Here is a 58704-nt window from a genome sequence, read left to right on the forward strand (position 1 = left end):
ACCTCGTAGTACCATATTACCCCCATTAGAGTGCTTTGCTCTCAGACTGCAGGCTTACTTGTAGTTCCTAGGGTTTGTAAGAGTAGAATGGGAGGCAGAGCCTTCAGCTTTCAGGCTCCTCTCCTGTGGAACCAGCTCCCAATTCAGATCAGGAGACAGATACCCTCTCTACTTTTAAGATTAGGCTTAAAACTTTCCTTTTCGCTAAGGCTTATAGTTAGGGCTGGATCAGGTGACCCTGGACCATCCCTTGGTTATGCTGCTTTAGACGTAGACTGTGGGGGGGTTTCCCATGATGCACTGTTTCTTTCTCTTTTTGCTCCGTATGCATCACTCTGCATTTAATCATAGTGATCGATCTCTGCCCCCCTCCACAGCATGTCTTTTTCCTGGTTCTTCCCTCAGCCCCAACCAGTCTCAGCAGAAGACTGCCCCTCCCTGAGCCTGGTTCTGCTGGAGGTTTCTTCCTGTTAAAAGGGAGTTTTTCCTTCCCACTGTAGCCAAGTGCTTGCTCATAGGGGGTCGTTTTGACCGTTGGGGTTTTTCATAATTATTGTATGGCCTTGCCTTACAATATAGAGCGCCTTGGGGCAACTGTTTGTTGTGATTTGGCGCTATATAAAAAAAAAAGTTGATTGATTGAAGTTGATTGATATTTTTGTTATTTACAATTTTATTTTACATGGTGTAGATTTTTAATGATTCATCAGTTTATGTGTTCTTTTTAAAGATATCAACATATAGTACCTTAGTTCTTGTTTCCATTTGATAGCATATAGATTATGCGTTTTATTTTCCTATAGTATGCTAGCAGAGATACTTTAGATAGATAACAATACACATTACATCATAGCTTCTGTTTCTATAATAAAATACCATGACCATGACCAAATCTTCTCCTGTATTAATATTTAAGTTTCAATACCTACTCCTGTATATTATATAGTACCATATTTATTGTATATGTTGTTTATTACCCTTAATATTCAATATAGTTATAAATATCATGTCTTATCTTTCTTATGACTTATTATTTATTATTATATATACTTTTTTTCTTGAGCTGCTTGGGTGGGTAGGGAGAGTTCCCATGGGAAAAAAAAGCTTTTCAACCTACCATCCCTGGTTCTCAAGACCAGGCACCTAAGTGGCTCTACTCTACTCTTTTCTACTCTTCTATTTTACTCTTCCTTTTTAGATATTTAGATATACCTTAGTATACTAGCATAGTTCCACCTTAGAACAGGAATATAATATATAAGATATACCTTAATGAATTTTTATGTGACATATGTTACCCCATAACGCGATAACTAAGCATGACACATGGTGCAGACTATTTCTTTTAATACCCGATTAACTCAACCACAATTTGTTTTGCTTTTTACCAAAATTGGAGCAACCATAACTTTTGACCCCTGTACAAACTGAAATTCACCTTTGTCACCATTTTTGCTGTTTATACTCCATAACTCCATAACATTTATTCACAGATAGTCCAAACTATACTTTTTTGAAACTTTATGATCAGACAAATAATTTAGTATACTTTTCAATATGGTTTGAGCATTTTTAAAATTTGACCCTATGCAATTTTTCATTGACCTCACCTGGCCGCCTATTGAAAATTCAAGCAGCTATCTACTTTTTCAAATGAGTAATATCTAAGGAGTATTTGTGCCAAATGTGGTGCTTGTCTCACCATTTGAAAGATTCCTCTATAAATATTACCTGCTGCACTAGTCATTTAATATTGCCTATTCTCTGCTGTTGATTTATATTCTCAATCTGTGAGGCTCCAGTTGAATATTGACACACAAAATCACTGTGTGAAGTATTTGAGGAAAATATTGAAAGATTTTTTACAAGCTGGAATTCACAAAGATAAACCAATCGCCAAAATTCAGGGGGGGAAATGGTGGTGCGTAAGCGTGATGGGAAAAACAGTTTTGGCCATAAAGTTGAATAAATTATGATTTAAGGTTGCTGTCACACACAATTATTCTGTACCTGAGACTACATTTTTAGGAATTGTCAATTGCATAACAGCATAAACTGGATCATTTACTCAGAAGTCTTGCCTGCATCTCTTTCCTGTGTAGCTGCCCGTGAGCCACGGAAAGGGGTTTTTGTATCAGCACTGTGGGTAAAACTTTCTATGTCACGTTTCCCACTTGACCCAAATACACTGGAACTCAGGCGTTTTGAGTGGTTTCCTTGTTCTTTTGAAGGACATGTCTTTTTTCATGTGGCACACTATTTAAAACTCCATCACTGGAGCCAAATGTCATCAATTGGTCCAAGCTGAGTCTGGAGGTTATTTGGAATCAACCGCTACAAGAAGATGGCAAAGCTGGCTGTGTGTCTCACCGTGCTGGTGGTTCTGATGGTGGCGCTGTCTGAAAGCAGTAAGTATTTTCAAAAGAGATTTATGATCTCACATTGAAAACACCAAAATGACTGTGCACAGTTCCAAACTATGAGCTATTTTTTCCACATTCTGCACCTCACAGTGGCTCCTTAAAACTCTTTAACCTGAGCTGTGTGTCTTGTCGTTCAAGGTACCGTAAAGTATTGCTGTTCAGAGTACCAGGAAATACCAGTTCACAGAAAAATCTGAAATTCTACAAAATCCAAGTGATCGGCTTTTGCAACATTAAGGCAGTCATGTAAGACAGAAGAACTGATGCAAAAAGCAGGAAAATTAAGAACGTGATGAATGATCTGTTTTATATTAATGTCTGACACTTTTCTTTTTTTCTTCCAAGATTTCAAGACTATGAAAACAGGAGTTTTCTGTGCCCATCCTGACAGGCAGTGGGTGAAGGATGCCATGGCTGCCACACCCTCAGTAAGATCACTTATCAGTTTAATCAGTGCATGCAAACAGAAGGGGCAATCAGTAAATCAAAATCTCTCAGATTATGTCTGGAATTTAATATTTTTTTCTCTTTCCTCTCTGTTTTTCCAGCAACTTGAAGAGCATCAGCACCCATGAGGGCATGTGGCGAATACATAAAACGTGCAGCCATGATGAATTTTATTATTACATTTTTTTTTTAATTTAAACACAATGCTGTCTGGATTCTTGAGTCTGTTTTGGAGTCTGAAGTTTTTAAGTTTTCAGAAGTAAAATGTTCACGAAAGAAAGAAAGAATGAATTCTCAATTCCTGCAGTGACCATATTATTCCCTGAACAGACGATAGGGGGCAGTGCAGCAACAAACACAGGAAGGATTCAGTCTGAATGAGCAGGTTGTTGTCAGTCATAGCGGAAGTGACTCTTCGTGCTTTTTATTTAACAAGGTCATGTCTGCCTTTAAATTAGTAGAAAAATGAATATGTCATGCTTGTTGCTAACAGGCTTTTACGGGCTAATTTTGGTTCCAGCCGCGAAACGTCACAACATTTATTCACTCGTATAAGACGTTTGTGTATATGAAGCTAACAGGACGTAGCGGTTAGCTGCTATACTAAGAATGAAGAGCAATGAAACCTGGGTAAGAATTCAAAATGCACCTGTTATCTTTTTAAATCCCCTTTTTAAACGATTCCAGAAATATTTATGGAATTTTTGTGTGATGTCTGTCTTGTGTGTGTGACATGTGGATGCAGCAATTACTCACATTTATGTATCAATCCAGCTGCACTGACTATTAAAAAAATTAATAAACACTGATCGGAGACATGTTCCTTCCCATCAAATGTGTGAATTTTGTTTCTAGTTTGACATTTTCGGAGAGTTGTTTTCTACGTTGAGACTAGTGTACCCTTTTCACAACGTAGTTATTTAATAATCAGTTTGATTATTGAAGATTCTTTAATTATGCTTTAATCTGTTAAACACTTAATGAAAAATAGACCAGTCTAAGAAACTAGTGAAATATTTCTATCACACTTGAAAAGTGGAGCTCTTTTAAATAATCCATCTGATCCAAAACACTTTAATGTCATATAGTTAATGGGGAAAAAAGACCAGTTTCAGAAAATAGTGAAAAATGTTCAAAAGTACAAGAGGCAAAGCTTCTAACATTTACCTTCTGTGGGTAAATGTAGTTGTTTTCAGAGAATAAGGTGATATCTTTCGAACACCCAGTGTGGAGACTTTTCATATTGTTCAGTGAGCTTTTTTCCTATTTTTTAAACACTCCTTTTTAACTGTGATGTTATTAAATGAACGATACTGCAGCCGTAACCCTAAATCTTGGGGCTATACTACAGCAGCCACTGTAAATGATGTTCTGTGGCTCTGTCCTCGTTACTAACTCCTTGTTAGTATGGGTGGCAAGTATCCCTGCCTGTCATTGTATGAGACCAGGGTTCGATGCTCTGACAGGGAGAACATGAGTTTTAGTTTTTTTTCACTCCCTTCATATCAACCACCATTTCCTGTTTTAGTTATTCTTTCAGTTGATGTATTTCTGTAAGATTTGGATTATTTGGGCTGTTAGGGTTAGGGTGTCATGTGGCCGCTGTAATAATAACCTACCAGCAATACTTGCAGTTACCGTAGCAATATCCATGGCATGTAAAATTTTGCAAAATAGGTCACAATAAAAAAATAGAAAGGATAGCATGTAAGTACAATCTATAGTAAACCAACCACAAAGCTGTTATTAACATTTTTTTTTTAGTCTTTTGTTGGCTGGAATAATTATGTGGGGTGTATGTTTAACCTCTGCGTGTGTAAGTTATTGTACGCTCTCGCTGCACCCCTCGGGTATGCGACCTCATAATCTCCAGCATGGGAGGCAGGCTTCTAACCAGGAGACTAAAACCCATGGGCCCTAGCATCCTTTTCTTGGCCTAGCATCTTTTTCGCTTTGCAAAGTATAAAGTTTTAACTTGCACTTAGATGTCGAGACGAACTGTGTTAGCTGACAATGGTTTTCTGAAGTGTTCCTCAGCCCATGCGGTAAGATCCTTTATGATGTGGGTTTTAATGTGTGCCGCCTGAGGGATCGAAGGTCACGGGTATTCAATGTTGGTTTTCGGCCTTGCCGCTTATGTGTAGAAAGTTCTCCAGATTCTCTGAATCTTCTGATTATATTATGGACTGTAGATGATGGAATCCCTAAATTCCTTGCAATTGAACGTTGAGAAACCTTGTTCTTAAACTGTTGGACAATTTTTTTCACGCAGTTGTTCACAAAGTGGCGATCCTTGCCTCATCTTTGCTTGTGAATGGCTAAACCTTTTGGGGATGCTCCTTTTATACCCGATCATGACACACACCTGTTTCCAACTAGGTGTTCTTGGAGCATTCATCAACTTTCCCAGTCTTTTGTTGCCCCGTCCCAACTTTTTGAAATGTGTTGCAGGCATCCATTTCAAAATGAGCAAATATTTACACAAAACAATAAAGTTTATCAGTTTGAACATTAAATACGAGGTCTGTGAGAAAAGTAATGGACCTTTTTATTTTTTTCAAAAACAATATGGATTTGATTCATATATTTTTATGTCAGCCAAGCTTGAACCTTCGTGCGCATGCGTGAGTTTTTCCACGCCTGTCGGTTGCGTCATTCGCCTGTGGGCAGGCTTTGAGTGAGCACTGGTCCACCCCTCTCGTCGTTGTTTCATTGCGAGGAAATGACGGAATGATTTGGGCTTTTTTTTCCATCAGAATTTTTTCAGAAACTGTTAGAGACAGGCAGCTGGAAACCATTCGAAAAATTTATCTGGCTTTCGGTGAAAATTTTACGGGCTTCACAGAGAATAAGGAGTGTTACTGCAGCTTTAAGATGGCCCACAATGGCGCTCGGCGCGCCGCGCTCCGAGCCACCAACGAGAGGCAGAAACCACCACATCATTTCTAAACGGATGGCTGTGTCGAGCCGGGACCGTCGTGTGCAATTTCTCTGGTTATCACAAGAGCTGGACATCAGCCATTTTCCAGCAGATTTCACTTTTAACAAGAGATTTTGTCATGGAAAGCCACGCGGAGGCTTCGCGCGTCACGACCGATTCGCTGATGAAGCGAGACAAAGGAACACCTCTGTTTCGGAGTGCCAGGGGACAAGTTGGGACATGCCCAGCTCTCCACAATTTCTCTTATACTCACTCGACTGGTAAGCACTGAAAGCCGAGATAGACATGTCTCAGCTTGTCCTCTAACAAAACAAACATCTCTAACATCCGAAACGGAGGTGTTCCTTTGTCTCGCTTCATCAGCGAGTCAGTCGTGACGTGCGAAGCCTCCGCGCGGCTTTCCATGAGAAAATCTCTTGTTAACAGTGAAATCTGCCGGAAAATGGCTGATGTCCAGCTCTTGTGATAACCAGAGAAATTGCACACGATGGTCCCGGCTCCACACAGCCATCCGTTTAGAAATGATGTGGTGGTTTCTGCCTCTCGATGGCGGCTCGGAGCGCGGTGCGCCGAGCGCCATTGTGGGCCGTCTTTAAAGCTGTAGTAACACTCCTTATTCTCTGTGAAGCCCGTAAAATTTTCACCGAAAGCCAGATAAATTTTTTGAATGGTTTCCAGCTGCCTGTCGGTAACAGTTTATGAAAAGATTCTGATGGAAAAAAAGCCAAAATCATTCCGCAATTTCCTCGCAATGAAACGACGACGAGAGGGGTGGACCAGTGCTCACTCAAAGCCTGCCCACAGGCAAATGACGCAACCGACAGGTGTGGAAAAACTCATGCATGCGCACGAAGGTTCAAGCTTGGCTGACGTAAAAACATATGAATCAAATCCATATAGTTTTTGAAAAAAATAAAAAGGTCTGTTACTTTTCTCACAGACCTCGTATCTTGTCTGTGGTGTATTCAATTGAATATAGGTTGAAGAGGATTTGCAAATCATTGTATTCTGTTTTTATTTTACATAACGTCCCAACTTCATTGGAATTGGGGTTGTGCATACCACATTGCAGTTTCTACTTTGATATACAGATACGGTGCATTTGGAAAGTATTCACAGTGCTTCACTTTTTCTACAGTGAAGCATGGTGGTGGTAGCATCATGCTTGATGTTTTTCAGTGGCAGGAACTGGGAGACTAGTCAGGATTGAGAGAGATAAATGCAACAGTGTACAGAGACATCCTGGTTAAAAACCTGCTCCAGAGCGCTCTTGACCTCAGACTGGGGTGACAGTTCATCTTTCAGCAGGACAGTGACCCTAAGCCCACAGCCAAGATATCAAAGGAGTGCCTTCAGGACAACTCTGTGAATGTCCTTGAGTGGCCCAGCCAGAGACCAGACCTGAGTCTGATTGAACATCTCTCGGGAGATCTGAAAATGGCTGTGAACTGACGCTCCCCATCCAACCTGATGGAGCTTGAGAGGTGCTGCAAAGAGAAAAAACTGCCCAAAAATAGGTGCTCCAAGCTTGTGGTATCATATTCATGAAGACTTAAGGCTGTAATTGCACCTTTCGCAGCAATTACAGCCCTGACAGTACTGAACAAAAGGTGTGTACTTATGTACATGTGATTTCTCAGTTTTTTTTAATTTATTTTAATAAATTTCAAAAAATAAAAAACTTTTCATGTTGTCATTATGGGGTGTCATGAGTAGAATTTTGAGGGGAAAAAAATTATTTACTCCATTTTGGAATAACACTGTAAAATAACAAAAAATGGAAAAATTGAAGCAGAAGCTCTGTGAATATTTTCCAGATGCACTGTGTGGGTAAAGGTATTCCTGGGATTTATGCATTACATCTGCCCCCCATGACCTATATGATCTACCTGAGAGAAAGTGTACATGATTCATTTATACTATGGCAGTTCACTTGATCATTTGTGTGTGTGTGTGTGTGTGTGTGTGTGTGTGTGTGTGTGTGTGTGTGTGTGTGTGTGTGTGTGTGTGTGTGTGTGTGTGTTTGTTTGTATGTGGTATACGAGGTATCTTATAAAACTAACCGGCAGTTTTATAAAAAAAAAAAAAAACTATATGGATTTGAATGACATGCGATTACACCAATCATGCTTGAACCCTCGTGCGCATGCGTGAGTTTTTTCACGCGTGTCGGTGACGTCATTTCCCTGTGGGCAGGCCTTGAGTGAGATGTGGTCCCGCCCTCTCGGCTGAATTTCTTTGTTTCACACGCTGCTCCAGACCGCGTGCGTTGCTTTACCAAAATTTTTTCTCGACCTGTGAGGAATATCCGAGTGGATACTATTCGAGAAATTAAGCTGGTTTTTGGTGAAACGTTTAACGGCTGATGAGAGATTATGGGGTGTTTCTGTTGGTGTAAGGACTTCCCACAGAGCAGGACGTCCTGCAGCGCTTCCAGGCGCCGTTGTCGGCCTGTTTCGACCTGAAAACATCCCAATTTAAGGCTTAATTCACCCAGGACGTCGTGAGAGAACAGAGAAGATTCAGAAGAGGCCGGCATGAGGACATTCCACTGTTTAAGGACATTTTTTAATGAAAGACGTGCGCGCAAATTCGCCGAGTTGTTTCCGTGATGACTCGGCAAATCTGTGTGCGCCGCGACAGGAAAAACACCTCCGTGTTGAAAACCATTTGTAAAATTCAGGCGGCTTTTGATGGCTTTCAACAAGTGAGTAACAGAAATTGTTTAACAGCTTGGGCATGTTCCAACTTGCCCGTTAAGGTTTCCAACGGAGGTGTTTTTCCTGTCGCAACCCCCCGCGGTCGGGTCCGGCCCGACATGCGACTCTGCCCGCACGTTCTTTCATTACAAAATGTCCGTTAACAATGGATGGAATGTCCGAATAATCTCCTCATGCCGACTTCTTCTGAAAGTTCTTTGTTCTCTGACGACTTCCTGGGTCAACAGAGCCTGAAATGTGGAAGTTTTCAACTTGAAACAGCGAAACGCTGCCGCCTCAAAGTGCAGATCGCTGTCAGGCGCCGTGGGCCGTCCTTACGGCGACACTACCAGACCAAAATCTCTCAGCAGCCGTTAAAATTTTTACCGAAAACCAGCTGAATTTATCGAATGGTGTCCACTCAGTTGTGCCTTACAGTTTTGAAAAAATTTTGATCAAACAAAGCAGCAGTCTCTGAGCCATTCCTAAACAATGAAAAAAATCGACGAGAGGGTGGGCGACTCCTCACTCAAAGACTGCCCACAGGCGAATGACGTAACCGACAGGCGTGAAAAAACTCTTGCATGCCCACGAGGGTTCAAGCATGTCTGATGTAATCACACGTGATTCAAATCCATATGGTTTTTGAAAAAAATAATAAGGTCGGATACTTTTCTAATAGACCTCGTGTGTGTATATATATATATATATATATATATATATATATATATATATATATATAGTATATATATTAGAGCCCAACCGATATCATCGGCCGATATAAGCCCTTTTCAAAGTACTCACTATCTGCCGAAATTTTGCCGATAGAACGCCGATAATTTCTCATAAACAGAACAGTTACTGAAATAATGTTTGTGTCTGCAATGTAAAATGTCCTTGCACCATTTGCCCTGTAGATGGAGCTCTGACTCCATTCAACTGAGAGCTGCTTACACCCCTGCTTAAATGTGTTCATCACCGGCGCCCGTAGTTCGCCGTTACACTGCACTGATTGGCTGATAAAAGCTTACAAGTAAGTTTATAAGGATGTTGTTTGTAATAACTTTGCGATTACATTCACCCCACATTTCTCCCGTTTCATTTCAACTCAGTTTGATTAACTCAGTTTATGTAGTAATGTGTCAAATGTGCTTCATTGTGTCAGTCACGCTTTTTATTAAGCCCACGTTGTGTAGACCTTATTTCTAGCATGTAAAACCTTTGTTTACTGCTAAGAGGTTGAAACATTCAGATTCACTATCGGCTGATTTATCGGTTATCGGCAAATAAGCCGATTTATCGGTTATCTGCATTTTTTTTTTCATCCAAATATCATTATGGGCATCGCCTCAAAAAATCCATATCGGTTAGGCTCTAGTGTGTGTGTGTGTGTGTGTGTGTGTGTGTGTATATGTATGTATATGTATATATATGTATGTGTGTGTGTGTGTGTGTGTGTGTGTGTATATGTATATATATGTGTGTGTGTGTGTGTGTGTGTGTGTGTCTACACACAAACATTTCAATCAATCAATCAATCAATCAATCAATTTTTTTTTTATATAGTGCCAAATCACAACAAACAGTTGCCCCAAGGCGCTTTATATTGTAAGGCAAGGCCATACAATAATTATGTAAAACCCCAACGGTCAAAACGACCCCCTGTGAGCAAGCACTTGGCTACAGTGGGAAGGAAAAACTCCCTTTTAACAGGAAGAAACCTCCAGCAGAACCAGGCTCAGGGAGGGGCAGTCTTCTGCTGGGACTGGTTGGGGCTGAGGGAGAGAACCAGGAAAAAGACATGCTGTGGAGGGGAGCAGAGATCGATCACTAATGATTAAATGCAGAGTGGTGCATACAGAGCAAAAAGAGAAAGAAACAGTGCATCATGGGAACCCCCCAGCAGTCTACGTCTATAGCAGCATAACTAAGGGATGGTTCAGGGTCACCTGATCCAGCCCTAACTATAAGCTTTAGCAAAAAGGAAAGTTTTAAGCCTAATCTTAAAAGTAGAGAGGGTGTCTGTCTCCCTGATCTGAATTGGGAGCTGGTTCCACAGGAGAGGAGCCTGAAAGCTGAAGGCTCTGCCTCCCATTCTACTCTTACAAACCCTAGGAACTACAAGTAGCCTGCAGTCTGAGAGCGAAGCGCTCTATGGGTGATATGGTACTACGAGGTCCCTAAGATAAGATGGGACCTGATTATTCAAAACCTTATAAGTAAGAAGAAGAATTTTAAATTCTATTCTAGAATTAACAGGAAGCCAATGAAGAGAGGCCAATATGGGTGAGATATGCTCTCTCCTTCTAGTCCCCGTCAGCACTCTAGCTGCAGCATTTTGAATTAACTGAAGGCTTTTAGGGAACTTTTAGGACAACCTGATAATAATGAATTACAATAGTCCAGCCTAGAGGAAATAAATGCATGAATTAGTTTTTCAGCATCACTCTGAGACAAGACCTTTCTGATTTTAGAGATATTGCGTAAATGCAAAAAAGCAAGTCCTACATATTTGTTTAATATGCGCTTTGAATGACATATCCTGATCAAAATGACTCCAAGATTTTCTCACAGTATTACTAGAGGTCAGGGTAATGCAATCCAGAGTAAGGATCTGGTTAGACACCATGTTTCTAGATTTGTGGGGCCAAGAACAATAACTTCAGTTTTATCTGAGTTTAAAAGCAGGAAATTAGAGGTCATCCATGTCTTTATGTCTGTAAGACAATCCTGCAGTTTAGCTAATTGGTGTGTGTCCTCTGGCTTCATGGATAGATAAAGCTGGGTATCATCTGCGTAACAATGAAAATTTAAGCAATACCGTCTAATAATACTGCCTAAGGGAAGCATATATAAAGTGAATAAAATTGGTCCTAGCACAGAACCTTGTGGAACTCCATAATTAACTTTAGTCTGTGAAGAAGATTCCCCATTTACATGAACAAATTGTAATCTATTAGACAAATATGATTCAAACCACCGCAGCGCAGTGCCTTTAATACCTATGGCATGCTCTAATCTCTGTAATAAAATTTTATGGTCAACAGTATCAAAAGCAGCACTGAGGTCTAACAGAACAAGCACAGAGATGAGTCCACTGTCCGAGGCCATAAGAAGATCATTTGTAACCTTCACTAATGCTGTTTCTGTACTATGATGAATTCTAAAACCTGACTGAAACTCTTCAAATAGACCATTCCTCTGCAGATGATCAGTTAGCTGTTTTACAACTACCCTTTCAAGAATTTTTGAGAGAAAAGGAAGGTGGAGATTGGCCTATAATTAGCTAAGATAGCTGGGTCAAGTGATGGCTTTTTAAGTAATGGTTTAATTACTGCCACCTTAAAAGCCTGTGGTACATAGCCAACTACAAAGATAGATTGATCATATTTAAGATCGAAGCATTAAATAATGGTAGGGCTTCCTTGAGCAGCCTGGTAGGAATGGGGTCTAATAAACATGTTGATGGTTTGGATGAAGTAACTAATGAAAATAACTCAGACAGAACAATCGGAGAGAAAGAGTCTAACCAAATACCGGCATCACTGAAAGCAGCCAAAGATAACGATACGTCTTTGGGATGGTTATGAGTAATTTTTTCTCTAATAGTTAAAATTTTGTTAGCAAGAAAGTCATGAACTCATTACTAGTTAAAGATAATGGAATACTCAGCTCAATAGAGCTCTGACTCTTTGTCAGCCTGGCTACAGTGCTGAAAAGAAACCTGGGGTTCTTATTTTCTTCAATTAGTGATGAGTAGAAAGATGTCCTAGCTTTACGGAGGGCTTTTTTATAGAGCAACAGACTCTTTTTCCAGGCTAAGTGAAGATCTTCTAAATTAGTGAGACGCCATTTCCTCTCCAACTTACGGGTTATCTGCTTTAAGCTACGAGTTTGAGAGTTATACCATGGAGTCAGACACTTCTGATTTAAAGCTCTCTTTTTCAGAGGAGCTACAGCATCCAAAGTTGTCTTCAATGAGGATGTAAAACTATTGACGAGATACTCTATCTCCCTTACAGAGTTTAGGTAGCTACTCTGCACTGTGTTGTTATATGGCATTAGAGAACATAAAGAAGGAATCATATCCTTAAACCTAGTTACAGCGCTTTCTGAAAGACTTCTAGTGTAATGAAACTTATTCCCTACTGCTGGGTAGTCCATCAGAGTAAATGTAAATGTTATTAAAAAATGATCAGACAGAAGGGAGTTTTCAGGGAATACTGTTAAGTCTTCTATTTCCATACCATAAGTCAGAACAAGATCTAAGATATGATTAAAGTGGTGGGTGGACTCATTTACTTTTTGAGCAAAGCCAATAGAGTCTAATAATAGATTAAATGCAGTGTTGAGGCTGTCATTCTCAGCATCTGTGTGGATGTTAAAATCGCCCACTATAATTATCTTATCTGAGCTAAGCACTAAGTCAGACAAAAGGTCTGAAAATTCACAGAGAAACTCACAGTAACGATCAGGTGGACGATAGATAATAACAAATAAAACTGGTTTTTGGGACTTCCAATTTGGATGGACAAGACTAAGAGACAAGCTTTCAAATGAATTAAGCTCTGTCTGGGTTTTTGATTAATTAATAAGCTGGAATGGAAGATTGCTGCTAATCCACCGCCCCGGCCCGTGCTACGAGCATTCTGACAGTTAGTGTGACTCGGGGGTGTTGACTCATTTAAACTAACATATTCATCCTGCTGTAACCAGGTTTCTGTTAGGCAGAATAAATCAATATGTTGATCAATTATTATATCATTACCAACAGGGACTTAGAAGAGAGAGACCTAATGTTTAATAGACCACATTTAACTGTTTTAGTCTGTGGTGCAGTAGAAGGTGCTATATTATTTTTTCTTTTTGAATTTTTATGCTTAAATAGATTTTTGCTGGTTATTGGTAGTCTGGGAGCAGGCACCGTCTCTACGGGGATGGGGTAATGAGGGGATGGCAGGGGGAGAGAAGCTGCAGAGAGGTGTGTAAGACTACAACTCTGCTTCCTGGTCCCAACCCTGGATAGTCACGGTTTGGAGGATTTAAGAAAATTAGCCAGATTTCTAGAAATGAGAGCTGCTCCATCCAAAGTGGGATGGATGCCGTCTCTCCTAACAAGACCAGGTTTTCCCCAGAAGCTTTGCCAATTATCTATGAAGCCTACCTCATTTTTTGGACACCACTCAGACAGCCAGCAATTCAGGGAGAACATGCAGCTAAACATGTCACTCCCGGTCTGATTGGGGAGGGGCCCAGAGAAAACTACAGAGTCCGACATTGTTTTTGCAAAGTTACACACCGATTTAATGTTAATTTTAGTGACCTCCGATTGGCGTAACCGGGTGTCATTACTGCCGACGTGAATTACAATCTTACCAAATTTACGCTTAGCCTTAACCAGCAGTTTCAAATTTCCTTCAATGTCGCCTGCTCTGGCCCCCGGAAGACAATTGACTATGGTTGCTGGTGTCGCTAACTTCACATTTCTCAAAACAGAGTCGCCAATAACCAGAGTTTGATCCTCGGCGGGTGTGTCGTCGAGTGGGGAAAAACGGTTAGAAATGTGAACGGGTTGGCGGTGTACACGGGGCTTCTGTTTAGGGCTACGCTTCCTCCTCACAGTCACCCAGTCAGCCTGCTTTCCCGGCTGCTCGGGATCTGCCAGAGGGGAACTAACGGCGGCTAAGCTACCTTGGTCCGCACCGACTACAGGGGCCTGGCTAGCTGTAGAATTTTCCACGGTGCGGAGCCGAGTCTCCAATTCGCCCAGCCTGGCCTCCAAAGCTACGAATAAGCTACACTTATTACAAGTACCATTACTGCTAAAGGAGGCCGAGGAATAACTAAACATTTCACACCCAGAGCAGAAAAGTGCGGGAGAGACAGGAGAAGCCGCCATGCTAAATCGGCTAAGAGCTAGTAGCTACGCTAAGCTAGCGGATTCCTAAAAACACGCAAAGTGAATAATGTGTAAATAATTTAGAGGTGATTCAGCAGAATGAGTGCTTTAGTTAAGGCACGTAAAGATTACACTGGGAAACAAATCGTAATCTAGATAACTAGATCAATCTAACTGCGCAGATTAAACAGCTAACAGATACAGAAAAACACCGCTGTGCTCCGGAACAGGAAGTGATACAATACCGCAGTGAGAGCCAACCACCAGTAGAGGCAAGCAAGTTTCATAACCAGGTTATTGTTTTCAGGCATTCCACATGGAGGAAATGTACTTGAAGGAGACTGTCACAGATGGTACAACACATACATTGGACTCAGGCACACAGAAGCAGGAGCAATGAAAGAAGCAAGGCAGGGAGAGAGTGAATGTGACATTCTCTATGAGGACCCGGACTTTCCCCCTGATGACTCATCTCTGTTCTCGGATTGCTCCACACCCATTGCCAGGTTGCAAGGAGCTATCACCTGGCGACGCCCACAGGTTAGTGCCAAGTGGATATGCCACAATTAATTTCTTTGTTCTACTGTCGTGGGTTACATGTTTCTATGTTGTTACAGAGACTATTACTGTAATGAGCTTGCTATAAACCATGCTGAGTGGCATTCTCCATTGCATGCTTTCTGTACTGGGCAGGGATCCATAAAAATGTCTTCTTATTTCACAGTTTCTCCACTCAGCCACAGGGTCTTGGATCTTGGTGGCTTTCCTCACTAATCTCCTTTTGTGAAACCCCTTCAATTAAAGCTAATAACTTACAGTGCAAGCACATGTTGATTGTTTCATTTCAGCTCAAGTGTGGTGGTATACAGAGACAAAATTACAAAAATGACGTCACTGTGTCCAATTGCTTCATGGCCCTGACCCACAAGCCGAGAACTACTATGTCTCCATTAAAATTAAAACATTAAAATGTTATGGCTTTTATTTTAGCCATTGATAATAGCATTTTGTGCTTATTTGTTTCTTCTACAAAATGAAATAGAGTGTAACTTTACTTTTTTGCTTTTATTTTTACATCAGCTTTAATTATGTGAGTGGATATTAAATAGAAATAGCAGAAGGTAAATATTGCAAATTATGATGTCTCAACCAAGTACAGCATCCAAGGGTCAAACTTGAGCATACTTATTTACCTCTAGCATTCTCAGTTACTGAGAGTTTTTAATAAATTGTGCTGGAGTTGTGTGGAATTGTTCTCACAGGATTCCTTGTCACTGTCTCATTTCATATGTCAACTGCAGGACGTTTGCTGCTCACCAGCTTTATTTCCTGACAACATCGACTCGGGTTATGCTAAGCAAGGCTTATTAGGAGACTGCTGGTTTCTCTGTGCGTGCACTGCCTTGCTCAAGAACAAACATTTACTGAACAAGGTAGAGCAACAAATGTGTAACAAACCAATTTTTGCTGCCTGCAGAGGACTGAATTGTGGTTTAACAGCATGTGAACCTATTAAGTAGCTGTAAATAAATATGGTAGCCTTGTGAAATGTGAAGTGTTTTCTTTGCAATGCTTTACTGTGTGGCCTGTGTTTGTGACCCTCTGTAGGTGTTGCCTCCACAGCAACCCCAGTGGGGTGACAGCAGGTACAAGGGATCCTTTCAGTTTCGCTTTTGGCAGCAGGGCCACTGGACAGATGTGACCATCGATGATTTTCTGCCCTGCATTCATTCCACTCTGTGCTTCTCGAGGTGTCACTCTCAGAATGCCTTTTGGGTAGCGCTGTTGGAGAAAGCATATGCCAAGTAAGTAACTTTTCATGAACTTACATTTACTTTCATTTCTTTGATGGTGTTTTTGAAATGCTGAAGCAGTGGTATGTACAGTATAGTGTAAGCAGCACTGTTAATCCATTTTCTTTCTGTGTGTGGCCTCTTTAGACTTCATGGCTCATATGAGCGACTGTGGGCAGGGCAGGTATCCGAGGCCCTGGTGGACTTAACTGGTGGCCTCGCTGAACGCTGGAGCCTGGCAGACTTTGGATCAGAGGAAGAACCTACAGGAGGACAAGACAGTGACTGTGTCAGGAGTAGAAGGTTGGACTTGAACCTTCTGTATCCAGTGAAAGATGAAAGTGTGCTCAGCTGTTCCACTCACAACAGCCCTGGAGGTAAGTCTAAAGAGGCCCCCCCCCCCCCTTTACAGAGATAAATTATTATGATTCTGCACCAGAACTCCCTGTGTCTTCTGGTCTGTTCTAGGTGCCAGTGAGCTGGCTCAGTACCATGCTCTGACTGTCTTGGAGTGGTTGGATGTGAGGACCCTAGCAGGTACCCAGATACGGCTTCTCAGGATCAGAAACCCATGGGGAAGATGCTGCTGGGGAGGGGCCTGGATAGGGAGGTAGGGATATGAGTGGTCAAGCTCATGTTAAAGGGAAAATTTGTTTCACATAGAATAGGGTGTGCAGTCCAGTTTGACACAATACCTTTATTTATTCATTTTCCTGTATGAAGTGCAGTAACCGTTTCAAACTGGTTTCCCATTTTGTTTTTTGTTTTTTTTCCCCAATAAAAATGCATTCATACATGAATTAGAGTAGAAACATTGGTTTTGGCTTTTCTCAGCATGTGTTTGAGATGCAGATTACATTGTATGTCCCCTGAAAATTGAAACATTGATTTTTTTTTAACACTTTCTCCTTCTTTGCAGAGAGGGAGATTTAAATATTCAGTATGATGTGCTAGATAAGAGCAGTACAATCAAAATCATCATTTGGCCTTGTGTGAATGTGTAACTGCATAAGACTGATTTAAATAAATATGTAGTCTTCACGTCCTGTGCCCTGCTGTTTTCTGTATGTGTGTCACTATTTGTTGACAAGCCAAAGGATTTGGAATTGGTAAAGATGATGCTAGAAACCAGAAGAACCATGTTGAAGACCCGCTGATCTGTACACATTTTGTGTGCCAGGCACGCATTTTGACATCAAAGTATGCTGGTCTGATTTGTCATTCAAAACAATACTTAAGAAAAGAAAAGAAAAAAAGTCTATGCTTACCGAAAAGTAACAAAGAATAATAATTTGACCAATCACATCACCATAGCAGTGGTGGGTAATTCCTGTGGAACAACCATTTCTGTCCGTTCTGCGTATTTTATTACAAATGTCTGAGATAATATGTCTCACGGTGTGGTTACAAACGGACCATCTAAACTTACCTAAAATAGATGTCCCCTCCAGCCCAGTCTCATGCTATTTTCTTCATGCTCTTGTCATGAAATGAGTCACATTTTTGTGAAGCATTTTTAAAAATATTTTATTATTTCTAACTGTAACTCCCACAGACACCCCCCCCCCCCGCCATCATGAAAATGTGGCACTTTTTGTGACGGTATCATAAACCAATAGATTAATTTACTTTTTGTGATGCCATCACGAAATGGCGTGAGCTTGGGTTGGTCACCTCATTCATAGTTTAGTTACACTGTGTATTTCTGTCATTTTTGCAGTGGTACAGGATGGAGTTCTGTGGACCCTGTTTGTGCCTTGGATTTACGGTCCAGAATATCTGAGGGCGAGTTTTGGTTGGATGAGACCGAATTCCTCTCCCAATTTGAAGATGTCACATTGGGCTACCCGATCAATGATGAAGGACACCTAAAGAGTATTTATACTGGTAATTTAAAGTTACAGTTGCTGATTGCAGTCTTCTTGGAGCCTGTTTTTCCCGCATGACGCCTCTTCTCCCTGGCAGGGAATCTGCTAACACACACCTGTCAGCTGGCTGGCCGGTGGTTGAAAGGGCACTCCGCTGGCGGTTGCAGAAACAGTAGCAGCTACAGCAGCAACCCGAAGTTCTGGCTGAAAGTGTGTGAGAAAGGTGAAGTGCTGGTTTCCCTGTTACAGCACAGAAAGTGGAGGAACACTGAGAAATGCACACGAACGGCCCCCGAGAACAGAAAGAACACAAAGCACCAGCACTATCATGCCATCGGTCTGCACATGTGGAAGGTTTGTGCCGTCATATAAGGGCATGTCTGTGCGTGTGTGAGATACAAAGGCCATTCGATGTGTATTTGATGTCTCAACAGGTAGAGAAGAAGCGTTTTAATCTGTGCCGAATGGTGAACAAACATCCTTGTACTTCTACTCACTGCCACGCCTATGAGAGGGAGGTGCTTCTTCACGGGCTGCTGGAGCCCGGATACTACCTGCTGATCCCCAGCACCTTCCAGCCAGGAGCTGAGGCCCACTTCCTCATCAGGGTCTTTTCATCCTCTCCCACATCCTTTAGGTACTTATTTTATTAGGGGGAGGGGATTACCTTAATTTTTGTCCGGGTTTGTTTAGGTGGTCAAGGTACGTTTGATCAATGTTGTGCATAAATCTGATGCCATCTGCGTTTGCACTAGGTAACAGTCTGTGTGACTGCTGCTTGTGAGGTTTCCCTGCTCAGACAAAGTGTGTTTGAGGCCAAGATAAAATGCCACTCTGTCTCACTTTTGATAGAAAAATGATGCTCTGAACACAGTCTTTTTGTCGTTTTAAAAGAGCAACACTGTGACAAACACTGTTGTTGGTTATGTTAGCCTTTTTCACCAAAACGGAATGGGTTCTTCAATCAGTAACAATCAGGCTTATTTGACTTGGTGCCATCTAGTAAACCCACCAGTTTTGAGCAGACCCATTGTAATCAGGGATGTCATCAAAGGAGGTTCTTGCTTTGTGTTGAAGAATTATGTCTTTGTTTTTTTGTTTTGTTTTGTTTTTAAATAGAGAACTGATTCAGGTTAAAATGCAGTTTAGTTTTGGTTCAAACACTCCAAAGCCTTCAAAATGAATTGCGTGATCTATAGTCCATGGGCCAAGCAGGTTTTCAGTACCGCCTAAGGTGATGAAACAAATCCTGCCTCAGTGTACCATGGCCTACACAAAAATGTATTACAGTCATCCCAGAAGCATGTTAGATTTATACAAAAACACAGCAGTTTTAGAGGGTTTCCGCCATGTTGGATAAGCAGCCAGAGAGAGACCAGCCAGTGACATCACGGTACCTCTCTGCTCTGATTGGCTGTCACCATGTCCTTCCCAGAATCCGTCAAGCAAGTCTGGGGAAGCCCGAATGTGATCTATGAGATCAGTGTCATAGACTGTATTGGTCTCTACCTTCGCTGCTGTAAGTAGTTCAAGGTTGTCTGTTCTTCTGAAAAGTTACCCTTCAGGGGTAAAAAAAAAATTGTCAGCCCTGAAGGGTACCCCTTATACGTTTTTTTTTTTTGTTTTTTTTTTTTTTTTCTCTCGACAACATGAATTTTGATTGTATTGGTAATGTCATATTATGAATCCCCTATTTAACAGCTAGTAAGTAAAATAATAGTGGGGCCAAATAAAATTATTTTTATGCTTTAAATCTTAAAAAAAAGCTTAGTGGCCCTATTCTTTTAAAATCTTAAAAGAATTATGACTAATCCTAATTTTATCCTTTTTTCAGGAATTAATTGGGAGCTGTAGCAAATACTACTCTTTCTTTTGCATTTTTATAAATTTTAACTTACACATTTAACACTTCCATGAGAAGGTTCATATCAGCATCAAAATGCCGACGTAAAAGTAAGCCCCTTCGGCTGCTCCCTTGTTTGCACTCAGGGTCGCCACAGCAAATTCGAGGTGGATCTGCATGTTGAATTGGCACAAGTTTTACACCAGATTCCCTTCCTGACGCAGTTCCATATTACAAGCAGAAATATGGCAGGGGTGAGATTTGAACTAAGAACCTTCTGCACTGAAACCAAGTGAAGTAAATGTGTATAAATACCCGTTAAGTTAGTCAATAGTGACATCTCCTGGTCAATTTGCACAATTGTACAACAATTGTAAATTATGTTTTTAAAGGGAAATGGGTCTGAAACTCAGATTTTTTTTTTTAGCTACTGGCCAGATATTATTCCCTGCCAGTCCATAGGCCAGGATGTGGTGTGTAGATAGAATCACAATTTGTCAATCAGTGCATGCATACATCAACAACACTATGACCACATGGCAAGAAGTTGTGAAATATGGTGCACTTATTTGGGACAGATCCTGTGATTCTATTCAGTGAGTTCCATGGTTGCACCTCCAGCGCTCTAACACCACCAATGGGTCAAATATGGAAGTGTGGTCACGCATGCAGTGTTTGAACCATATGCCCGATATTCCAAATCAGTTATTGTTGAATTCTGTGCATCAGACCACTTACTCAAGAGACCGTGAAGTGATGCAGCTTGGTGCCACAGCTGCGTAAATGTAATTTATTTTTCTGCTTTAACTGGTCAGAATTAATGAATTACTTCTTTCCTCAGTGCACTTAAAAGTCCAGCACCTTCACTGCCAGTAACAACCAACGGAGAGTGGGAAACCACTTACTTCAGAGGCACGTGGGAAGTGGGAAGGACAGCAGGAGGAAGTAGGAACTTTGTCTCTCACTGGCAGAACCCGTGCTTCAATTTTACATTGTGTGATGAGCCAGCAATAACCTCAGGAGTAAATGTCAGGATTACCCTGCACCAGAGCCGCCCTGACTCTGATCTGTATCCTATTGGTTTTCACATTTACAAGGTCAGTCACACTTTCAAAGGAGAGCCCCTGTTGGCTTTACTGCCATTCATTTTATAACACAACTGATAATTTTTTTTTTTTACACGTTTTTCAAATATTTATAAATAAATTTAATTTTAAAACTCGTACCTTAAATTGTTTTGCCATGGGCTCTATAAAATATGATGTGTCAGAATATTAGTCATATCTGTGTGACAAAGTGTTATGAAGAGGGGAAAAAAGTTTGATCAGCATGTAAATCACATCTTTTTGGAAATTGGTGCTACCACTTTATTTAATAAGAAGGCCCATCAGAAAAATAATTTATGTTCAATCAACTTGGCAATTACCTGGGCATGGAGCTATAACAGGTGTTCACGTTTAATTTGTAATTTCTAAATAATCTCACACGGGCCAGTCAGAGACAGCCAAGGGGCCGGATCTGGCCTGGGGGCCATACAATGCCCAGGTCTGCAGTAGGGGCTCGTTCTCTAAGACGCAACTCTTCCTCCTCCCTCAAGCACTCAGCATTCAGTTATGATGCATGTAGATGATGTCATTTTTTGGCATAAATGATGAGTGTATTTCTGACATACAAGTCATATCGAAATAGTCGCAGGACCAACCCCAAGCAAGTGTAAAAAAAAACAAAACAAAAAAAAAACAAGCACGATCTTTAAATTGGACAGTAGAAATGCTGTGGTATTTAACAAATAACATGAAAATGTGACAATAACATTTGCCAGCGAGAAGTTTGTAATTCAGAAAAGAAACATTATTTCTGAGGGTGACTAACTGAAGATTGTGCACACAACTAGACAAAGATGCATTGGCACACACAACCACAGATTTCATTTTTACTATGCTGGATTGTCTTGTAATTACCAATGTCCACTTTTGACTGTATCCAGGTCCCAGAAGGGCAGACTGAGTTAGCATTACCCAGGAGTGAAGATCCTGTGGCCAGCTGTGTCCCACACTGCCACACCCAGAATGTCAGCCTGACCTGTTCTCTTACTCCTGGACTTTACACCATAGTGCCCTCCACGTATCACCCCGACTGTTCAGGCAGCTTCACTCTCACCCTGGCTCACCAATTATACAGGTTTCTGTCCTATTTATAAGTCTTATAACCAAATTGTTATTATGCTGTAATAACCCACAATTGAGTTACTTTTTTAAGTTGTTGTCTGAAATTATTATTGTGTGTGTGTGTGTGTATATCTTCAAGGAAAGTGGTGAAAAGTCAGGAGAGTCTGGGGAGAGTAATTCAAGAGGTCAGTTAATGGAAATAACACTTTTGTATGATGCATTTTTTATTTAAATTTTTTTTTTTACTGCTGTTTTTACTCATAATAAGTACAACCCCAATTCCAATGAAGTTGGGACGTTGTGTAAAATGTAAATAAAAACAGAATACAATGATTTGCAAATCCTCTTCAACCTATATTCAATTGAATACACCACAAAGACAAGATAGTTAATGTTCAAACCGATAGACTTTGTTGTTTTTGTGCAAATATTTGCTCATTTTGAAATGGATGCCTACAACACGTTTCAAAAAAGTTGGGACGGGGAAACAAAAGACTGGCAAAGTTGATGAATGCTCAAAGAACACCTAATTGGAAACAGGTGAGTGTCATAATTGGGTATAAAAGGAGCATCCCCAAAAGACTCAGCCGTTCACAATCAAAGATGGGGTGAGGATCACCACTTTGTGAACAACTGTTCCAACAGTTTAAGAACAATGCTTCTCAACATTCAATCGCAAGGAATTTAGGGATTCCATCATCTACAGTCCATAATATAATCAGAAGATTCAGAGAATCTGGAGAACTTTCTACACGTAAACTACAAGGCTGAAAACCAACATTGAATGCCCGTGACCTTCAATCCCTCAGGTGGCACTGCATTAAAAACCAACATCATTGTGTAAAGGATCTTACTGCGTGGGCTCAGGAACACTTCAGAAATCCATTGTCAGTTAACACAGTTCATCGCTACATCTACAAGTGCAAGTTAAAACTCTACCATGCAAAGCGAAAGCCACACATCAACAACATCCAGAAATGCCGCCACCTTCTGTGGGCCTGAGCTCATTTGAAATTGACAGATGCAGAGTGGAAAAGTGTTCTGTGGTCTGATGAGTCCATGTTTCAAATTGTTTTTAGAAATCGTGGACGTCATGTCCTCCGGACAAAAGAGGAAAAAGACCATCCAGATTGTTACCAGTGCAAAGTTCAAAAGCTATCATCTGTGATGGTATGGGGGTGTGTAAGCTGCCCATGGCATGGGCAGCTTACACATCTGTGATGGCACCAACAATTCTGAAAGGTAGATCCAGATTTTGGAGCAACGTATGCTGCCATCCAAGCAACGTCTTTTTCAGGGACATCCCTGCTTATTTCAGCAAGACAATGCCAAGCCACATTCTGCATGTGTTACAACAGCATGGCTTCGTAATAAAAGAGTGCGGGTACTAGACTGGCCTGCCTGCAGTCCAGACCTGTGCCCATTGAAAATGTGTGGCACATTATGAAGTGCAAAATACGACAATGGAGACTCCGGACTGTTGAACAACTGAAGTCGAACATCAAGCAAGAATGGAAAAGAATTCCACCTACAAAGCAAATTAGTGTCCTCAGTTCCCAAACGCTTATTGAGTGTTGTTAGAAGGAAAGGTGATGTAACACAATGGTAAATATACCACTGTCCCAGCTTTTTTGAAACGTGTTGCAGGCATCCATTTCAAAATGAGCAAATATTTGCATAAAAACAATAAAGTTTATCAGTTTGAACATTAAATATCTTGTCTTTGTGGTGTATTCAAATGAATATAGGTTGAAGAGGATTTGCAAATCATTGTATCCTGCTTTTACTTACATTTTGCACAATGTCCCAACTTCATTGGAATTTGGGTTGTACAAAAATGAACCGTCTAAAACGTTACCATGACTCTCTTATACTAGAAATTGAAGTAGTCTAATACAGTATCAAACTGTTTTATGTTGGAAAAAAATCTGTTGAATTGCCTATAAGCACATAAAGTAGGTAAGTAGAATCGATATAAAATTCAATTAATTAATTAAAAAATGCCTTTGCTGTAGAATATCTTGTAGTAGTAGTAGTAGTTATTGTTGTTGTAACATCCTCTGACTATACAGGCTGAACCCCTCTTGATATTTTTGTCTTCAGATGGAAAATATTGGCAGTTGCCTGAAGTCCTCCTGAGGTGTCATTTGGAACAAAGAATTCAGCTGCTCATATTTTGTATCCATATATTTAAATAGGCTGAGAATATCAGTCTGTTTTACAGAAGCTTAGCTGACTACTCGATACACATGAAAGATGAAGTAACCTGAGAGAGGACACAGACCCTCACCTAACTGGTTGCAAAACGGAGGCATTCCAGAAAAAAGTGACACAATTGTTGTGGATGAGCAAAATGTAGAGTTATTCTGTTTGAAGATAAGCTATGATTCCACCAAGGATTGAACTTGCATTACCCAACAGAGTCCAGAGTCCCAGGGTGTTAACCACCTCACTTCAGAAACAGTTGGTCAGAGCAGGATATGACAGCATTAAGTGGGAGGAAAAGTGAAGTTAACATCATTCTGCTGTTCCACTTGTCACGTGGTTTGCAGGAAGTAGGGGCCGGTGGGACAATAAGTCATTACCAATGTGATTAGTGTGTCACAATATGAGCAGGAGCATTGCTGTCAGCACCGAGACAAATCAGGCCAATGACAACTCCCACCAGGACATTGACAAAATAATGTCAAATATCCATTAGTTTGGAAATCTATAATCGTTTTGGCATATCTGGAGCACTGCGACTGCAATGATCAAAGCTATAGTTTGTCTCTCTGTTCTGCAGAGCTCTACATACGAAACAAAAAAGAAAGCACCATGAAAATACTTTTACAGCTGTAACTGGCTACAAAGTCATTTTCACAGGAGGAAATCGGTGAACAGTCACTGAAATGCGGTCAGACTGTGATTCTGTTGTGTGAACTGGTGAACCTTAGTACTACAGATGCTTTAAGCTTTAAGGACCGTTAATTCAGCACAGCCTTGGATATGTTTAAAGTAAAACTGTAAAAATCTTTGATGCCTGAAGGTTTTCACCCAGATTTGATACTTTCAAGGAGACATGAAAATGAAAATATTCCAGGTTAAATTTTTGCTCAAATAAATTAATTATTAAAGGAGTCATATAGTGCAAATCCAGTAGTACCGTGACATAACGTCACCCTCCAAAAAGTGAAAAATAGCATAATGTTAATTTTAGGTCATATCACCCACCCCTAGAGGGAGGTGTGGTTAGCTCCCAGGCTTGTAAAAAATGTTACCAGTCAGTGGCAGCACCACGTAATCCCTCTCCTTTGGGTTGTCTCTGAATTGCAGGTCTCTCACATCTCCATGATGCAAAGCTAGCTGAGGCTCTTCCTGCTCTACTAATACCAGCTAACCTCCCACCAACACTGAAAGAAGCAGTTCTTCCTTCCACCTTCACCAGGGTCTATGTGTGCATTTCTCTACTGTATGTGCTCCACTAGCGGTTGTGATGGCACAAAGCGGATTTAGGGAGAGTGTGTGTTCTGGGACTTTTGGAAACCCCTTTATCCTGAACCGCTGAGATTTTGGGCTGATAGACAGTCACACACTTGGCGGCGATTATAACATCAGAGGTTGCCAGTGGGTTGGACTGGTAATGAAGTATGACGGGACTGGCCGGTGTAAACAAACAGGCCATTGAAGAAGGCCGCCGCTGCTCTTGTACATTCACTTGCTGGTGCTCTGGTCGGCCCAGAACAAAGGGGCCTCTCATGAAGATCCTCACAGAAGCAAAGCGATAAAGTGACAAGAGGATGGTCTCCAACAGGCGAGCCAGCCAAACCTCCACACAGCATACTGTGCCAGAGTTTTCCTTCCTTCTGCCAAAGTCATCTTCTGACCTGCTCCGGCAAAAGAGGTTGGCAGATGTTTTCTCAGATCTTCATGCCCAAAACCTGCCCAAAATTTTTAACCCTAAAACCAGTGTGCTTGACTCTGTCCTCAGTCCACAGCTCAGTTTTTATTATGTCAGTATTGGTCCCACAGCTCTGCTTGGACCTGAACAGACGCGCTGTTTGAAGTTGCTGCGAGAACAAGCTGAGGGATGAAAGGGATGAAACAAGGGAAGCGGCACATCAGAGGAGGCTAGTTCATATGATGAAGTTGCCAGCCCTATTTGTGCTTGGATTGTGTGTGTGTGCGTGCGTGCATACGCGTGTGCACGCGCCTGTCTGTTTGTCACCATGTCCAGGCAAAAAGATTTTGCTGAGTCACACGGTTTCTGATTGCTGCTTCAGCTGAGCCACTGTTAAAGACTTGAAAAGCTGTTCTTAACTTTTTAGTGTGGTACTTATGTGTATTTATTATCCCTCACCACTTAGTGGAAAAGGTTGACACCTGTCCATGTCTTTATTGGTGCATCCAGAAACTAGAAGCCAAGCTACAGTGTAAACCGATGAAAAGAATTAGATCTCTGTAACTTAACAGATTTCGTATCTGAGTAGTGCCCTCACGGATTTGAATAACAAGTTTGTTCACACATTTTTGACAGCACGCAGTAAGGTCTTATTGTGAAAGTGTGAGGCCTTGTTCACACAGAGGCGCGTATAGTGTTATACGAGATCTGTTCAGTATCGGGATGGGTATTGATAAGATTTTATCTATATCGATACCATTATTGATTCCGCTTATCGAGCCGATTCCTTATTGATTCCCTTATCGATACCTCTTGTGAATTTTCTGTGTACTAAAAGTAGGCTTTACAGGTTTTCTGTGTCAATAACATTTTATTGAGTCTTAAAATAAATAAATATGAAATTGGTCACTGGATCCTTAAACTCTGGACATTATAAAATCTACATGGTAGATCCTTGATCTCTGGACATAAATAGAAACAAAATCTGTAGTTTTTGTCAAAAGCATTTCCTTTCAGACATTATTGGCATGAATGTCTTTCCATACATCTGAGCTGAGCTCTTGCAGCCGCTGCGCTGCACGTCAGGCTGTAATTCATAAAGAATGCAGGACGTCTCATTTTGGGATGAAAAAAGCGTTTTAGTCAATTGTAGTTTATTGTTTGTATTACAGAGTTTGGAAAGAGTTGTCATTTAAAGCGGCAGTTCATTTTGAAGTTATTAATGCCCACCGGACTCTGTCTCAGCAGAGAGCTGCGCAGCGTTTAGAGCTGTGACAACGGAAGATGATTCTGGTTTCTTGAGTGCAATAAGAATCCCAGTTAGTGACTTTAATCCACACAAAAGTGACTCACGATTGACATATTTTAATGGCTTTGAGAGGGGTTAAGAAGCGGACTTGTCGCTTCTGAAGAGGAGCAAATCAAAGAACCAACAAGCCAGTGGATCGAAACATTGCTTCATTGGTTCACACTTCAAAGTGGAGTCGCAGTGCAGAAGCGGTTGATTACAGACCCGCTGCAGGGTGGAGAAATTAACATTTTCCTGACAAACACCCTCAAAAACAATGGCCGCTCTGAAGGACCGATAAGGGAAGCGTTAAGCAAAAAGAGTATTGATATTGGTGGATCGAATCATTTCTTAACGATACCCGAAAAGATCTGGTTCTCGATACCCAACCCTAGTTCACTATGATACGGTTGATGTAAAATCAGCAAATACAACACAGAATTTTGCATTAGTTTTATGTTGCAGTGGCCATGTCTCAAGTCCACGCCAACTGCCTTCTCCATCTTCTTAATAAAGGAAAGGACAAAGTGTTGATGGTCACATTGCATTGAATCCAATGAAAACATGGTAGATTCATCCCATAAATAACAGGTGTAAAAAAAAATTCTATCATTCCATTTGCTGATTCAGGAATTAAGGTTTCACATTGGTATATTCTTGTTTTACACTATATGTGCCTCTGTGTACATGAGGATTAACACAGGTGCTAAGGTTAATGTTAGCAGACTAATGGGGAAAGGTTCATACGTCCACAATACTTTCTGTCCTATGGTTCTTTACATACTTCATTCATGGTAAATGCAGCGAGAGGATACACTACAACATTGAACTTTAATTAAATGCACATTTGAAATACTGCATAATTAAAGTTTCATAGTGTTTCACGTCGCTAATATTGCCTTGTATTTTTAATGTGTTTATGAGCTATGATAAATAAAGTATGGAAATATGAACCAGTGTTTTGTTCTGTGTAATTACTGCTTATTTTGTGATAATTGTTATTTTATGCCACTGCTTAATGCATGTGATCAACTCAAAGGTGCACTTGGACAGTGCATACTTCTGACAGTTCCTGTAAATATAGATTCAGAATTTGAGTCTACAGCTTTGTGACAAAAAGATATTTTAGTTCTAAATTCAGTGAGACATAGACATCATGTGATCGATGAAGTTAAAAATCTGAGAGTGATCTTTGATGCACTGTCATTTGATTTGCACATGAGAGAGACCACCAAGAATGTCTTTTTACACTTGCAGAAAATGGAGAACACTTGACCTGTTCATGGGTGATGCAGAGACATCAGCTCAGGCTTTTGTTTCCTCTGGAATTGTCCGTCTTTTCTGGCTTTCCACACTCTTGTTAGAAGTCTTCAATTGGTTTAGAATGCTCCTGCTGGACTTCTAACTAAGAAGATATCTTTAGCCTCACTTCATTGACTTTCTGTGCATGCAGGGCCAGATTTTAAGGTTCTGTTACTGAAATAAAATTTTGAATGATCAAGCATCCCAACCTAATGAGTTGAACTGAACCAAACCAAGCCTCCAGTATAGATAAGACATATGTTTGAAGCTGCTGTTGTTTGACGTGCTGTGACGCCTATAATGCCTTTACTCTCAATTCTTCAAGCTGCCTTTGTCAACTCTGATTTACATCATGGCTGAACAATGCCCGTTATTCCTCAGCACCCTTAGACATGAAGTCATTTGGATGAGAGGTGAAATCTCTTGGAGACCAACAAGAAGTCCAGCTAGTGTCAACAAGACTTCAAGATGTCTCCTTCCTCTTTGAGCAGATGGGATGAGATTATTAGTGAAATCACCTGCTGGAGTCGGTGGCTACAAAGAAAACCTGCACCCACTTGGTCCTTCCTGAAATGTCTTTGAACACCATTGCTATATGGCAATGGATCACCAAAAATGGAGGAGCATTCCTTACATATAATGCAGTGTGAAAAAGTGACATAATTCCACACACTATAGGAATGTTTTATTTTTGTTGACAGACTTTTCATATCACTCCTAAAATGTTCAAATTCTCTGCTGAACACAAACAGGCAGTTCGCTTTATCTTCACGTTAGATGGAGCATTAATTTGAAGATATTTTACTGCTTTCAGATGGAAGCTGCTCGGCCATCCACCTGGACGTGTGAGCACACAGGACCAATGACATTCGTCATCTGGCTGAAAACACCAGTTTGTCAACCAAGACCACACACAAGTGAAACCCTACAGTGTGCCACAGAGGAGACAAGTGGGTCCCAAGCCACAGCCAGACCCCCCCCCCCCCCCCCCCCCCCCCCCCCTGAAGTGGGCAAGAAAAATCAGAGCTCTCCTGAAGATGAGGAACAATCCACAGGCCAGGAGGAGGCAGTAGTAAACCTCAGACCCACACAGCTCATTCACAAATCTAATAAATAAATCAGAATTTAGAATACATTGAGCTTCATTTGTGAACTTTTTGAAGCTTGAAATTTGGAGATTCCATCTTACAGTGAGCAGAAACACGAAGACGTGTTCTTTGATTAGTTTCTGCTGATGTAGGGCATTAGCCATGTGATTATTTGATACGAAATTATCTCATATTTTGGATAAAAATCTCACAATCCTCTGATGTGCGTTCTGAATGTGTCAACCTTCATCTATATGCATTGCAGCAAAACATCTGCAAATGTGTGAATAGCTGTGAAACAGTCTCACGCAGTGTGTAATTAATGAGATTTTTAAATGTGTTAGTAAATGCATACTGAGACTTATGAATGTGTAGAGTGAATGTGTGTATAATCAGATAAATACATGTGTAAAAAAATAGTAATTACTAATTTGTTATGTTTATTGATGACTGTTATTACATTTACTAATATAGAATTACTTAAAAAAATTCAATATTTTGGTGGGAACATTTTGTGCATTTATGACTATTCTGGGGAATTTGTCAAATGAGCAGTTACTTCGGGAGACAAAGACAAAAAGTGCATTATGAGGGAGCATCACCTTTGACATTTTGTCCATATGTGGCATGTTTCCCTGAGCACAATCCACCATGCAGGTGCCTGATTGTGTACCCCAGTGGCAGGAGAAGGCCAAGAGGACAGCCCTGCTTCATCTGGCTGCTGCAGCAGCTAGATGGATAGTTAGTTTAGAGATGTGAGGATGGTCCGGATGTATACCTGGGTGGTTACTTTCCAGCACGCAAGGCAGTTCTGTGGTGTCATGGATGCAGCAAAGCATGGAAGCAGTGCAGGCTTCAAGACTTGATTTGTGTTTTAACAATGCTGAAAGATTCTGCAAACCTGGTGAACAGAGGTAATTGATTCCACATAGGTAGTATTTTCAGGAAATATATGGACTTATGAGATTCTGAACAGTAAAGTTGATGTTTCTGCTTATGCTCATCAGAACAAGAACATTGTGATTTCATATGATAGTGATGGCACACATTGCAAAATATCAGGCATGTAGAGAAAATATTTCTACTTTTAAAAAATGTGTCAATACAATATCTGAACTCACTTCCATATAAAATTAGCCAGTTTCCTATTTTATTCATTAGTGTTTAAAAATACATAAAAGTATTAAAGCACACATCATACAAATACAACAATAAAATAATAAAAACTAAACACTTATCCAGTATGATAAGTAAACAACAAATCGGATCAAAACAACAGATTGAGTCAAATGGTGGTGTTATAATAAGCATCATAATTTATCTTCTAGTAATTACATCTAGTGAGAACAATGTGGTCAGAAAGCTTTTTCATACACAAATAACTGTTTCTAACTCAGTCTTTATTGGTGTAAGCCAGTGAAATTTAACCTTGATAAGCCCCTGATCATTGACTGACCCCTACCAAGTTTTCAAAATGATAGATTTTGTGTTCTTTACATATCTTGGTTGAGCTACTGCAAAAACTGAGACGTCCCAGCAGTCAGCCCTGAGGTTTTCACTACGTTCTTCAACGTCACCCGTTGCGTGCGCGGATACGTGCCTCTCGTACGCGTCGTCGTTCCTGTCTGCAGAATTCAGGAGGTTGTGGTGGCATCCGACTGTGAGAAGCTCCCACCTGGAAAATAATGAACAACAAATTTGACGCGTGAGTAACGAAAAGTTTTCATGGAGTGTTTGTTGGAGAGCGCGCGCGCGCCCCTTTGCCTCTCATTCAAAGTGAGCGTGAAAGTGAAGAAAGCTGTTGCTTTTGAAATAAAAATATGTGTCAGTCTCTCTTAGCCCTCTGTGTGCGGTTATAAAACCATGTGAGAGCGTTTTGACTTTATATATCTGTGGATTTAAAAAATTAGCACCAAAAGAGGTTAAAGTGTGGCTTTGAAACGGCTGTAGCGTTTGCTAGCTTAGCCTGCAGAAGGCGACCAGGCCGCTCATCCTCGGTGTGTGAGTTGTGAGAAGGCTGGGTTTATCGGTTCTCTGTTCGGGACAAGAGGAGTCCAGAGTGATCAAAAAGTTAGCCAACTGCAAACGAGCTGCTTGTCAGACAGTTGAATTGCAGGCACGTACATCATGTATTGCTGTAGTTCAGTCAAGGAAGGCCAACTTTGACGATGGAAGAGCAGATGTTGATTTTATTTGGCACTGGTGCTACGGGTCAGGGTTCACAGATTTGTCGTATTATCTTTTAAAAATGGTTTATCTATTTTTTCCAGTTAAATATGTGTGAGACTTCATGTTAAATATCAAAGTCAAGGTTCATATCTACATGTATAGGCTTCATTAATTAATTAATTCCTTTTCTGCTGCTTCTCCTTGTGGCGATGGCAGTAGACCAAGCACTTCACCCCACACTTATCTATCCTCAGCCAAATCCTGTAACTCTTTCAGGCAGATCCTGAGGCATTCCCAAGCAATCTAGGAACTATAATCCCTCCAGTGTGTCCAGGGTCTTCCTCAGGGCCTCCTCCCAGTTGGCTGTGCCTAGAAGACCTCCCTAGAGAGATGACCAGGGGGCATCCTCACCAGATACCAAAACCACCGCAGCTGGCTCCTTTCACTGCAGAGAAACAGTGGCAGTACGCTGAGTCTCTCCCGGATAGCTGAGCTTCTCACCCTGTCCAGGAGTGTAAACCCAGATACCTGGCAGAGGAATCTCATTTCCGCTCTTTGTATCCGCTATTTTATTCTTTCAGTCATTACCCAAAGTTCATGACAGTAGGTGAGGATAAGAGCATAAATTGAGAGCCTCGCCTTCCAGTGTCGCAGTCACAATGGTCCTCACTTCTGATCAGTCCCCCTACCTTCACTGTGCATGAGTCATTTTGGAGCGTCTGCTGCGTTTTGCCGATTATCGCCTCGTTTCTGCTTAAAACTGCACTCCAGTCATCATCTATCTCAGCGCCAGATCTCTGACAATCATTTCCACATAAATTCAGCATTATTTCATAATAGAAGACCCGGGACCAATCAGAACGCAACTCCAGCGCGTCTGAGACTGACTCTGAGTCTGACTATCTACTGATCAAAGGAAATAATGTTATTATTAATAGAGCCCGACTGATATGAGCCCTTTTCAAAGTACTCACTATCGGCCAAAATTTTGCAGCTAGAACGCCGATAATTTCTCATAAACAGAACAGTTACTGAAATAATGTTTGTGTCAGCAATGTAAAATGCCCTTGCACCGTTTGTCCAGTAGATGGAGCTCTGACTCCATTCAACTGAGAGCTGCTTACACCCCTGCTTAAATGTGTTCATCACCGGCCCCCGTAGTTCGCAGTCACACTGCACTGATTGGCTGACAAAAGCATACAAGTAAGTTTATAAGGATCTATATCCTTATCCTGAACCTATATCTAAGCTGCAGCAACAAGAGGTACAAGATCAGATGTATTTCACAACTCTTTTTAAGGATATGTATTTTCTAATTTCACAAAGGTTTAATTCTTGATTGCATTTTTTGAACTTGAAAAGTCTTCTGTTAGAAAGTTAATCAATATGAGGACAAAGCTTCAGCTTTTAGCTCATACTTTTTTTGTTAAGGGTCCAAAAAAGAACATTTTATTCATAAAAAATAATGATGATAATTTATCGATTATCTGCATTTTTTTTCATCCAAATATCGTTATCAGCATCGGCCTCAAAAAATCCATATCGGTCGGGTGCTGATTAATAACCATCAGATGACAAAGTAAAACCCCTTAAATCATTCTAAAGTCAGTTTTAAGCAAAAATGAGGCGATAATCTGTTAATCGCTGCTAACACTCCAACATGACGGATGCGTAGTGAAGGCAGGGAGACCCATCAGACTGCGACCCCAGGTTCGCACATCAATCAATCAATCAATTTTTTTTATGTAGCGCCAAATCACAACAAACAGTTGCCCCAAGGCGCTTTATATTGTAAGGCAAGGCCATACAATAATTATGTAAAACCCCAACGGTCAAAACGACCCCCTGTGAGCAAGCACTTGGCTACAGTGGGAAGGAAAAACTCCCTTTTAACAGGAAGAAACCTCCAGCAGAACCAGGCTCAGGGAGGGGCAGTCTTCTGCTGGGACTGGTTGGGGCTGAGGGAGAGAACCAGGAAAAAGACATGCTGTGGAGGGGAGCAGAGATCGATCACTAATGAATAAATGCAGAGTGGTGCATACAGAGCAAAAAGAGAAAGAAACAGTGCATCATGGGAACCCCCCAGCAGTCTACGTCTATAGCAGCATAACTAAGGGATGGTTCAGGGTCACCTGATCCAGCCCTAACTATAAGCTTTAGCAAAAAGGAAAGTTTTAAGCCTAATCTTAAAAGTAGAGAGGGTGTCTGTCTCCCTGATCTGAATTGGGAGCTGGTTCCACAGGAGAGGAGCCTGAAAGCTGAAGGCTCTGCCTCCCATTCTACTCTTACAAACCCTAGGAACTACATGTGCAGACTAGTGTAGCGGATCACTCAGACTAGGGGAGTGCTGAGACCTTGATACTGGCTCAGCTCCTTCTTCACCACGGCAGTCTGGTGCAACATCCATGAAACATCAGACACCACCCCAATCCATCTATTAATCTCACCCTTCAATTTAGCCCCACTGGTGAACAAGATCCCAAGATACTTAAACTCCTGCACTAGTGGCAGTAACTCTCCCCTGATCCAAATGGGACAATCCACCGTTGCCTGATAGAATTTACAACCCCTGGCAAAAATTATGGAATCACCGGCCTCGGAGGATGTTCATTCAGTTGTTTAATTTTGTAGAAAAAAAGCAGATCATGACACAAAACTAAAGTCATTTCAGATGGCAACTTTCTGGCTTTAAGAAACACTCTAAGAAATCAGGAAAAAAATTGTGGCAGTCAGTAACGATTACTTTTTTAGACCAAGCAGAAGGAAAAAAATATGGAATCACTCAATTCTGAGGAAAAAATTATGGAATCATGAAAAACAAAAGAACGCTCCAACACATCACTAGTATTTTGTTGCACCACCTCTGGCTTTTATAACAGCTTGCAGTCTCTGAGGCATGGACTTAATGAGTGACAAACAGTACTCTTCATCAATCTGGCTCCAACTTTCTCTGATTGCTGTTGCCAGATCAGCTTTGCAGGTTGGAGCCTTGTCATGGACTATTTTCTTCAACTTCCACCAAAGATTTTCAATTGGATTAAGATCCGGTCTATTTGCAGGCCATGACATTGACTCTATAATGTTTTCACAGTTTTTGCACTATGGCAAGATGCATTATCATCTTGAAAAATGATTTCTTCATTCCCAAACATCCTTTCAATTGATGGGATATGAAAAGTGTCCAAAATATCAACGTAAACTTGTGCATATATTGATGATGTAATGACAGCTATCTCCCCAGTGCCTTTACCTGACATGCAGCCCCATATCATCAATGACTGTGGAAATTTACATGTTCTCTTCAGGCAGTCATCTTTATAAATCTCATTGGAACGGCACCAAACAAAAGTTCCAGCATCATCATCTTGCCCAATGCAGATTCGAGATTCATCACTGAATATGACTTTCATCCAGTCATCCACAGTCCAGGATTGCTTTTCCTTAGCCCATTGTAACCTTGTTTTTTTCTGTTTAGGTGTTAATGATGGCTTTTGTTTAGCTTTTCTGTATGTAAATCCCATTTCCTTTAGGCGGTTTCTTACAGTTCGGTCAGAGACGTTGACTCCAGTTTCCTCCCATTTGTTCCTCATTTGTTTTGTTGTGCATTTTTGATTTTTGAGGCATATTGCTTTAAGTTTTCTGTCTTGACACTTTGATGTCTTCCTTGGTCTACCAGTATGTTTGCCTTTAACAACCTTCCCATATTGTTTGTATTTGGTCCAGAGTTTAGACACAGCTGACTGTGAACAACCAACATCTTTTGCAACATTGCGTGATGATTTACCCTCTTTTAAGAGTTTGATAATCCTCTCCTTTGTTTCAATTGACATGTCTCGTGTTGGAGCCATGATTCATGTCAGTCCACTTGGTGCAACAGCTCTCCAAGGTGTGATCACTCCTTTTTAGATGCAGACTAACGAGCAGATCTGATTTCATGCAGGTGTTAGTTTTGGGGATGAAAATTTACAGGGTGATTCCATAATTTATTCCTCAGAATTGAGTGAGTCCATATTTTTGTCTAAAAATGTAACCGTTACTGACTGCCACAATTATTTTCCTGATTTCTTATAGTGTTTCTTAAAGCCAGAAAGTTGCCATTTGAAATGACTTTAGTTTGTGTCATGTCTGTGATCTGCTTTTTTTCTACAAAATTAAACAACTGAATGAACATCCTCCGAGGCTGGTGATTCCATAATTATTGCTAGGGGTTGTATTTTGAGGCCCAGTAAGGAGTGTGCCCCGTGTTCATGTAATGTTGGATGTGGTATTTTTTATTTTTTTTTTCCCTTGGGAGGCAGCTGCATGCTCTCCATTCTTATTTAAAGGAGTTGAAAAAAAACTGGTGCCCAGGAAAAAATAATGGGCACACAGGCCTAAGTCATCCCATGATGTTCAGAAATCACCACAGTAGTGATGTGGTGACCTTTTGCCTGTAGCAGCTTTTGAACTTTGGGCTATGACATTACGACTGAGTGGTAGCTGAGCAGGAATACCGTGTTCCAAGCTACAAGAACTTCATAATAAATTGCATCAAGACATCTTCTGTTTCAGATGAGCTGAGCCAGAGCAACACAGTGACTCTTGGATTTTGAGCATGCTCAAAATGCCATGACAGACTCCCAAATGTCCTGATAACAAGATTCATTTATTAATGACCACACAACTAGCTGGTAGAATTTGTTTGATAACAGGTCATGGAGAGTTGTGTTCGACTGAACAATACAGTCTCCTCTAGAATTCTTATCTTCTTAATTTCATGCCAGGCTCTCCCATGTGACACTGGCTTTAGTCTTGTTACTGTATGTGACATTGTATCAAGGCTTGATGTGTTTTGCTGTAATTGGTGTTTTCTGAGGCTTAATTTACAGCTCAGCTATGTCACAGCTTCAACAAGTGACATACAGGCAGTGACAGCACCTGTGCTGAGTTCATGAAATGATCAGGGTTTTATAGTGTTTATTGTGCTGAGACGAAGTGCAATAATTATCAGACTTTGAACCAAACTATCATTTAATTGAAATACAAATGAATTAATTTATGGTTTAAAATCTTTGGTCTGTTTAATTGCAGTCTGAAAGATGATGACAGTGGAGACCACGACCAGGACCAAAACTCACCGAAAGACGGTGAGAAGGAAAAAAATGACGACGAGGACAAAGAACAGATTTCTTCTAAGAAAAAGGTAAACATGTCAAAGAATAACTCAGGGTGACATCCTGACACCCTGACATGCATTCTCTGACTGTCAGGTTTTTACAAGCTTGCATAGGGTTAGGCAGGATGGGCTTAAATTTATATCACGATATAATTTTGAAGTTCATACATAATGGTGTGTATTTGGGGTCTCCAACCTTTCTGTGGCTGAGGGATGAGATGAGAAACAATATGAAGTGCTAATGGTTTTCTTAACACTCTTAACATCTCTTTAAATAAGACTGTTGGATTATTTGCTTTTCATCAACAACAATCAAGGAATCGAGATTGATATTTAAACACGAAAATTTTAATTATGAATTACCATAATCTCATTAATCTCAACATATCAATACTGTTAAGCATTACCAATTATTTTTATAATTCCATATATATATATATATATATATATATATATATATATATATACCCACATACACAAGGTTTGCATTAGAGGTTTTTGGCCATTGGGGAGGTGATGGTCTAGTGGTTAAGCGTTGGGCTTCAGACCAGAGGACCCTCGGTTCAAAACCCAGCCAGACCGGCAAATCACTAAGGGCCCTTGGGCAAGGTCCTTAATCCCCTAGTTTCGCTCGGTTTGTTGTGCGTGCCTTGTATGGCAGCACCCTGACATTGGTGTGAATGTGAGGCATAATTGTAAAATGCTTTTGAGCTTCGGATGCAGATGGAAAAGCACCATATAAATGCAGTCCATTTACCATTCAGTGCTGGGACATACTAGGTATTGAAAATGTGAGTCCCAGGGCCCAGCACTGAGTTCCAGCACCTTTTGTCAGCATATCCACTTCGCACGAGCAGCAAATTCAATCCACAGAGCTACTAATTTCAGGAGCTGTTTAATTGTGCTGTAGTGTGCAAAGAAAGGTGGCAAATGATGTCATAAAAGCAAAGTGTGTCTAAGATTATGGAGTTTTAGATTTAACAAAAAGCAGCAGAGGTGGTGGCCAAGTTGTTTGTGCACTTGGCTTCAGTGAGTAAGGTTCCCAGTTCAAACCCCACCCATGTCACATTTTTCCATGTAATGTGGAGTTGCGTCAGGAAGGACATCCGGCGTAAAACTTGTGCCACTTCAACATGCAGATCCACCTCAGATTTGCTGTGGCAACCTCGAGTGCAAACAAGGGAGCAGCTGAATTGACTTCCATTTATATTTGAAAAACAGAAATGTAAACAAAAGTAAATCCACGACCCTGTAGGGGTGCAGGCCTTTCGAAATGAAACAGGTATTGGGTCTAGTTATTCTTTTTGGACTTTCAGATTTGTCTGGAGATTTAAGTAAAGCAGAATCAAATAAAATAATTCAAGATTTGTAATTTTTTTTTATGTTGTAAGCCACAACGTGAGCCAGTTAATGTTAAATAAGATACATACTTCATATTTCATTATTTTGTGTTATATTTCATGACATTTGATGTTATACACAGGTCATAAGTAATGTTTAAAATATTAAACATATTAATATTAGATGCATATAGTGTTTGCTGCCGTGTTCAAAATTTACATATCAGTATATTTAACTTGTGAGTGACAAAGAGCTGCATTAGGCAATTTAACACCATGAGACATGTTGCTCCAGACCACTTTCTTTCTATTTTTTTTTTTTGGTCAATTTAAAAATTTTGATTTTGGTGCAAATTACGTCATTTCAAAAAGCATCACTCTCTACATTAAAAATCATCACATGCAACGTCGCTGTTCCGTGAACATCCCATCCGTGAACTCTTAAACCAATTCATATAAAATGTCAAATTAATAAGAAGTAATGTACTGTAATAAGTTGGTGGCATTGTCTTCTTAAATGCGCATGCAGTGGTCAGATCTCAGACTGGGACACAAATGTCATTGTACGCTTTCATTTTTAGGTTCCTCGATTTGAAGAAAAAAATAAGTTAACCCATTCTATTTATTCTTCCAAACTTTCTGGATGGAATGATGCAGGCTGGTTCGTTGTTGTATGCTGTCTACTCTAAGCGCACGCTACATATCTATGCTTAAAAACAGAGCAGACTGACCTCTCCTCCTGATAACAGACGAGAGAAACAAAACGAGGCATTTAAACATTTTAAATGTGTGTCCCGGCAACGTGATATATATTATATATTGTGCCCAGCCTTGTTGGTTTTGCATCAGAATGGCATAAACACGAACAATGAGTAGTCACTGTCTATTTTTGGAATATCCATTGCAGGTACCTCAATACAAAATTATAAAATGAAACAGCTGCTCTTTAGTTAGTGTTGCTGGAATAGAGGTTCTGTTGTGTTATGTCCAGTGGTGGGGACAGCTAAGCAAAAAGTCAGCTTCAATAACCGCTAATCCATCCATCCATCCATCCATTTTCTTACGCTTTATCCAGAGTTGTGTCGTGGGGGCAGCAGCTCGACTCCGAGTTCCTTCCGAGTGACCGAGCTCCTCACCCTATCTCTAAGGGAGCGCCCAGCCACCCTGCGGAGGAAACTCATCTCGGCCGCTTGTACTTGCGATCTCGTTCTTTCGGTCATGAGCCAAATGTCATGACCATAGGTGAGGGTCAGAACGTAGATCGATCAGTAAATCGAGAACTTTGCCCCCCTGCTCAGCTCTCTTTTCACCACGATGGTCCGATATAGCAACCACATCACTGCAGATGCTGCATCGATCCGTCTGTCAATCTCACGCTCCATCCGTCCCTCACTCGTGAACAAGACCCCGAGATACTTAAACTCCTCCACTTGAGGCAAGGACACTCCACCGACCAGTTCTCGACCAAAAAAGGCACCTTTTTTACGGTGGAGAACCATGGCCTCGGATTTGGAAGTGCTAATTTTCATCCCGGACGCTTCACACTCGGCTGCAAACTGCCCCAGTGCACGCTGAAGGTCCTGATTTGACGAAGCCAACAGAACCGCATCGTCCGCAAACAGTAGAGATGAGATTCTGTGGTTCCCAAACCGGACCCCCTCTACACCCTGGCTGCGCCTAGAAATTCTGTCCATAAAGGTAATGAACAGAACCGGTGACAAAGGGCAGCCCTGGCAGAGGCCAAATGTGCATACGTGTGCATACGTACTGGGTTAGGTCAAAGCACCTAAAGGTGTACACAGCGCTTGGCATGTAAAACATTGATTTTCCTTGAACACATCTAAGTTATGGAATGTATAAATTTAACTGGTTTTCTGTAGGTAACCCAGGTTAAATTCAACAAACACATTTTGATGTGATTTTCACATTCCACGTCACATGCTTTTGTTTATGTACCTTGAACATGGGCTCTGTGCATGTACACTTCATAGCTGTGAAGTGGCTTATTTGTTACCATTGTTTGCAGTTTCTTGTCAAAACTCTGCCCTTGCAAGTATTTTCTTCTTCTTTTTTGTATATGACCCCCTGGCTGTGTTGCCCCTTTAGGCTGATGTGGGCATTACAGGTCGTGGCTGCACCAAGTTAAGTTTGCAGGACAGGATCAAAAATGCGTGAAGAAAGCACATGTTCTGGTTGTGTAATTAAAAGCTGATGTATTTGTGTCATATGTTGCTCCCCTCCCTTCTGCAGATGGTGGTGCCAGGAGCAGGAGAGCACCCTCTTCAGTACAATTACACCTTCTGGTATTCCAGACGCACACCAGGGAGACCAGCCAGCACCCAGAGCTACGAACAGAATATTAAACAGATCGGCAGCTTTGCTTCGGTTTGTATAATTTGCAACACTTTGGACTTCACAAGAGTGGTGGCTCTTAGTTTTGTTCTTGTGGACCTCCCAAACTGCACATTTAATAAACTGGAGGAAAAAAAAAATCAAACAAAAGAGATTGAGCTAAACAGCTGTAAGTAGAGCAGGAATAATGGCAAATATGAAGTACTGGAGGTTCTTAGAGCACAATTGCTATTTGGTAGGGAACACTTTTTTTCACATTTTCGTTAGACCAAGTATGCTTATGTTGACTCTGCACTTGATCCCTTTCAGCATTTAATTGAAATATTTCTTGTCTTGAAGGTGGAGCAGTTCTGGCGTTTTTATAGTCATATGATTCGGCCAGGTGACTTGACCGGTCACAGTGACTTTCACCTCTTCAAGGAGGGGATTAAACCCATGTGGGAGGTTGGTACTCATTTGTTGCTAAATATATGCTTCAACCGCAACATTAAAAGTGAAACTAGGAGGGGGCATTCAGTATCAAAGCGCTGTATTTATATATATATATATATATATCGATCAATCAACTTTTTTTCTTGTATAGCGCCAAATCACAACAAACAGTTGCCCCAAGGCGCTCCACATTGCAAGGCAAGGCCATACAATAATTATGAAACACAGTCTACATCTAAAGCAACATAACCAAGGGATGGTCCAGGGTCACCCGATCCAGCCCTAACTATAAGCCTTAGCGAAAAGGAAAGTTTTAAGCCTAATCTTAAAAGTAGAGAGGGTATCTGTCTCCCTGATCTGAATTGGGAGCTGGTTCCACAGGAGAGGAGCCTGAAAGCTGAAGGCTCTGCCTCCCATTCTACTCTTACAAACCCTAGGAACTACAAGTAAGCCCGCAGTCTGAGAGCGAAGCGCTCTAATGGGGTAATATGGTACTACGAGGTCCCTAAGATAAGAAGGGACCTGATTATTCAAAACCTTATAAGTAAGAAGAAGAATTTTAAATTCTATTCTAGCATTAACAGGAAGCCAATGAAGGGAGGCCAACACGGGTGAGATATGCTCTCTCCTGCTAGTCCCCGTCAGTACTCTAGCTGCAGCATTCTGAACCAACTGAAGGCTTTTTAGGGAACTTTTAGGACAACCTGATAATAATGAATTACAATAGTCCAGCCTAGAGGAAACAAATGCATGAATTAGTTTTTCAGCATCACTCTGAGACAAGACCTTTCTGATTTTAGAGATATTGCGTAAATGCAAAAAGGCAGTCCTACATATTTGTTTAATATGCGCTTTGAATGACATATCCTGATCAAAAATAACTCCAAGATTTCTCACAGTATTACTAGAGATCAGGGAAATGCCATCCAGAGTAACGATCTGGTTAGACACCATGCTTCTAAGATTTGTGGGGCCAAGTACAATAACTTCAGTTTTATCTGAGTTTAAAAGCAGGAAATTAGAGGTCATCCATGTCTTTATGTCTGTAAGACAATCCTGCAGTTTAGCTAATTGGTGCGTATCCTCTGGCTTCATGGATAGATAAAGCTGGGTATCATCTGCGTAACAATGAAAATTTAAGCAATACCGTCTAATAATACTGCCCAAGGGAAGCATGTATAAAGTGAATAAAATTGGTCCTAGCACAGAACCTTGTGGAACTCCATAATTAACTTTAGTCTGTGAAGAAGATTCCCCATTTACATGAACAAACTGTAATCTATTAGACAAATATGATTCAAACCACCGCAGCGCAATGCCTTTAATACCTATGACATGCTCTAATCTCTGTAATAAAATTTTATGGTCAACAGTATCAAAAGCAGCACTGAGGTCCAACAGAACAAGCACAGAGATAAGTCCACTGTCCGAAGCCATAAGAAGATCATTTGTAACCTTCACTAATGCTGTTTCTGTACTATGATGAATTCTAAAACCTGACTGAAACTCTTCAAATAGACCATTCCTCTGCAGGTGATCAGTTAGCTGTTTTACAACTACCCTCTCAAGAATCTTTGAGAGAAAAGGAAGGTTGGAGATTGGCCTATAATTAGCTAAAATAGCTGGGTCAAGTGATGGCTTTTTAAGTAATGGTTTAATTACTGCCACCTTAAAGGCCTGTGGTACATAACCAACTAACAAAGATAGATTGATCATATTTAAGATTGAAGCATTAAATAATGGTAGGACTTCCTTGAGCAGCCTGGCAGGAATGGGGTCTAATAAGCATGTTGATGGTTTGGATGAAGTAACTAATGAAAATAACTCAGACAGAACAATCGGAGAGAAAGAGTCTAACCAAATACCGGCATCACTGAAAGCAGCCAAAGATAACGATACATCTTTGGGATGGTTATGAGTAATTTTTTCTCTAATAGTCAAAATTTTGTTAGCAAAGAAAGTCATGAAGTCATTACTAGTTAAAGTTAATGGAATACTCAGCTCAATAGAGCTCTGACTCTTTGTCAGCCTGGCTACAGTGCTGAAAAGAAACCTGGGGTTGTTCTTATTTTCTTCAATTAGTGATGAGTAGAAAGATGTCCTAGCTTCACGAAGGGCTTTCTTATAGAGCAACAAACTCTTTTTCCAGGCTAAGTGAAGATCTTCTAAATTAGTGAGACGCCATTTCCTCTCCAACTTACGGGTTATCTGCTTTAAGCTACGAGTTTGTGAGTTATACCACGGAGTCAGACACTTCTGATTTAAAGCTCTCTTTTTCAGAGGAGCTACAGCATCCAAAGTTGTCTTCAATGAGGATGTAAAACTATTGACAAGATACTCTAACTCCCTTACAGAGTTTAGGTAGCTACTCTGCTCTGTGTTGGTATATGACATTAGAGAACATAAAGAAGGAATCATATCCTTAAACCTAGTTACAGCGCTTTCTGAAAGACTTCTAGTGTAATGAAACTTATTCCCCACTGCAGGGTAGTCCATCACGGTAAATGTTATTAAAAAATGATCAGACAAAAGGGAGTTTTCAGGGAATACTGTTAAGTCTTCTATTTCCATACCATAAGTCAGAACAAGATCTAAAATATGATTAAAGTGGTGGGTGGACTCATTTACTTTTTGAGCAAAGCCGATAGAGTCTAATAATAGATTAAATGCAGTGTTGAGGCTGTCATTCTCAGCATCTGTGTGGATGTTAAAATCGCCCACTATAATTATCTTATCTGAGCTAAGCACTAAGTCAGACAAAAGGTCTGAAAATTCACAGAGAAACTCACAGTAACGACCAGGTGGACGATAGATAATAACAAATAAAACTGGTTTTTGGGACTTCCAATTTGGATGGACAAGACTAAGAGACAAGCTTTCAAATTAATTAAAGCTCTGTCTAGGTTTTTGATTAATTAATAAGCTGGAATGGAAGATTGCTGCTAATCCTCCGCCCCGGCCCGTGCTACGAGCATTCTGACAGTTAGTGTGACTCGGGGGTGTTGACTCATTTAAACTAACATATTCATCCTGCTGTAACCAAGTTTCTGTTAGGCAGAATAAATCAATACGTTGATCAATTATTATATCATTTACCAACAGGGACTTAGAAGAAAGAGACCTAATGTTTAATAGACCACATTTAACTGTTTTAGTCTGTGGTGCAATTGAAGGTGCTATATTATTTTTTCTTTTTGAATTTTTATGCTTAAATAGATTTTTGCTAGTTATTGGTGGTCTGGGAGCAGGCACCGTCTCTACGGGGATGGGGTAATAGGGGGATGGCAGGGGGAGAGAAGCTGCAGAGAGGTGTATAAGACCACAGCTCTGCCTCCTGGTCCCAACGCTAGACAGTCACAGTTTGGAGGATCCCAAAAAATTGGCCAGATTTCTAGAAATGAGAGCTGCTCCCTCTAAAGTGGGATGGATGCCGTCTCTCCTAACAAGACCAGGTTTTCCCCAGAAGCTTTGCCAATTATCAATGAAGCCCACCTCATTTTTTGGACACCACTCAGACAGCCAGCAATTCAAGGAGAACATGCGGCTAAACATGTCACTCCCGGTCTGATTGGGGAGGGGCCCAGAGAAAACAACAGAGTCCGACATTGTTTTTGCAAAGTTTCACACCGATTCAATGTTAATTTTAGTGACCTCCGATTGGCGTAACCGAGTGTCATTACTGCCGACGTGAATTACAATCTTACCAAATTTACGCTTAGCCTTAGCCAGCAATTTCAAATGTCCTTCGATGTCGCCTGCTCTGGCCCCCGGAAGACAATTGACAATGGTTGCTGGTGTCGCTAACTTCACATTTCTCAAAACAGAGTCGCCAATAACCAGAGTTTGATCCTCGGCGAGTGTATCGTCGAGTGGGGAAAAACGGTTAGAGATGTGAACGGGTTGACGGTGTACACGGGGCTTCTGTTTAGGGCTACGCTTCCTCCTCACAGTCACCCAGTCAGCCTGCCTTCCCGACTGCACGGGGTCTGCCAGGGGGGAACTAACGGCGGCTAAGCTACCTTGGTCCGCACCGACTACAGGGGCCTGGCTAGCTGTAGAATTTTCCACGGTGCGGAGCCGAGCCTCCAATTCGCCCAGCCTGGCCTCCAAAGCTACGAATAAGCTGCACTTATTACATGTACCGTTACTGCTAAAAGAGGCAGAGGAATAACTAAACATTTCACACCCAGAGCAGAAAAGTACGGGAGAGACAGGAGAAGCCGCCATGCTAAAACGGCTAAGAGCTAGTAGCTACGCTAAGCTAGCAGATTCCCAAACAGGGAATCCGACACTAGACAGGCTGTGGAGCAGCACAGGTAACGCACGACAACAGTGCTAAAATAAAATAAAAATCCACTAGACAGGCTGTGGAGCAGCACAGGTAACGCACAACAACAGTGCTAAAAAATAAAATAAAATAAAAATAAAAATCCACTGGACAGGCTGTGGAGCAGCACAGGCAACGCACGACAACGGTGCTAAAACAAAATAAAAATCCACTAGACAGGCTGTGGAGCAGCACAGGTAACGCACGACAACAGTGCTAAAATAAAATAAAAATCCACTAGACAGGCTGTGGAGCAGCACAGGTAACGCACAACAACAGTGCTAAAAAATAAAATAAAAATAAAAATCCACTGGACAGGCTGTGGAGCAGCACAGGTAACGCACAACAACAGTGCTAAAAAATAAAATAAAATAAAAATCCACTGGACAGGCTGTGGAGCAGCACAGGCAACGCACGACAACAGTGCTAAAACAAAATAAAAATCCACTAGACAGGCTGTGGAGCAGCACAGGTAACGCACGACAACAGTGCTAAAACAAAATAGAAATCCACTAGACAGGCTGTGGAGCAGCACAGGTAACGCACAACAACAGTGCTAAAACAAAATAGAAATCCACTAGACAGGCTGTGGAGCAGCACAGGTAACGCACAACAACAGTGCTAAAACAAAATAAAAATCCACTGGACAGGCTGTGGAGCAGCACAGGTAACGCACAACAACAGTGCTAAAAAATAAAATAAAAAAAATAAAAATCCACTGGACAGGCTGTGGAGCAGCACAGGCAACGCACGACAACAGTGCTAAAACAAAATAAAAATCCACTAGACAGGCTGTGGAGCAGCACAGGTAACGCACGACAACAGCGCTAAATAAAAATCCACTGGACAGGCTGTGGAGCAGCACAGGTAACGCACGACAACAGCGCCCAAAAAAATAAAATCAAAATCAAAATCCACTGGACAGGCTGTGGAGCAGCACAGGTAACGCACGACAACAGTGGTAAAAAATAAAATAAAAATCCACTGGACAGGCTGTGGAGCAGCACAGGTAACGCACGACAACAGTGCTAAAAAATAAAATAAAAATCCACTGGACAGGCTGTGGAGCAGCACAGGTAACGCATGACAACAGTGCTAAAATAAATAAATAAATAAAATAATAAAATAAAAATCCACTGGACAGGCTGCGGAGCAGCACAGGTAACACACGACAACAGTGGTAAAAAATAAATAAAAATCCACTAGACAGGCTGTGGAGCAGCACAGGTAACACACGACAACAGTGCCAAAAAAAATAAAAATCAAAATCCACTGGACAGGCTGTGGAGCAGCACAGGCAACGCACGACAACAGTGCTAAAACAAAATAAAAATCCACTAGACAGGCTGTGGAGCAGCACAGGTAACGCACGACAACAGTGCTAAAATAAAATAAAAATCCACTAGACAGGCTGTGGAGCAGCACAGGTAACGCACAACAACAGTGCTAAAAAATAAAATAAAAATAAAAATCCACTGGACAGGCTGTGGAGCAGCACAGGTAACGCACAACAACAGTGCTAAAAAATAAAATAAAATAAAAATAAAAATCCACTGGACAGGCTGTGGAGCAGCACAGGCAACGCACGACAACAGTGCTAAAACAAAATAAAAATCCACTAGACAGGCTGTGGAGCAGCACAGGTAACGCACGACAACAGTGCTAAAACTAAATAGAAATCCACTAGACAGGCTGTGGAGCAGCACAGGTAACGCACAACAACAGTGCTAAAACAAAATAAAAATCCACTAGACAGGCTGTGGAGCAGCACAGGTAACGCACAACAACAGTGCTAAAACAAAATAAAAATCCACTAGACAGGCTGTGGAGCAGCACAGGTAACGCACGACAACAGTGCTAAAACAAAATAAAAATCCACTAGACAGGCTGTGGAGCAGCACAGGTAACGCACGACAACAGTGCTAAAACAAATAAAAATCCATTAGACAGGCTGTGGAGCAGCACAGGTAACGCACGACAACAGTGCTAAAACAAAATAAAAATCCACTGGACAGGCTGTGGAGCAGCACAGGTAACGCACAACAACAGTGCTAAAAAATAAAATAAAATAAAAATAAAAATCCACTGGACAGGCTGTGGAGCAGCACAGGCAACGCACGACAACAGTGCTAAAACAAAATAAAAATCCACTAGACAGGCTGTGGAGCAGCACAGGTAACGCACGACAACAGCGCTAAATAAAAATCCACTGGACAGGCTGTGGAGCAGCACAGGTAACGCACGACAACAGCGCCCAAAAAAATAAAATAAAAATCAAAATCCACTGGACAGGCTGTGGAGCAGCACAGGTAACGCACGACAACAGTGGTAAAAAATAAAATAAAAATCCACTGGACAGGCTGTGGAGCAGCACAGGTAACGCACGACAACAGTGCTAAAAAAAAGAAAAAAAAAAAAGAAAAATAAATAAAAAAAAATAAAATAAAATAATAAAATAAAAATCCACTGGACAGGCTGCAGAGCAGCACAGGTAACACACGACAACAGTGGTAAAAAATAAAATAAAAATCCACTAGACAGGCTGTGGAGCAGCACAGGTAACACACGACAACAGTGCCAAAAAACAAAAATCCACTGAACAGGCTGTGGAGCAGCACAGGTAACACACGACAACAGTGCCAAAAAACAAAAATCCACTGAACAGGCTGTGGAGCAGCACAGGTAACACACGACAACAGTGCCAAAAAACAAAAATCCACTGAACAGGCTGTGGAGCAGCACAGGTAACACACGACAACAGTGGTAAAAAATAAAATAAAAATCCACTGGACAGGCTGTGGAACAGCACAGGTAACGCACGACAACAGTGCTAAAAAATAAAATAAAAATCCACTGAACAGGCTGTGGAGCAGCACAGGTAACACACGACAACAGTGCTAAAAAATAAAATAAAAATCCACTGGACAGGCTGTGGAGCAGCACAGGTAACACACGACAACAGTGCTAAAATAAAATAAAAATCCACTAGGCAGGCTGTGGAGCAGCACGACAACAGTGCTATAAAATAAAAATCAAAATCCACTGGACAGGCTGTGGAGCAGCACAGGTAACACACGACAACAGTGGTAAAAAAATAAAATAAAAATCCACTGGACAGGCTGTGGAACAGCACAGGTAACGCACGACAACAGTGCTAAAAAATAAAATAAAAATCCACTGAACAGGCTGTGGAGCAGCACAGGTAACACACAACAACAGTGCGCCATTGTGGGCCGTCCTTAAAGCGGTAGTAACACTCCTTAATCTCTGTGAAGCCCATAAAATTTTCACCGAAAGCCATGTGAATTTTCCGAATGGTTTCCAGCTGCCTGTCTCTAACAGTTTCTGAAAAAATTGTGATGGAACAAAGCCCAAATCATTCCGCCATTTCTTCGCAATGAAAAAACGACAAGAGGGCTGGACCAGTGCTCACTCAAAGCCTGCCCACAGGCGAATGACGCAACCGACAGGCGTGAAAAAACTCATGGATGCGCACGAAGGTTCAAGCTTGGCTGACGTAAAAACATATGAATCAAATCCATATATTTTTTGCATAAAATAAAAAGGTCAGATACTTTTCTCACAGACCTCGTGTGTGTGTGTATGTATATGTGTGTGTATATATATATATATATATATATATATATATACATATATATACATATATATTATTGCACTGGAGTATAAGTTGCACCTTGTTTGTGCATTGTCAGTTTTTTAATTTGGGATTTTTGTGCATTGTTGAAATGTACTTCTTATTATTGGCATTTATTCTGTTATTATTTTGTTTTGTTTAGTGCTTTGATTCCTGGGAAAGTCCTGTATAAGTAGTCAATTATTTTTATTATTAATGATTGTGTGATTTCTTCCCCCCCAAGATATGTCTTAGGTCCTCCCAAACTAGTAAAATAAATAAATAAATAATATGACTTGTACTCTAGAACATAGGTGTCAAACTGATTCCAGAAAGGGCCAAGAGGGTGCATGTTTTCTTTGTAACCAGAAAATATGGTACATTTCTCTGTAACCAGAAAATATGGTACATTTCTCTGTCAAAACCCAAAGTGCCCCATCTTGAAAAGTGAAGTTTTCAAAACCTGACTTTTTAAAGGATGTCACTACAAATTTAATTGCGTCTATTCCAGACACGTGGAGTTGCATCAGTGTGGGTGTCAGACTTAAAATCTGTGGCAAATTAACATGTGAATCCATAATGTCATTTGAGAGTCAATAATTGAACTAATGAGTGTTTTTGGGACAGAGTTTAACTTAAAATGTTCTTGTAAGAAAGCAAAGGAAGTGAGGAAATTGGACAGACTAGAATACAGAGTGCAGTGTTTTCTTGTTTCACTGGTCGTGGTTTTATGGTACAGCGTTGCAGAGAAAACTCTTGTTGAGCAACTATGTTCTCTATGGCAACCTTCAGCCAAGATTTTACATTGTATTTTTAAAAGCAAAACATTTAAGTCTAGACTTGGTTTGCTAGAATGTATGTGGTCTTAACGTGCAACGTGCTGTGGCCATTCTATTTCTTAATAATGATTTTTATTTTCATTTATATAGCACCAAATCACAACAGAGTTGCCTCAAGGCACTTCACACAAGTAAGGTCTAACCTTACTAACCCCCAGAGCAGCAGTGGCAAGTAAACGCTCCCTCTGAGGAAGAAGCCTCAAGCAGACCAGACTCAAAGGGGTGACCCTCCGCTTGAGCCATGCTACAGACATAAATTACAGAACAGTTCACAGAAACAGAACAATTCACAAAACAAATATACAGGAAATGCTGTTGGTGCACAGGACAGGAGGGTCTCCAGCACAAATATCATACCCATCTCTGGATGGAGCTGCACCTTAAACAGAGAGAGAAAAAAAAACCCAGAATCAGGCATCAGAAAGACAAGAAATACTGTATAATTTGCCAACATTAAACACCAAGAAAAACACGAAATACTAAGGTGATCGCCGGCCACTGTCTAAGTTTCACTGAAAGACCCAGAATTTAGGTAAAGTTGAGGCTGAGGCACGCTCCGTTTCCTAATAAATTGAATTAAGAGTAAAAAGCGTAGAACTGTACTATGCCAGTATGCTAGCCATACGAAAGGGAAAATAAGTGCATCTTAAGTCTGGACTGTTTCTTTCTCTTTTTGCTCTGTATGCACCACTCTGCATTTAATCATTAGTGATCGATCTCTGCTCCCCTCCACAGCATGTCTTTTTCCTGGTTCTCTCCCTCAGCCCCAAACAGTCCCAGCAGAAGACTGCCCCTCCCTGAGCCTGGTTCTGCTGGAGGTTTCTTCCTGTTAAAAGGGAGTTTTTCCTTCCCACTGTAGCCAAGTGCTTGCTCACAGGGGGTCGTTTTGACCGTTGGGGTTTTACATAATTATTGTATGGCCTTGCCTTACAATATAAAGCGCCTTGGGGCAACTGTTTGTTGTGATTTGGCGCTATATAAAAAAATTGATTGATTGATTGATTGATTGACTTGAAAGTCTCCACAGAATCTGACTGTTTTATTGATGCAGGGAGATCATTCCACAGAACAGGGGCAAGATAAGAGAAAGCTCTGTGACCCACAGACTTCTTATTCACCCTAGGGACACAAAGTAGTCCTGCACCCTGAGAATGCAAAGCCCGGGCCGGTACGTAAGGTTTAATTAGGTCACCTCAGTAGGGAGGTGCCAGTCCGTGAACAATTTTATAGGCTAGTAGCAGAACCTTAAAATTTGATGTCACTGGGACAGGAAGCCAGTGAAGAGATGCCAAAATGGGTGTAATGTGGTCAAACTTTCTGCTTCGTGTCAAAAGTCTGGCTGCAGCATTTTGAACCATTTGGAGAGCCCTAATGCTGGACTGCGGTAAACCAGAAAATAGAACATAGCAGTAATCCAAGCTATAAGAGACAAACACATGAATCAGGGTCTCAGCATCAGCCATAGACAGAATGGGACGAATCTTCGCTATATTTCGCAGGTGGGAAAAAAGCAGTCCTAGTAATATTTCTAATGTGGAGGTCAAAGGACAACATAGGATAAAAAAAATTACTCCCAGACTTGGTTATGTTGGTGAAAACTGATTATGACTCCCAGATATATTTTGTGTTCAGGATGATGCCAATAAGATGGGTGGGAAATGGATCATCCGCTTGCGAAAAGGTCTCGCGTCTCGGTGCTGGGAGAACCTCATTCTGGCCATGCTGGGGGAGCAGTTCATGGTGGGCGAGGAGATCTGTGGAGCTGTGGTGTCTGTGCGTTTCCAGGTACATCCACCTGTCACACTACCTGTTTTAAATCACTCAGGCAGGCTTTCTCTAATTCCATATTTCTTTTCCCAGGAGGACATAATCTCTATCTGGAACAAAACAGCAAGCGACCAGGCCACCACGGCCCGCATCAGAGACACACTGCGCAGAGTCCTCAACCTGCCCCCCAACACCATTATGGAGTACAAGACACACACAGACAGCATTAAGTATGTATGTTTCATCCTTTTATTATCATTTTTTCCTCTCTGAACCTTTCCCTTTTATGCATGCATGTATGCTCGCAAATTTCACAACAATATTTTCAAACAGTAAAATGGAAAAATGGGTCGATTTTTGAGGTTCATTCTGTTTTTACAAGTAGTATACAGAATGAACTTGTCAAGACTGATCAGCTGTGCTTTATACCTGGCTGATGTATTAAGCTTTTCTTGCTAGTTTTGATTTGCTGGGAGTGGGGGTGGGAACCCACACCCCAAAATGGCTAACCCAAAGTCAAGCATGCATGGCGCACAAGTAGTCATGTCCAGCAATTGGTTGGACAGTGGTACAATTTTTGTAATTTTGCCTCTGGACACCATCACAGTTGAGTTGAAATGAAACAGTCAAGATTTGCTTGTGGTGTAGATTTTCAGCTTTAATTAAAAGGATTGAATGAAAATATTACATTAACTGTTGCCTCATGGTGACAAGGTCCTGTGAATCGCTTCTCACCTGCTCCTTTCTGTGTGGAGTTTGCATGTTCTCACTGTGTTTGCATGGGTTCCTTCCCGGTGCTCCAGCTTGCTCCCACTTCCAAAGACATGCAAGCTAGATGAACTGGGAATGTTTGTCTGTCTATATGTGACCCTGCTGTAGACTAGCGGCCTGTCCAGGGTGAACCCCGCCTCTCACCCAATGATCTGTGGGATAGGCTCCAGCTCCCCTGTGACCCTTAATTGTATTGAGCGTGTGTACATAATGAATGAATGACGTTTATGAAGTCCAAGACTTATTCATTGACTTGGAAATGTTCATGTATCCATCCCCTGACTTATCTCAAGGAAACCGGCTGTAAAAGTGTGATTGTAATCCTAATATTCAGAATATATTTCACATTTCACAACTTTTTTTGGAATATGTTGCAGGCCTTACATGCAGGAATTGGTGTATATTAACAAATGATATGATGCTGATGACACAAAACATGAAATATCTTGGGTTCATACTGTCTGCAATGAAATGAAAGTAAATATAAGGATGACTCCGGCTTTTATTTATTCAATTATTTTTTATTTTCTATGTGTTCCCAACTTTTTCTGATTTGGAGTTGTAAATATCAGCATTGTTGTTTAATACAGTAAAACTTGCCTAAATCGCCATCATATAAACCAGATACTCGCACTCACAGGACAAAAGCCCCAATGCTTTTGTGTGGTTTTCCATGTAATAAACACTGTATATAATGGATTTTGTTTAACGGATTTTCGCTCGCATCGGAAAAAACATCCTGTCCGATCGCAATGCATTTTCATTAAAAACCCCTCGCGTGTACCGGACAGAGCAGTCTGGACGTGCACAAGTAACGGAGGCAGGAAATGAAGTTCAGCACTTACACTCCCCAATTCCAGGAAAGTAGTTAACTGTATTTCGGCAATTAAAAGCCTGGCTGTTTATTTATTGTTTTCAAACCGTGTTTAGAACTGGTGCCTAAATGAGGCCGGGCGTATTTCAAGACTGGTGATTATTAATAAAATGCTGCTTGCTGCCTGCACTGTAACAGGTTGACCTGCATAGCACAACTAGTGAGTAAAGCCACCAAGACACCCATTCAGTTCTTAAGGAGTTACAGACTTCTCTGGATCTCCTTGATGAAACTGTACACGGTGCAGCTTTTGTCTCTTGTCACCAGACAGCTCCATGGTGGACAAGAACAGTGAACGATTTTCTTGAAATGTGAACTTTCAGCTAGAGTACATTTTGGTTAAACCCGTTGCAGTAAAGCTTATCTACAAGCATATCTTAATTGTTTGATTTCAGCGCCATTGTGGTTGTCTACAGAGAGAAAAATGACAAAATTGATCATTGTCCAACTGTTAATGGACCTGACTGTATTTTCCAGAATTCCACACCGTTTCATTTCCATTTCAAAATAATATGCACTTATTTATGTCCCTGACAACGATCGGGCCCTTCTTTGTTAACAGAGCCTGGGAAGACTTCCATGGTCTGGTGAATGCTAGCGGTGGCCGTTAGCCCTCCGACACAGAGAACATCAACAACGGTACGACACATCACACCGGTGCACTTTAAATTCTCTGATCAACTCGTTCTGCCGCCTTGTGCTCACATTTACCATCCTGTCATGTGCAGGTGTGTGAATGTAACGTGTCGGGGAGTGACGAGTCCTGGGAGGACGACTCTGCACGGATTGGCACGGTGTAACCTAAAGGCAGAGCGATCACCAGGGAGGGAGACGAGAAGATCATTCCCGCTTTCTGTCAAATTGGAACCGATCGGACAGCCATTTTCAGCAGAACATCAGAACCGAGCTGACGTGCGATATGAACATTGTCATCACCCAGAGACCGCTGACAGGTTTTCAGGTTGTGTCATATTCACGTTTGTCACCAGATGGAGGCATTGCCGCTGTTGTTTGGTGATCTGTTCAATGACTGTTGACGAAGTGTACCTGGCGGAATACAACACAACCAGTATAACAATATTAGAGCTGATTTTATTATGTAACATAACATCCCACTTCCCCTCTTTTGAAGCAACAGTGTTTGTTTTATCGGGACTCAATCAGGCTTACGGGTAAAAATTTATTTTATGACAGTGCTGTATTTTAACTGCAGTTCATTTGAGCAAGAGTTATTGTTATTATTATTATTATTGTGTATTTGTAAATATAGTCCACTTCAGAGATGACACAAATGAACTAGTAAAAGATTCTTCATCTATGACCTGGAAGTTGAATCCTGAAGGATGAGGTGTTCAGAAAGGAGCGGAAAGCTGCCTGTATCGCTGTGCCTGTCCTCCAGCCCGACCTCAACCATGTGTCACTCCTCCTGACACTTTGGGCTTTTCTCTGACCCTTTAAAGATCCCATAGGATGGAGCTCTGCTTTAATATCCTCAGCATGGAAGAGATGTTTAAAAACAGAAAAAGGTTTGAACACAGTGAGCTTGTTGTACCTCTTGGCCTTCATGGCTTGTTTGTTTGTTTTGTAGTCCAAGAAATGAAATGTTGAAGAGGGTCTGTTACAGACTTTAACTGTATGGATCATTTTGGTGGTAACATTAAGGAAACATTTGTAGTTGTTACAAAAATTGTCCATGGCAGACTTAAAAAAAAAACAAAAACAAAAAAACAAAAGAAGCTGTGTGCTGATGGGAGCACACGTGTCAGATGTCCACCTGATGGATTATTTTTACAGTAATAAATGCCAAATTGGCTTCTGCTGCTGAAATGTGGTATCACTTTCAGAAATGAAGTGCAGCTCTGCAAGTTGACTTTCTGCTTCACTGCTTCCATTGGGCTTCTCATGAAGGTCGAGGTGCCTTATGTCTTACAGACGGCGCTGATGTTTGATCAGCTCATCTCAAAGAACGTGATTCTGTAGGGACATGACAACATGGGAGTTTATATCAAATACAACATTTTTTATATATATATATATATATATATAATCGTCAGTACGAATGTCACTGAGCGCAACGACTCTGTTCCATTAAGTCACACACTTTGTTATAAAATAGTACCCAATGAGCAGATCAGCTTTTTGAAAGATTTGAAAGTGATGGACACGTCTAGGAGAGAAGTGAACATACTCTACCTGACAATGCAATCGTTAATTAAGTGCACGATGTAACATTGTTTAATGCCATAAATAATGATACTGGTGCAGTTGTGCTTATTGGCTGCTTGATTATGGCAACAAAAAAAAAACTTCATAGAAATAACAGATTTTTAATGTTGATCTGAAAAATAAAAGTAAAAATAACTCCTGGCCAATCCATAAATGGGTCGAGGTGGAGTGTTGGCAACACCGATGTGATCTTGGTCGGATGAATGAAGCCCAAACTTTTGTAGGTACCATGCAAGCTGTGGCTAACAAGCTAACTTTAGTTTGGGTGTTTGGTTAACGCATATTTGTGTGTACTCGCTGATGGTTTTCATATAACAAGTGGCTTGGGTGCGTATGTTAAGGCTCACATATTGCCTCAGTAACTGTGGCACCATAATGACCTAACCTCACCAAACTGTCAAACCCTGCTAATTAGCACTGATAGTGCTAACATACAAATTTAAGTAATGTTAAAATTTCACCACATGGAAATATTGACCAATTTCAGAGATTGTCCATTTGCACAATTAACAGTACAGAAAGCCTTATGATTATCTCAGGTATTTGTAATAAAATGCTCAGAACGGACAAATGCAGTCATGTCTACAGCAGATAGCGGTCACCAGCTAGCCTAGCAGAGGCTGTCTGCACATGGCACAAACACACCAGAGGTGTGTATGGAAAATGTAATGACACAATCTTTTTTATCTTGATTATAGTCTTTTCATAATTGTAAACCAAAATTGGATTAATTGCCCAACTGTTGAGGTGTTACTGTCACTGAACTGAAATATTTGTAAAATGGAATGCTGGTGAGTTAATTGGACTCAACTCTGAGTGTTGCTCCTGGGAAAAAAAAAAAAAAAATTTAGCATACAGAGGTGTCCAGTCAGAATCAGAAGGACTTGTATTTGTGCTGGAAACCCTCCTGTCCTGTGTACCAACAGCATTTCCTGTATATTTGTTTTGTGAATCGTTTCTGTGAATTGTTCTGTAATTTATGTCTGTAGCATAGCCCAAGCAGAGGGCCACCCCTTTGAGTCTGGTCTGCTTGAGGTTTCTTCCTCAGAGGGAGTTTTTCCTTACCACTGCTACTCTGGGGGTTGGTAAGGTTAGACCTTACTTGTGTGAAGCGCCTTGAGGCAACTCTGTGATTTGGTGCTATATAAATGAAATGAAACTGATTTGAATTGAATCAGTAGGCCAGTTGAAAAAATGTTCCTATTGGAATGGAGACCAAATTTCTTCCCTGCCAGTACAGCAACTGTACTGTGACTGCAGACAGCTGTTTGAGCATCAGCTCCACCAAGTTTAGACTTCATCCTGGCTGCGTGGAACAGTAAAGGCTTTCCATGCTATTTACAGACACGGACATCTATGCTGGCTCAGAAGCAACGTGGAAACCATGATCAAGTTGTCTATATAGAGTGTAAAATTGCAAAGGTCATTAGGACAGCATTCTGTCAGTTTAAAAGTCTACTCGGGAAAAAAAGTACCTAGCAACAGCCGAAATTTGATATTTACATTTGTTACTGTTATGTAGACTCTGTAGCAGTTTGTTCAAGTTTAATTTCTGTTTTCACTGCATGTCTGGTATGGCACATATTTTTGGATAAATTGACAAGAAGTCACTAGGATAAGGAACTTATGATTACAGCAAGTAATAGGAGCGCTTCAGACTGCTCGATCTTTAGCACAGAGAATGTAGCAGGTAGCAGAATTCAGAGCAAGCTTTCAAACTAGTAGGGGGAAGTGATGATCTAGTGGTTAAGGCGTTGGGCTTGAGATAAGAGGAGCCTCGATTCAAATTCCAGTCAGACCGGAAGAACACTAAGGGCTCTTTGGCCTTTAGTGTTCTGTGTGCCACACTAGCTCCTTAATCCCCTAGGGCAGGGGTGGCAAAGTTTGGTCCTCGAGAGCCACATTCCTGACACTCTTAGTTGTCTCCCTGCTCCAACACACCTGAATCCAATGAAAGGCTCATTAAAAGTCTGCTGACGAGTCTTTCATTGGATTCAGGTGTGTTGGAGCAGGGTGACAACTAAGAGTGTCAGGAATGTGGCTCTCGAGGACAGAACTTGGCCACCCCTGCCCTAGTGTGTGTAGTGAGCGCCATGTATGGCAACACCCTGACATCGGGGTGAATGTGAGGCATTATTTGTAAAGCGCTTTGAGCGTTTTATGCAGATGGAAAAGCGACATATAAATGCAGTCCATTTAGTACAAACACCAGATTTGGCAAAAAAACAAAACAAAACAGGCATTACACTTTAAAATTTTCTAAATGGCAGCCATTTTCCAAGATGGCTGCCATGCTTGGTATGTAAATTCTTCTTTTGGTGATACATAGGCATAGACGTGCCCAATATTGATTACAACATCAAATCATACTCTTTTAATCAATCTGGAATCCCACAAGCCATTCCTCAACTCAAACAGCATTACTTGAGTGTGCCCAGTGTGTTGTCAAAGAATATGAAGACCTGAGTTTGATTCCTGATCACGCTACCTGCCTGTGTCCTTGGGAAAAGATACTTCTGTGTTATCGCAGTGCAACCAGATGTAAATGGGTACTAACCATGGCTGGGGAAGGAACTTGTGATGGACCCATGTCCCATTCAGAAGGAGATACAGACTCATCTGCTTCATGAGATGATACCATGATATATGAGGATAAGCACCAGTCCAGTCGGCCTCAGGGACTATATCGGACTTAACTTCTTTGAAGTCAGTAACCTACGTTTGGACATATATTTTCCCAGTTGGTCTATGTAGTGAGATTCTGCAATGCAGTATGTCAGAATGGTGGCCTTTTTATAAATCTTGAAAATATGAGTGGCCCATGAGTTTTACAAGAGAGTAATGTCAAGAGCTCCCTCACAAATGTAAATGCAATGAAAGAAAAAAGCTCAGACACAAGCAGGTGACATCAATAGTAAATCAAGCTTTCTCAAATAAAGGTACCTGTAAATACGGTGTGTAGTGACTTATGAAGGTAAGTGCTATGGAAATTGTTCTGCTTTCAACAGGAACAAGTCCCTCATTGGCATCTGGCTTGTAGTGTAGAGTGATGTCACCAAAACAGGTGGCAAAGGTAAAATGCTGTTAAAACAGTGTTTTTATTTTTTTTTTTTTTTACTTTTAATTTACTGAGACAAACATGCATGTGCACCTCTGTTAAGATCCTCTCCATGCTAGCA

The 58704-nt window shown here is 41.0% G+C and overlaps 2 protein-coding genes across 3 annotated transcripts; both read left to right on the top strand.

Annotated features, from left to right (window-relative positions):
- Positions 1-3301: 3301 nt before the first annotated feature.
- Positions 3302-26384, top strand: capn10 (calpain 10). Its single transcript, XM_034183315.1, has 14 exons — positions 3302-3500; positions 14717-14949; positions 15711-15842; positions 16018-16214; positions 16350-16579; positions 16671-16812; positions 17923-18089; positions 18168-18424; positions 18505-18707; positions 20755-21010; positions 21901-22094; positions 22221-22266; positions 25397-25442; positions 25650-26384. Exons 2-13 carry the CDS (start codon positions 14806-14808, stop codon positions 25424-25426), a joined length of 1998 nt encoding a protein of 665 aa, XP_034039206.1. The 5' UTR covers positions 3302-3500; positions 14717-14805; the 3' UTR covers positions 25427-25442; positions 25650-26384.
- Positions 26385-31217: 4833 nt separating this feature from the next.
- On the top strand, positions 31218-55151 carry eif4e2 (eukaryotic translation initiation factor 4E family member 2). Of its 2 annotated transcripts, none has more exons than XM_034183356.1 (8): positions 31218-31344; positions 36879-36990; positions 40554-40688; positions 40995-41099; positions 51520-51672; positions 51748-51888; positions 53862-53938; positions 54028-55151. In XM_034183356.1, the coding sequence occupies exons 1-7, from the start codon at positions 31325-31327 to the stop codon at positions 53895-53897; spliced, it is 702 nt and encodes a 233-aa protein (XP_034039247.1). In that variant the 5' UTR covers positions 31218-31324; the 3' UTR covers positions 53898-53938; positions 54028-55151. The 2 variants fall into 2 exon arrangements, with proteins under 2 accessions (XP_034039247.1, XP_034039246.1); XM_034183355.1 differs by having other exon boundaries at positions 51748-51884.
- The last annotated feature ends 3553 nt before the right edge of the window (positions 55152-58704 follow it).

This window comes from Thalassophryne amazonica, chromosome 12 (assembly GCF_902500255.1).
Source record: "Thalassophryne amazonica chromosome 12, fThaAma1.1, whole genome shotgun sequence".
Taxonomy (NCBI): domain Eukaryota; kingdom Metazoa; phylum Chordata; class Actinopteri; order Batrachoidiformes; family Batrachoididae; genus Thalassophryne; species Thalassophryne amazonica.

What these genes read in the sequence shown, in the direction of transcription:
- eif4e2 (XM_034183355.1), top strand. Translation starts at nt 31,325, where the DNA reads ATGAACAACAAATTTGACGC. An exon ending in TGGTGTCTGTGCGTTTCCAG is followed by an intron (nt 51,673 to 51,747) that starts GTACATCCACCT and finishes TTCTTTTCCCAG; the next exon opens with GAGGACATAATCTCTATCTG. An exon ending in ACACACACAGACAGCATTAA is followed by an intron (nt 51,885 to 53,861) that starts GTATGTATGTTT and finishes CTTTGTTAACAG; the next exon opens with AGCCTGGGAAGACTTCCATG.
- capn10 (XM_034183315.1), top strand. Translation starts at nt 14,806, where the DNA reads ATGAAAGAAGCAAGGCAGGGAGAGAGTGAATGTGACATTCTCTATGAG. An exon ending in TTGGTTTTCACATTTACAAG is followed by an intron (nt 21,011 to 21,900) that starts GTCAGTCACACT and finishes GACTGTATCCAG; the next exon opens with GTCCCAGAAGGGCAGACTGA. An exon ending in CTGGCTCACCAATTATACAG is followed by an intron (nt 22,095 to 22,220) that starts GTTTCTGTCCTA and finishes TATATCTTCAAG; the next exon opens with GAAAGTGGTGAAAAGTCAGG.